General features: G+C 41.0%; 1 pseudogene; it reads left to right on the top strand.

Annotated features, from left to right (window-relative positions):
* Positions 1-64,482: 64,482 nt before the first annotated feature.
* Positions 64,483-65,928, top strand: LOC149173088 (putative polyamine transporter At1g31830 pseudogene; annotated as a pseudogene).
* Positions 65,929-72,089: the final 6,161 nt, after the last annotated feature.

The following is a 72,089-nucleotide window of genomic DNA, read 5'->3' as shown; positions in this document are numbered from 1 at the left end:
GCTCCCAAAGATTTTGAAGTGCTTTACCGAAGGAGTTTTACCACTCCAGAGCTCATGAGGAGTTTGAGTGCTGTTCACCCGGACATTTGTTTTGTTGAGAATAATAACCGCAGCATGTGCAGCTTCACCCCAGAAAGTTGCGGGAGTTCCTGATTCATCAAGCATAGCACGAGCCATTTGTTGGATTGTTCTGTTCATTCTTTCAACAACTCCATTTTGCTGAGGAGTTCTAGCTGTAGAGAATTCTCTCCTTATCCCATGTTCATCACAGAAATCGAAAAATTCATTTGAAGTAAATTCCCCACCTCTGTCGGATCTGAGGCACTTAATTTTGTGACCTGATTCATTTTCAACCAAGGCTTTGAAGGATTTGAATTTTTCGAATGCTTCATCTTTGTGCTTCATAAGTCCTAACCAAACAAACCTGGAGAAATCGTCAATAAATAATATCAAGTATTCCTCTCCTCTAGGAGTTCTTTTCCTGAATGGTCCACATACATCTGTATGTACTAGCTCAAGAGGCATGCTAGCTGATCCTTCTTTCTCTGGAAAGTTAGTCCTGGTTTGTTTTCCAAACTGACATGATCTGCATATGGTGTTGTCAGGAATTTTGATATCTGGAAGATCGCGAACTACCTGATATTTGCATGCTTTCCTTATTTGTGAGAAGCTCAGATGTCCCAACCTTCGATGCCATAACCAGTGCTCTTCATCCTTGCTTAGATAGCATTGTTGTTGTCCTTCTTCAAATATGTATAGATTATTTGGAGTTCTTTTCCCTTTGAGAACTGTTTTACCTGTATCAAGATCACGAACAAGACATCCATTTGATCTGAATATAACCTCGGTTCTTTGATCACACATCTGGCTGACACTTAGAAGATTATGCTTCAATCCATCAACATACAAAACATTTCCAGCCTTAACTTCTTCTTTTAAAGGAGCAATACCTTTTCCTTTTATAGTTGCAGGAGTATCATTTCCAAAAGAGACTTTCTTTCCCTTTTCTAAAGTAGAATAAGACTCAAGTTTTTCTTTATCACCTGTCATATGCTTCGAACATCCACTGTCAATGTACCATAGATTTTCTTGTCCTTCTGCATAAAATGCTATCCCACATCTTTCTGTTTGAGGTTCCTTTATTCTCCATGTTTTGGTGCCTGAGGCTTGTTCCTTTTTCCGCTCTTGTTCCTTTCTTTCCTGAAACCTGCTTCTGCATTCAAAGTCTTCATGACCAAAATTATTGCAAATAGAACATTCAACTTCATTTTCAAGAGCCGAAAAGCTGTTATAGGCCCTTTTTGTAATCCCTGTCATACTTCTTTGTTTTTGAGCTTCCCTAGTCATGATTGTTTTATATGCAACACATTGAGCTGCTTTGTGACCAAAGTTATGGCAAGAAAAGCATTGTCCATTGAAGAAACTTCTGCGGTTATTGAATCTACCAGCCAACTGATTGTAATTTCTATTTTCATCTATCCTTGAACCAAACTGGGAAGATTTTACCTGTGGCTGGTTGTGGCTTTTGTTCACTCTTAAGCTGGATTGCCCCTGGTAGTTTCTGTTTGAAGTTTGTCCCTGCTTTACCTGATGATCTTCATTGTGCTTTTGCTCATTTCTTCTTGCTGCATCAAGATAACTTTTTGAAGTGGATGCTTGAGAAGTTTCTCCATTATAGCCCAGACCTGTCTTATTTAGTGGAGACCGCTGCACACTGATAATCTCATCCAAATTTTCAGATCCTTTGACAAACTTGAGATTAATAGCTTTTGTTTTCTCAATTTCTTTTCTAAGACCAACAATTTCACCTTCTAATTTTTCAAGATGTTTTTCCTTTTCATCAATTTGAAATTGTAGAGTATCAATGATCATGTTCTTTTCTTCTATACATCTCTTGAGTCTAGTAATTTCATCATAAAGGTTATCCACATCTACAGCATCCTCATAATCATCATCTTCAAATGCCATTAACAACCTATATTTATTACCTTGTTCATCTTCATCACTGTTTGATAAGCCATCACTATCTTCATGGGTGTAGTAGCTTTTCTTATTTGCATTTTGTTTCTTGTTCCATCTAGCTGGTTCCTTTCCTTTATCCTTATAGGGACATTTTGCAGCATAATGACCTACTCTTCCACAAGCAAAGCATTTGAAAGGTAGCTTACCTCTGAACCTTCCAGAACCCCTTTGAAGATTTCTGACAAAATTTGATTCTTCTTCCTCTTCTTCTGGAACATGGCTTGCTTCATAGTGATCTTCTTTGCCTGATGCCTTAAAAGCAGCCTCCCTTCTGTCTGATGGACCTCCCTTTCTCATTTCATAAGTAGTTAGAATTCCATGTAGCTGAGACATAGTGAGAACACGGAGATTTTCTTTTTCTTCTATTGCAGATACTTTAGATTCAAACTTGGGGGATAATGATCTTAGAATCTTTTGAACTACTATAGACTCTTTTATTTCTTCACCCAAATTTTTCATACAATTAACAATCTCATCTACCCGAAGAAAATAATTAGCCACACTTTCATCATTATACATCTTGAGAGTCTCATATTGAATCCTGAGAGTTTGAAGTTTAGCTTGTTTTACCTGTTCATCTCCTTCATAGCTCGTGATCATTTTGTCCCATATTTCTTTTGCTGATTTGAAGTGCATTACCTTCATGAATTCTGTTTGGGATATACTTCCTAATAGCGTACTGACTGCTTTTGCATTTGTTTCATACTTCTTTTTCTCAGCTGGATCTGTAGGAGTAGCTGAAGGAAAAGCATAGCCTGTTTCTACAATGTCCCAAACTTCTGTACCAAGAGATTGAAGATATGCAGTAACTCTTACCTTCCAATAATTGAAGTTTGTCCCATCAAAAACCGGTGGCCTGATTGATGCTTCTCTCTCGTAGTTGCTCATGATGAACGATCTACCTTCAAGCGATCAAGCTTTTCTGAAGGACCTGCTCTGATACCAATTGTTGGAAATAATACTGAGAGGGGGGGTGAATCAGTATTATCTAGCAATTTAACAAATCTTCCTTATTTGACCTTTTGAATTATTCTTGCATATCAGTACCATAAAATAATGAGCATGAACAAAGAAAATGGACAGTCACACCAAAGAACACAAGATGTAAGGTGGAAACCCAATGTGGGAGAAAACCACCTGCTGCAATATGTCTCTATCTTCTTTCAATTTAGAAATTCTTTTACAATGATTTTGTACTGGTGCAGTCCTTTACCAGTACGCAGGCTGCAACCTGCAGAGAGCTACAACTCTCTCTCGTTTTCCAGTCTACTCCTGGAAGGGAGCTACAACCCCCTACTTCTTTTCATAAAGCATCAGATGATCAACAAGTACATAACAGTTACAGATTACTACAGATATCAGATCAGCAATAACAGAATTAACCCAGAACACTTTATCAACAGAGAAATATAATCAACAGAACAGAGACGCAGTTTTCCCTTCTGTGGCCTGCGACCAGACGCAGCTAACCTTCTGCTGTCCTGCGTGCCCACGCACTGTTCCTTCAACTGTACTGCGTCTTTTTCTACAGGGACGCACCCAAAAATACTATCGCGCCGCGTCCTGATAACCCAAAGACGCACTCAGAGATACTATCGCGCCGCGCCTTTTATCTCAGGGACGCACCTGAACCTTGTCTGTCCTGCGTCCCCACGCAGATCTCCCGTTACTGCTCTGCGTCCCGGACGCACCTGAGCCACGTCTGCCCTGCGTCCCCACGCAGGTCTCTCTCTGCTGCACTGCGTCCCGGCGCACTTTCCCTTCACTGAACCTGCGTCCTTTCAGATATAAAAAAGATATGAAGACCAGAACTAACCCAAACAGTCAGATCTACAGATCTGATCATGCGCCAAAGAGATCACAGTCCATTAGAAGATTCGCCTTCATAGATCTGGACTAGATCTCACCAAAAGATATTCAACCAAAGATGATGCCTAATCCAAATGAACTCCTTTGCTTTATATAGGCAAGCTCCTCCCCAAAACATGGAACAATACCACGAGCCGACACCATAGGAACACAAAACCGTCGGCTAGATACCACACAAGAAACCCCCACGTGCTTTTCTTTGCCTTGAAATGTGTGCAATGGGTGGACGCACCTCCTGAACTGCTGACCTGCGTCCCTGGACGCGGGTTCTGCATGGAATACCTGCGGGGACGCACTTTATTAACCGATTGCCTGCGTCCTTCTTAATTTTATCAAACTGAGAGCCTTACCACTGGAGTTGCCATCAAGTACAACATCTGTAACATACAGTCATACCAGAAAACATAATGCCAACAAAAACTGCTAAAAATAGTAAGTTGTGCTACAATTAAGGAAACTGAAAATGCTGAGAAAGACAATGGTGGGGGTCCAGGTGGACTTGGCAGGTGGCCACCAATATCCACCTGGATCATTCCTCCCCCCTTAGGAAGCAATGGTCCCCATTGCGTTGAGCTCCTCCATGAGATGAGGAAACTTCTGCTGAACTTGTTCCCTGGTGAGCCACTTGCCCTGCTGAAGGAGTTGGCCTGCTTTGACAACTCGGTACAGTTGGATATTCTGTTTGCGAGTGTTCTTGATCTGTGTGTCCATGATCCGATCAGTTGCAGCTTGTTCCATGCAATCTGGATTTAATTCTGTGGGTTTGAGCTGTTCTGCAATGTCGGATGTGTCTAGCAATGGTGGAAAGTATGGCCGAAGGCGGTCCACATTGAATACTGGGTGCAGGCCAAGGAATGGGGGAATGCTGAGCTCAAATGCATTGTCTCCCACAGCCTTAGTAATGGTGTAAGGACCATATCGGAGTGGTCTCAACTTCCGATAGGCTCCAGTAAGGCGTTCCTTTTGCAAATGCAACCAGACTTTGTCGCCCACCTGAAACTTGTGTGGCACCCGATGTTGATCATGTCGCTTCTTGTACTTGGCATTTGATTTCTCAAGAATGTCATGGACCTGCTGGCGAATATGTTGGATGCGCTCAATGAAGCTAGTGGCCTTATCTGTTTCGGACTGGACCTGAGCTGAATTCATGTGAGTAGCTGCAAGTGGCATGGCCACATCAATGGGGCATAGTGGCTGGAATCCCAAACCCACCTGAAAAGGGCTATGGCCAGTGGAGCTGTGAAGAGCTCGGTTGTAGCTGTGCTGAACGTAGGGGAGGATCTCCTCCCATGTGCGTGGATGCCTTGAGTTATACATGCGCAGAATGTGCACAATCATCCTATTGACAACCTATGTTTGACCATCAGTTTGAGGATGGAAGGCTGTGGACTTCGTGAGTTTGGTGTCCAGCATTGACCAAAGACTGGACCAAAAGGTGCTGAGAAACCGACTGTCCCGATCTGAGATGATAGACTGTGGGATCCCAAAGTGCACCCACACTCGTTCAAAGAAGAGTTTAGCAGTGGCTTCTGCTGTGATATTCTTCTTGCAGGCCATCATAATGGCCATCTTTGAGAACCTGTCGACGACCACAAAAACACAGTCATTTCCATGCTTAGTGGAAGGAAGGCCTGACATGTAATCCATGGAGATGGATTCCCAAGGTCGACTAGGGGTAGGCAACGGGGTATAGAGGCCTTGCTTCTTAATGGCCGGTTTGGCAATGGCACAGACAGTACATGATCGGATGTACTTCCCAACATCCTGTCGAAGATTCGGCCAATTGAAATAGTTTTGCAGTACTGCCACTGTTTTCTCGACCCCGAAATGCCCAGCAGCCCGACTGTAGTGTGCTTCCCAAATCATCTTGGCACGCTCGCTTGAAGGAACACAAAGGTGACCGAGGTGGCATAATAGGGCATCCTGGAGGTGAAAATCTGCAACCTGCCGACCCTCCAAGAGTGTCTGGTATGTGTGGCCGAATTCTGGGTCGCTTTTGTAGAGAAGTGGCCAATCAGAAGTCTCGTGCCCGCAAGAGTTGAGCACGGTGGTTAGCGCCATGATCGGTGGTCGACTGAGGCAATCTGCAACATTATTGGTGCTGCCCTTTTTATACTTGATATTCAAGTGAATCTGTTGCAGGTATGTAGACCACTTCTGATGGCGATCATTCTGCAATTTCCCTTGGGTCTGTATGAACTGCAGAGGTCGGTGGTCTGTGTGGATGACCGTTTCCTTCCCCAAAATGTAATGCTTCCATTGTCGGCAGGCCTGTACAATGGAATACATCTCTTTATCATAAGTGGGGTACTTCCGGACTGTGTCTGAAAGTGTTTCACTGTGATATGCCACTGGATGTCCATGTTGAGTAAGGACTGCCCCAATAGCATAGTCAAAGGCATCTGTCTCGACCTCAAATGGTTGTTGTAAATCTGGTAACGCGAGCACTGGTGCTGTGCAGAGGCGATCCTTCAACTCCCTGAATGCCTTCTGTTGAGATTCAGACCAAAAGAATTTTGCTTTCGCCCCGCCCTTGGTGACTTGACTCAAGGGCCAGGAAATATGAGAAAATCCCAACACAAACCTGCGGTAGAAGTTGGCAAGACCTACAAAGTTGCGGAGCTCTGTTAGAGTGGTTGGAGAGGGCCAATCCCGAATGACTTGGACCTTGGCTGGATCGACATGCACCCCCTGTTCATCAATGATGTATCCCAGATATTGAACCTCGGTCATGCCAAAAGTGCATTTCTCCAAATTGGCACATAGCTTGTGTTGCTGCAGTGTTTGGAGAACCTGTCGGATGTGGTGGAGGTGCTCTTCCCAACTCTGGCTGAAGATCAGAATGTCATCCAGGTATACTACTACAAAGGAGTTGGTGAATGGCCACAAGATGTCATCCATCAGCCTCATAAAGGTTGCAGGAGCATTCGTCAATCCGAAAGACATGACCAACCATTCGAAGAGGCCCTCCTTGGATTTGAAGGCAGTCTTCCACACATCTGAGGGTTCAATTGGTACCTGGTGATATCCTGACTTCAGATCAATCTTGCTGAAATATTTCGCCCCCTTTAGTTGGTCTAGGAGGTCATCAATCCGTGGGATCGGGTACCTATTACGGACAGTGATCTTGTTCAGCGCCCGATAGTCAATACAGAGTCTCCACGTCCCATCCTTCTTCTGTACCAACACTATCGGGCTCCCACAGGGCGAAGAACTCGGACGGATGTGACCTTTCTGCAGGAGCTCCTGAATCTGCCTCTTGATTTCATTGTTCTCCAGAACGGAGCGCCGATAAATTGGTCCATTGGGTAGCGGCGCACCTGGGGTCAGATCGATGGAGTGCTTGACTTGACAGTGCAGAGGAACCCCTGCCGGGGAGGTGAAGATGTCTTCGTACTCCTCCACAATCTTGTCCATCTGTAGCTGCCGTGCAGAGGGACCCCGTTTGGAGGCCGCGGCCACTATCTTTTTCTTCCCTTGAGGGCGTATCATCAGGAAAACAAATTTCCTGGTTTTGGAAATGATCTTACTGCATTGTTTTGCAGTAATCAAAGAGATGGTGGCAGGTGGTGCTACCTCTGGTATCCTGAACAACTTATTTCCCAATGTAATAATAACAGCACGGGGCCTTGATTCATACACAGCATGTCGCTTCCACAAGTACGGTTGTCCTAGTAATACATCACAAACTTCAAGGGGAGCAATGTCACACAATACCTCATCCGTGAAGGGCTTGATGTTGTATGGAAGGCGACACTGTTGGCTCACGCGAAGATCTCGCCCTTGGTGAAGCCACCCAATGGTGTATGGTTGTGGATGTGCTGTGGTCGATAAGCCCAACCGCTTCACGACCTCTGCCGAAATGAGGTTCTTTTGGCTCCCGCTATCAACAATGAACTGTATCGGGGAGCCCTTTACCCACATCTGGGAGTGGAAGAGACGCTCCTCCTCCTCTGGATCTTCGGGTTCATTTTTCTGGATCTTTGCGGTAGCAACAGTGGCGCTGGGATCTGCATCAATGATCTGCTTCCCTTTTTCATACCCCTTATCGGGTTCTGACTCAGAGTCAGAACATGCATCTGATTCTGAAACCTTTAGCTCAGCCACCAGTGACTGCTTGGCCCGACACTCACTTGTGTTGTGAGTGGAGCTCTTATGGAACTCGCACCATTTTCCAGTGTCCTTTCTCGGCTTCGCGGCGTTGCTCTTTGCTTGCAGCTTCGGCTGGTTGTCTTGGGCTGTCCCGCCTTGGCTTTGTCCTTTGTTCTGTGGTTTAGGGGCACCTTTCCCCTGCTTTGGATTCGCAGATCCAAAGTCTCGCTTCTTTTGTTTAAACTTCTGCTCGACCTTGACGGCATACCGATATGCTGCGCCGAGCGAGGGGATGTTTAGGAACTGTATTTCTTCCTGGATGTACTTGTGCAGGCAGCCACGGTATTTGAGTATCAAATGTTGCTCCGAATCCTTGATACCCAACTTTGTGCGAAGGGTATGGAAAAGATTGGTGAACTCCGGCACGTCTTGGTCCCTTCCCTGCCGCAGCGTGGTCCACTTTATGTATTCATCCTCATAGCTTCCGACAGGGTAGTACTGCTCCTTGATGGCATCCCGGAACGAATCCCAGGTGGGTGCGGCTGAAAATAGTGAGCCAGTACTTTCATCCTTTTGCTCGCAGTAGGTTTCCCACCAGTCCTTGACGTGGGGGGCTGCTTTGAGAAGAGCAAAAACAATCTTTTCCCGACTCGAAAATTCATGAACAGAAAAATAACCCTCTAGCAGATTTAACCATTTATCTACGGCATCGGCGTCTATCTGACCCTCGAATATGGGGATTTCAAAATTAACTTGTACCTTAAAGGGTGTGGCGTTTCCAGAGGAGCTGCTGGAAGCCGATGCGCCGCTTCTGGGTAGCCGCTGAAGGATCTGCGCAAAGCTGTCCATCATCGCGTTCCGTTGTCGCTCGAGCGCTTCTTCGAGCAAGATTTTGATGGGATCTCCTGCCCCCTCGTCTTTCTTCTCGTCCGCCATGGGAGGCCGTCGGGATTTGCGAGGCTGGTCTTGCAAAGGTTCAACCAGTTCAAGCCCTAACTCCTTATATCCCGACCTTGTTGGGGACATGCAAAGAAAAACAGAGAAAAAGCAGACCGCTCTGATACCACTGATCCGGATTTAAACAGGAACGCAACAAATTACAGAGATAACCATATACACAAAGATGCAGCGGAAATAATACTTCATTTCATTAATGGAAAATACTGAAATATGCTTACAAACAGAAATGGAAATAAACTAGCTAGGGCGATGGTAGCTTATCTCTGAGAAGAGATGTGATGGCTACATGCCTCTGAACTGTGTTACAATGAGGCTCGAAGGCCTATTTATTGTTGAGAAACAATGGAAAAACCCTTAACATTCCAAAACCTAACCCTAGGAGATGAAACGCCAAACTGTGGGCCCCGTTTGGGGTAAGTTGGTACATCAACTTCCCGGAGTCGTAACTTTGGCATATGATCTCCGTTTGACGCGTACAATAGCTCATTAGAAAGATCTATCCGAGCACTATCATTGTTGGAACGGGCAACACCAGTCCATTCCATGGACTCGTGTTGCCCCCGGATTCCCCAAAAAACGTCGTTTAGGGCCTCAAAACGGCTCCGGAAGTTCAGGACCCGAAAAACTGCTAAAAATAGTAAGTTGTGCTACAATTAAGGAAACTGAAAATGCTGAGAAAGACAATGGTGGGGGTCCAGGTGGACTTGGCAGGTGGCCACCAATATCCACCTGGATCATTCCTCCCCCCTTAGGAAGCAATGGTCCCCATTGCGTTGAGCTCCTCCATGAGATGAGGAAACTTCTGCTGAACTTGTTCCCTGGTGAGCCACTTGCCCTGCTGAAGGAGTTGGCCTGCTTTGACAACTCGATACAGTTGGATATTCTGTTGGCGAGTGTTCTTGATCTGTGTGTCCATGATCCGATCAGTTGCAGCTTGTTCCATGCAATCTGGATTTAATTCTGTGGGTTTGAGCTGTTCTGCAATGTCGGATGTGTCTAGCAATGGTGGAAAGTATGGCCGAAGGCGGTCCACATTGAATACTGGGTGCAGGCCAAGGAATGGGGGAATGCTGAGCTCAAATGCATTGTCTCCCATAGCCTTAGTAATGGTGTAAGGACCATATCGGAGTGGTCTCAATTTCCGATAGGCTCCAGTAAGGCGTTCCTTTTGCAAATGCAACCAGACTTTGTCGCCCACCTGAAACTTGTGTGGCACCCGATGTTGATCATGTCGCTGCTTGTACTTGGCATTTGATTTCTCAAGAATGTCATGGACCTGCTGGCGAATATGTTGGATGCGCTCAATGAAGCTGGTGGCCTTATCTGTTTCGGACTGGACATGAGCTGAATTCATGTGAGTAGCTGCAAGTGGCATGGCCACATCAATGGGGCATAGTGGCTGGAATCCCAAACCCACCTGAAAAGGGCTATGGCCAGTGGAGCTGTGAAGAGCTCGGTTGTAGCTGTGCTGAACGTAGGGGAGGCTCTCGTCCCATGTGCGTGGATGCTTTGAGTTATACATGCGCAGAATGTGCACAATCATCCTATTGACAACCTCTGTCTGGCCATCAGTTTGAGGATGGAAGGCTGTGGACTTCGTGAGTTTGGTGTCCAGCATTGACCAGAGACTGGACCAAAAGGTGCTGAGAAACCGACTGTCCCGATCTGAGATGATAGACTGTGGGATCCCAAAGTGCACCCACACTCGTTCAAAGAAGAGTTTAGCAGTGGCTTCTGCTGTGATATTCTTCTTGCAGGCCATCATAATGGCCATCTTTGAGAACCTGTCGACGACCACAAAAACACAGTCATTTCCATGCTTAGTGGAAGGAAGGCCTGACATGTAATCCATGGAGATGGATTCCCAAGGTCGACTAGGGGTAGGCAACGGGGTATAGAGGCCTTGCTTCTTAATGGTCGGTTTGGCAATGGCACAGGCAGTACATGATCGGATGTACTTCCCAACATCCTGTCGAAGATTCGGCCAATAGAAATAGTTTTGCAGTACTGCCACTGTTTTCTCGACCCCGAAATGCCCAGCAGCCCGACTGTAGTGTGCTTCCCAAATCATCTTGGCACGCTCGCTTGAAGGAACACAAAGGTGACCGAGGTGGCATAATAGGGCATCCTGGAGGTGAAAATCTGCAACCTGCCGACCCTCCAAGAGTGTCTGGTATGTGTGGCCGAATTCTGGGTCGCTTTTGTAGAGAAGTGGCCAATCAGAAGTCTCGTGCCCGCAAGAGTTGAGCACGGTGGTTAGCGCCATGATCGGTGGTCGACTGAGGCAATCTGCAACATTATTGGTGCTGCCCTTTTTATACTTGATATTCAAGTGAAACTGTTGCAGGTATGTAGACCACTTCTGATGGCGATCATTCTGCAATTTCCCTTGGGTCTGTATGAACTGCAGAGGTCGGTGGTCTGTGTGGATGACCGTTTCCTTCCCCAAAATGTAATGCTTCCATTGTCGGCAGGCCTGTACAATGGAATACATCTCTTTATCATAAGTGGGGTACTTCCGGACTGTGTCTGAAAGTGTTTCACTGTGATATGCCACTGGATGTCCATGTTGAGTAAGGACTGCCCCAATAGCATAGTCAGAGGCATCTGTCTCGACCTCAAATGGTTGTTGTAAATCTGGTAACGCGAGCACTGGTGCCGTGCAGAGGCGATCCTTCAACTCCCTGAATGCCTTCTGTTGAGATTCAGACCAAAAGAATTTTTCTTTCGCCCCGCCCTTGGTGACTTGACTCAAGGGCCAAGAAATATGAGAAAATCCCAACACAAACCTGCGGTAGAAGTTGGCAAGACCTAGAAAGCTGCGGAGCTCTGTTAGAGTGGTTGGAGAGGGCCAATCCCGAATGACTTGGACCTTGGCTGGATCGACATGCACCCCCTGTTCATCAATGATGTATCCCAGATACTGAACCTCGGTCATGCCAAAAGTGCATTTCTCCAAATTGGCACATAGCTTGTGTTGCCGCAGTGTTTGGAGAACCTGTCGGATGTGGTGGAGGTGCTCTTCCCAACTCTGGCTGAAGATCAGAATGTCATCCAAGTATACTACTACAAAGGAGTTGGTGAATGGCCGCAAGATGTCATCCATTAGCCTCATAAAGGTTGCAGGAGCATTCGTCAATCCGAAAGGCATGACCAACCATTCGAAGAGGCCCTCCTTGGATTTGAAGGCAGTCTTCCACACATCTGAGGGTTCAATTGGTACCTGGTGATATCCTGACTTCAGATCGATCTTGCTGAAATATTTCGCCCCCTTTAGTTGGTCTAGGAGGTCATCAATCCGCGGGATCGGGTACCTATTACGGACAGTGATCTTGTTCAGCGCCCGATAGTCAATACAGAGTCTCCACGTCCCATCCTTCTTCTGTACCAACACTATCGGGCTCCCACAGGGCGAAGAACTCGGACGGATGTGACCTTTCTGCAGGAGCTCCTGAATCTGCCTCTTGATTTCATTGTTCTCCAGAACGGAGCGCCGATAAATTGGTCCATTGGGTAGCGGCGCACCTGGGGTCAGATCGATGGAGTGCTTGACTTGACAGTGCAGAGGAACCCCTGCCGGGGAGGTGAAGATGTCTTCGTACTCCTCCACAATCTTGTCCATCTGTAGCTGCCGTGCAGAGGGACCCTGTTTGGAGGCCGCGGCCACTGTCTTCTTCTTCCCTTGAGGGCGTATCATCAGGAAAACAAATTTCCTGGTTTTGGAAATGATCTTACTGCATTGTTTTGCAGTAATCAAAGAGATGGTGGCAAGTCGTGCTACCTCTGGTATCCTGAACAACTTATTTCCCAATGTAATAATAACAGCACGGGGCCTTGATTCATACACAGCATGTTGCTTCCACAAGTACGGTTGTCCTAGTAATACATCACAAACTTCAAGGGGAGCAATGTCACACAATACCTCATCCGTGAAGGGCTTGATGTTGTATGGAAGGCGACACTGTTGGCTCACGCGAAGATCTCGCCCTTGGTGAAGCCACCCAATGGTGTATGGTTGTGGATGTGTTGTGGTCGGTAAGCCCAACCGCTTCACGACCTCTGCCGAAATGAGGTTCTTTTGACTCCCGCTATCAAAAATGAACTGTATCGGGGAGCCCTTTACCCACATCTGGGAGTGGAAGAGACGCTCCTCCTCCTCTGGATCTTCGGGTTCATTTTTCTGGATCTTTGCAGTAGCAACAGTGGCACTGGGATCCGCATCAATGATCTGCTTCCCTTTTTCATACCCCTTATCGGGTTCTGACTCAGAATCGGAACATGCATCTGATTCTGAAACCTTTAGCTCAGCCACCAGTGACTGCTTGGCCCGACACTCACTTGTGTTGTGAGTGGAGCTCTTATGGAACTCGCACCATTTTCCAGTGTCCTTTCTCAGCTTCGCGGCGTTGCTCTTTGCTTGCAGCTTCGGCTGGTTGTCTTGGGCTATACCGCCTTGGCTTTGTCCTTTGTTCTGTGGTTTAGGGGCACCTTTCCCCTGCTTTGGATTCGCAGATCCAAAGTCTCGCTTCTTTTGTTTAAGCTTCTGCTCGACCTTGACGGCATACCGGTATGCTGCGCCGAGCGAGGGGATGTTTAGGAACTGTATTTCTTCCTGGATGTACTTGTGCAGGCAGCCACGGTATTTGAGTATCAAATGTTGCTTCGAATCCTTGATACCCAACTTTGTGCGAAGGGTATGGAAAAGATTGGTGAACTCCGGCACGTCTTGGTCCCTTTCCTGCCGCAACGTGGTCCACCTTATGTATTCATCCTCATAGCTTCCGATAGGGTAGTACTGCTCCTTGATGGCATCCCGGAATGAATCCCAGGTGGGTGCGGCTGAAAATAGTGAGCCAGTACCTTCATCCTTCTGCTCGCAGTAGGTTTCCCACCAGTCCTTGACGTGGGGGGCTGCTTTGAGAAGAGCAAAAACAATCTTTTCCCGACTCGAAAATTCATGAACAGAAAAATAACCCTCTAGCAGATTTAACCATTTATCTACGGCATCGGCGTCTATCTGACCCTCGAATATGGGGATTTCAAAATTAACTTGTACCTTAAAGGGTGTGGCGTTTCCAGAGGAGCTGCTGGAAGCCGATGCGCCGCTTCTGGGTAGCCGATGAAGGATCTGCGCAAAGCTATACATCATCGCGTTCCGTTTTCGCTCGAGCGCTTCTTCGAGCAAGATTTTGATGGGATCTCCTGCCCCCTCGTCTTTCTTCTCGTCCGCCATGGGAGGTCGTCGGGATTTGCGAGGCTGGTCTTGCAAAGGTTCAACCAGTTCAAGCCCTAACTCCTTATATCCCGACCTTGTTGGGGACATGCAAAGAAAAACAGAGAAAAAAGCAAACCGCTCTGATACCACTGATCCGGATTTAAACAGGAACGCAACAAATTACAGAGATAACCATATACACAAAGATGCAGCGGAAATAATACTTCATTTCATTAATGGAAAATACTGAAATATGCTTACAAACAGAAATGGAAATAAACTAGCTAGGGCGATGGTAGCTTATCTCTGAGAAGAGATGTGATGGCTACATGCCTCTGAACTGTGTTACAATGAGGCTCGAAGGCCTATTTATTGTTGAGAAACAATGGAAAAACCCTTAACATTCCAAAACCTAACCCTAGGAGATGAAACGCCAAACTGTGGGCCCGTTTGGGGTAAGTTGGTACATCAACTTCCCGGGGTTGTAACTTTGGCATATGATCTCCGTTTGACGCGTACAATAGCTCATTAGAAAGATCTATCCGAGCACTATCATTGTTGGAACGGGCAACACCAGTCCATTCCATGGACTCGTGTTGCCCCCGGATTCCCAAAAAAACGTCGTTTAGGGCTTCAAAACGGCTCCGGAAGTTCAGGACCCGAAAAACTGCTAAAAATAGTAAGTTGTGCTACAATTAAGGAAACTGAAAATGCTGAGAAAGACAATGGTGGGGGTCAAGTTGGACTTGGCAGGTGGGCACCAATATCCACCTGGATCATTCCTCCCCCCGTAGGAAGCAATGGTCCCCATTGCGTTGAGCTCCTCCATGAGATGAGGAAACTTCTGCTGAACTTGTTCCCTGGTGAGCCACTTGCCCTGCTGAAGGAGTTGGCCTGCTTTGACAACTCGGTACAGTTGGATATTCTGTTGGCGAGTGTTCTTGATCTGTGTGTCCATGATCCGATCAGTTGCAGTTTGTTCCATGCAATCTGGATTTAATTCTGTGGGTTTGAGCTGTTCTGCAATGTCGGATGTGTCTAGCAATGGTGGAAAGTATGGCCGAAGGCGGTCCACATTGAATACTGGGTGCAGGCCAAGGAATGGGGGAATGCTGAGCTCAAATGCATTGTCTCCCACAGCCTTAGTAATGGTGTAAGGACCATATCGGAGTGGTCTCAACTTCCGATAGGCTCCAGTAAGGCGTTCCTTTTGCAAATGCAACCAGACTTTGTCGCCCACCTGAAACTTGTGTGGCACCCGATGTTGATCATGTCGCTGCTTGTACTTGGCATTTGATTTCTCAAGAATGTCATGGACCTGCTGGCGAATATGTTGGATGCGCTCAATGAAGCTGGTGGCCTTATCTGTTTCGGACTGGACCTGAGCTGAATTCATGTGAGTAGCTGCAAGTGGCATGGCCACATCAATGGGGCATAGTGGCTGGAATCCCAAACCCACCTGAAAAGGGCTATGGCCAGTGGAGCTGTGAAGAGCTCGGTTGTAGCTGTGCTGAACGTAGGGGAGGCTCTCGTCCCATGTGCGTGGATGCCTTGAGTTATACATGCGCAGAATGTGCACAATCATCCTATTGACAACCTTTGTCTGGCCATCAGTTTGAGGATGGAAGGCTGTGGACTTCGTGAGTTTGGTGTCCAGCATTGACCAGAGACTGGACCAAAAGGTGCTGAGAAACCGACTGTCCCGATCTGAGATGATAGACTGTGGGATCCCAAAGTGCACCACACTCGTTCAAAGAAGAGTTTAGCAGTGGCTTCTGCTGTGATATTCTTCTTGCAGGCCATCATAATGGCCATCTTTGAGAACCTGTCGATGACCACAAAAACACAGTCATTTCCATGCTTAGTGGAAGGAAGGCCTGACATGTAATCCATGGATATGGATTCCCAAGGTCGACTAGGGGTAGGCAACGGGGTATAGAGGCCTTGCTTCTTAATGGTCGGTTTGGCAATGGCACAGGCAGTACATGATCGGATGTACTTCCCAACATCCTGTCGAAGATTCGGCCAATAGAAATAGTTTTGCAGTACTGCCACTGTTTTCTCGACCCCGAAATGCCCAGCAGCCCGACTGTAGTGTGCTTCCCAAATCATCTTGGCACGCTCGCTTGAAGGAACACAAAGGTGACCGAGGTGGCATAATAGGGCATCCTGGAGGTGAAAATCTTCAACCTGCCGACCCTCCAAGAGTGTCTGGTATGTGTGGCCGAATTCTGGGTCGCTTTTGTAGAGAAGTGGCCAATCAGAAGTCTCGTGCCCGCAAGAGTTGAGCACGGTGGTTAGCGCCATGATCGGTGGTCGACTGAGGCAATCTGCAACATTATTGGTGCTGCCCTTTTTATACTTGATATTCAAGTGAAACTGTTGCAGGTATGTAGACCACTTCTGATGGCGATCATTCTGCAATTTCCCTTGGGTCTGTATGAACTGCAGAGGTCGGTGGTCTGTGTGGATGACCGTTTCCTTCCCCAAAATGTAATGCTTCCATTGTCGGCAGGCCTGTACAATGGATTACATCTCTTTATCATAAGTGGGGTACTTCCGGACTGTGTCTGAAAGTGTTTCACTGTGATATGCCACTGGATGTCCATGTTGAGTAAGGACTGCCCCAATAGCATAGTCAGAGGCATCTGTCTCGACCTCAAATGGTTGTTGTAAATCTAGTAACGCGAGCACTGGTGCCGTGCAGAGGCGATCCTTCAACTCCCTGAATGCCTTCTGTTGAGATTCAGACCAAAAGAATTTTGTTTCGCCCCGCCCTTGGTGACTTGACTCAAGGGCCAAGAAATATGAGAAAATCCCAACACAAACCTGCGGTAGAAGTTGGCAAGACCTAGAAAGCTGCGGAGCTCTGTTAGAGTGGTTGGAGAGGGCCAATCCCGAATGACTTGGACCTTGAATGGATCGACATGCACCCCCTGTTCATCAATGATGTATCCCAGATACTGAACCTCGGTCATGCCAAAAGTGCATTTCTCCAAATTAGCACATAGCTTGTGTTGCCGCAGTGTTTGGAGAACCTGTCGGATGTGGTGGAGGTGCTCTTCCCAACTCTGGCTGAAGATCAGAATGTCATCCAGGTATACTACTACAAAGGAGTTGGTGAATGGCCGCAAGATGTCATCCATCAGCCTCATAAAGGTTGCAGGAGCACTCGTCAATCTGAAAGGCATGACCAACCATTCGAAGAGGCCCTCCTTGGATTTGAAGGCAGTCTTCCACACATCTGAGGGTTCAATTGGTACCTGGTGATATCCTGACTTCAGATCGATCTTGCTGAAATATTTCGCCCCCTTTAGTTGGTCTAGGAGGTCATCAATCCGCGGGATCGGGTACCTATTACGGAGAGTGATCTTGTTCAGCGCCCGATAGTCAATACAGAGTCTCCACGTCCCATCCTTCTTCTGTACCAACACTATCGAGCTCCCACAGGGCGAAGAACTCAGACGGATGTGACCTTTCTGCAGGAGCTCCTGAATCTGCCTCTTGATTTCATTGTTCTCCAGAACGGAGCGCCGATAAATTGGTCCATTGGGTAGCGGCGCACCTGGGGTCAGATCGATGGAGTGCTTGACTTGACAGTGCAGAGGAACCCCTGCCGGGGAGGTGAAGATGTCTTCGTACTCCTCCACAATCTTGTCCATCTGTAGCTGCCGTGCAGAGGGACCCCGTTTGGAGGCCGCGGCCACTGTCTTCTTCTTCCCTTGAGGGCGTATCATCAGGAAAACAAATTTCCTGGTTTTGGAAATGATCTTACTGCATTGTTTTGCAGTAATCAAAGAGATGGTGGCAGGTGGTGCTACCTCTGGTATCCTGAACAACTTATTTCCCAATGTAATAATAACAGCACGGGGCTTTGATTCATACACAGCATGTCGCTTCCACAAGTACGGTTGTCCTAGTAATACATCACAAACTTCAAGGGGAGCAATGTCACACAATACCTCATCCGTGAAGGGCTTGATGTTGTATGGAAGGCGACACGGTTGGCTCACGCGAAGATCTCACCCTTGGTGAAGCCACCCATTGGTGTATGGTTGTGGATGTGCTGTGGTCAGTAAGCCCAACCGCTTCACGACCTCTGCCAAAATGAGGTTCTTTTGACTCCCGCTATCAACAATGAACTGTATCGGGGAGCCCTTTACCCACATCTGGGAGTGGAAGAGACGCTCCTCCTCCTCTGGATCTTCGGGTTCATTTTTCTGGATCTTTGCGGTAGCAACAGTGGCACTAGGATCCGCATCAATGATCTGCTTCCCTTTTTCATACCCCTTATCGGGTTCTGACTCAGAGTCGGAACATGCATCTGATTCTGAAACCTTTAGCTCAGCCACCAGTGACTGCTTGGCCCGACACTCACTTGTGTTGTGAGTGGAGCTCTTATGGAACTCGCACCATTTTCCAGTGTCCTTTCTCGGCGTTGCTCTTTGCTTGCAGCTTCGGCTGGTTGTCTTGGGATGTCCCGCCTTGGCTTTGTCCTTTGTTCTGTGGTTTAGGGGCACCTTTCCCCTGCTTTGGATTCGCAGATCCAAAGTATCGCTTCTTTTGTTTAAGCTTCTGCTTGACCTTGACGGCATACCGGTATGCTGCGTCGAGCGAGGGGATGTTTAGGAACTGTATTTCTTCCTGGATGTACTTGTGCAGGCAGCCACGGTATTTGAGTATCAAATGTTGCTCCGAATCCTTGATACCCAACTTTGTGCGAAGGGTATGGAAAAGATTGGTGAACTCCGGCACGTCTTGGTCCCTTCCCTGCCGCAGCGTGGTCCACTTTATGTATTCATCCTCATAGCTTCCGACAGGGTAGTACTGCTCCTTGATGGCATCCCGGAACGAATCCCAGGTGGGTGCGGCTGAAAATAGTGAGCCAGTACCTTCATCCTTCTTCTCGCAGTAGGTTTCCCACCAGTCCTTGACGTGGGGGGCTGCTTTGAGAAGAGCAAAAACAATCTTTTCCCGACTCGAAAATTCATGAACAGAAAAATAACCCTCTAGCAGATTTAACCATTTATCTACGGCATCGGCGTCTATCTGACCCTCGAATATGGGGATTTCAAAATTAACTTGTACCTTAAATGGTGTGGCGTTTCCAGAGGAGCTGCTAGAAGCCGATGCGCCGCTTCTGGGTAGCCGCTGAAGGATCTGCGCAAAGCTGTCCATCATCGCGTTCCGTTGTCGCTCGAGCGCTTCTTCGAGCAAGATTTTGATGGGATCTCCTGCCCCCTCGTCTTTCTTCTCGTCCGCCATGGGAGGCCGTCGGGATTTGCGAGGCTGGTCTTGCAAAGGTTCAACCAGTTCAAGCCCTAACTCCTTATATCTCGACCTTGTTGGGGACATGCAAAAGAAAAAGAGAAAAAAGCAGACCGCTCTGATACCACTGATCCGGATTTAAACAGGAACGCAACAAATTACAGAGATAACCATATACACAAAGATGCAACGAAAAGAATACTTCATTTCATTAATGGAAAATACTGAAATATGCTTACAAACAGAAATGGAAATAAACTAGCTAGGGCGATGGTAGCTTATCTCTTAGAAGAGATGTGATGGCTACATGCCTCTGAACTGTGTTACAATGAGGCTCGAAGGCCTATTTATTGTTGAGAAACAATGGAAAAACCCTTAACATTCCAAAACCTAACCCTAGGAGATGAAACGCCAAACTGTGGGCCCCGTTTGGGGGTAAGTTGGTACATCAACTTCTCGGGGTTGTAACTTTGGCATATGATCTCCGTTTGACGCGTACAATAGCTCATTCGAAAGATCTATCCGAGCACTATCATTGTTGGAACGGGCAACACCAGTCCATTCCATGGACTCGTGTTGCCCTCGGATTCCCCAAAAAACGTCATTTAGGGCCTCAAAACGGCTCCGGAAGTTCAGGACCCGAAAAACTGCTAAAAATAGTAAGTTGTGCTACAATTAAGGAAACTGAAAATGCTGAGAAAGACAATGGTGGGGGTCCAGGTGGACTTGGCAGGTGGCCACCAATATCCACCTGGATCATATACAGGACAACATAAAGGAAATGGTTTATAGAAGGAATAAAATGCAGTTGATTGAGTCAGAAATAAAAATATACAGTTAGGTACAAGACAATGGAAAATACATAAAGTTGGAGCCCAATTCTATTGAGTTGATGACAAGACAACAACAGATAAAGGAGCAAAAATTTATGTTGTTTGAGGAGTTTTTTATGCAAGATATCAACATCAAAACACTATGCAGTGGAGATGCTCATGACAACAGAGCACAAGGACATCCACAATATAGAGTTTGGCATCCAGGAGAAGGAGAGGATGCAACAACAGCACCTGAAATTGGAAAAGGTTAGACATCCAATTGGAAGATGAAATCTGATGAAGTTTACAACAGAGGAAGTGGGAAGACTCGTGAACAGGAGTCCATGAATTATTTCAACCCAGGGAGTCTAATGCAAGAGCATTCTTCAACGTTTATAAGACCTAAGAGTCTTATCACACATTTACTAAAGGGAGTGGGTTCCTTTAACTATTTATTTATTTTCCTAAGTTTATTTTGAGTTTTAAAGGGATTCGAATGTAATTTGATTAATAGGGAATATCTCGTGAGTTGTAGAGATCTTAGGAAGGAATGAGAAATCCTAGGAAGAGTGAGGATTTTAGGGATTTGAAATATATAATTTAGGATTTTGTTGAGGGAAAAATGGAGCTGAAAAGATACTTTAGGAGAAAGTGAGAGAATTGTGGGATCAGAATTGAAATGGTTCATGAATCCTTTTCTTTTATATATTGTAAGCTTTAGAAACATTCAAGAGGTTTTTTTCAATAAAGAATTCTTCCTTTCGGGAAATGTTATAGACATTTTTGTGCCTTACAGCTATAAGCATGAAATGTCCATAATCTAAGGGATCCAAAGTCCCTAAACATGTTCTTCCTACCCCTAGAGGAACAAGGCTAACAAACCACAACAATTTACAGAAGTTCTCCACCAGAAACTGCTCAAAAACAAGTCAATTCAGGATCAATTCAGTGGCTCCACTAGCTGTCTGTGCTGAAATGCAAAGTCAACACTGGCTACCTACACTGCAACGCAGGTAGAAGCACTACCAGGGTGCGCTGAGCGAGAGTTGACAAATGGCAAGTTCATTCCAAGAGGTGTCAAGACTCATGAAGCTTCCAGAATCTTCCTCAATGACACTTGCCTCAGTGAATTCGACTAGTGATGAGTAAGAGGTTCCCAATCTCCAAGTGGGAGCAAGAACCTCCAAGTGGAATCAAGAACTGACAGAGGGAGAGGACACTAGTCAGATCTCAAGCTGACTCATCCTCTCTCCAAACATCTATATATGGATCTCTCCTCCATGAGATCGAGAAGGCTGGAATTTTGTTATTACAAAGAATTGCTGTTGGTTTGAGATTGGAATCATTGGGTGCTTAATGCTTTGAAGGAAGGGGAAGATAGGAATTTCATTTGCTGGGAAGGAGATGCTGGATTGGAGCCCTCTGGGGTGTATCTCTTCCTGAACCTTGTTATTCATCAATAAAGCTATCTTGGTTTCTCCTATATACTGGTGTATATTTGATGTATGATTGCATTAGTATGTTTAGTTTATTTCTAATCCTGAACTAGTTATGAATATGAATCTATGTCTTTGTGTAGTGTTCTCTTCTTGTGATCTTGCAGAAACCTCTTGAAGCTGGGTGAGCGAGAAGGCAAGTAGCTGGGAACTCCCAAAGAGAAGAGAAACCGGATCGAGGGACAAACGGAAGACACCGGTTAGTCCATCCATCTCTCTTCATTCTTAATTCATAAAGGAAGAATACTAGAATAGCTGTTTCTGTTTGTTGCTAAGGCACTTTCACACCTTAGGTGGATAGGATCGTCCTCCATAGGCATTTTTCCCCACAACAAATTGGCGACTCCGCTGGGGAGATCTGTTTAGTCATTTTATTTGTGTCTCTATCATTGTTTGTTTCATAGACTCAACAGAAACAATCGAACTGCATCTGTTATTCTCATATGCAAAGTAGACAGCTGCTGCTTTGATCCAATCACTGGATTTGTGTATGATTTGAACAGTGGACTCACAAATGATTTGATGATCCTTTGTGATAGATCTTAGCCCTTCCTCAAAGCATCCCTTTGATTGTACCTTGCTTGTTGCTTTGATTTGGCCTGAAACCGTAGATTAATCAGCAAACTGTGGCCCAGAACCCAGTGAGAAACTCTTGTTTCTCCTTCAGCGCAGACCTTGTGAAGAGGTTCTGCATTTCAACGCAGGTCCCGTGAAGGCTACCTGCGCTGAATGTCAAAACCCCTGTGTTGAGGGTGCGCTGATCCAGTTAGGCCTTGTGCAGCTGGGGTTCTCTGCTCTGTTTTGCCTTGTTTTGATCTCTGATTTTTGCAGCCTGTAACCAGCATAGGTACCAGTCTGATAACTCCTTTTCTCTACTTAAATTCCGCCTCCTTTTGTACAAAAAGACTGTGAGTGTTTTTATGTGTTTGTGGCGTCATTTACAGTTTTCCTTTGCAAGAGTGAAATAGTCATCCTGTAGCCCTTGATTCAGATCTGTTGATTGTGATCTTAGGAGAGAGTTCATTGGCTGTTTACAGTTGATTATACATTCATTTTTGCTTTTGGTTTGAGTTTGTCTCTTTTAAGTGTCAAAACAAGTATTCATTTCGGAAATCGTTAAGCGTTGTAATCTCTTCTACCCTCTCTGATTTCGGAAAAAGTAAACTTGTTTGTATTGGTCATTTAAAAGCAAATTCAAAGTTGTACAAAAAGCTTTCTTTGTAGGCATCAATACTAAGAAAGCGGAAAACAAACACCTGCATTGTGCACTTGCATCTTGATAGTTTGCATGTTTGATTTAGGAAAAGTGCATTAGAGTGTGTTGATTGCTCTTTGAGAAAAGATGGTGTCTTTCTTTTCCCTTTGTAGCTAGGATTTTCATAAGTTGAAAAGATATAAAGCTTGCTTATCATCTTTAGACTGCATTTAGGAATTGTATCATACATCTCGTGGTGAACCTCAAAAGGCAAACTTCTAAAAAGATCAACCTAAAATAAATTGAATGAACTTAACAACGCTTTGCAACATAACGCACAACATAGAGGTCTAGGCTAGAGACGTGTTCCGGCGTCGTAAAGCCTGGTGACTGTCGATCTCGTTGATGGTGGGTGATTCCTCCTGAGGGACGATAGCGCCAATATGGATTGTGCTCCCACGTACCGTCGCTTATATATTGGGAGACCCCTATAGGCATAAAACCTTTATCCTTAGGAAGCCGTGTCGGCCGCCCTACTGATCGCAATGCACTGAACACAGCATTCAGGAAGATCGACCGCCCGTACCCTAAAAAGTATTCTGCGGTTTTGCGAAAAGTTTGGCACACCCTCTACCTAGAACTCCAGAGCAGTTCCTTTTGGCCTTTTTCAGACTCTATAACGGAAAAAGTCCATCCGAGCATTTGTCACTTCGGTCTCGTTAAAACATCGAAGGAGACTAGAGTCATCTTTAGATTTTTCTCGACTCTTTAAAAGTGAAAAAGCAAGTTGTGTCTAAAGCGTCGTTAAAATTTATTTTAAACGGAACAATCACCCCTATTCCTGTGTTGATCTTTAGATTGAGAAAATGGAGCACACCAACCAAGGAATTCCCCTTGGTGGAAATCCTAGTCCCTTCTCCTCTTGGGGAGATGTTGGTGCGCCCCATATGGCCACATTGTTGCTTCCAGGACTGACAATTGGCCTGCCGGTCTGGTTCTTCTCAACCAATGTCATTCAGAACACCACTATTCCTGAATAGTCGAATCAACAGTTAAACCAGACCAGAGTTATCCACCAGCCTTCTACTTCATCTAATTCTCCCTCTCCTCCTTCCTCTTCGCTTGACGGAACTGGTAAAACAAAAAACCAAGTTCCTAAGGAGAAGAAGGAAAAGAAGAAGAAAGAGAAGAAGAAGAAGGAGCCAAAAGCGACTGGGGGCAAACAAGTGGCGTCTGACAAAAATCCACACACAGCACTGACTAGGCCTAAATCGCCATGTGTCATATGCAAGGGAGACCACTTCCACAGATATTATCCCTGCATCCATCCCTCGGATACTAAGGGACTGGTCTCCCTGTTTGCACAATTCGGTGGCGCCAACCTCTGATAGCCATGTTGACAACTCACCGTCAACTAGTGAAAGTGAAGTCACAGGACAGAGAGAGAAAACTAGATTTCCCTGCAAACTGTGTGAAGGCAACCATGCCATCCACCGTTGTCCCTTCTTAGACGAGGCTAAAAGAGTTTTGGAAGATCGCTTAGTTTTACCAGTGCAACTTCCTCCTGGATATCAAAAACTCCTGCCAAGTCCTTCACCAGTTGAGAACCCGGCTGGCCCGCTCAGGTGGTCAGCCGAAGCACCTATCATTGAGGATGAACCGTCTGAATCCATACCTGACGAAAGTCAAAAGGTTGAGGCGGCAGTTGACCCGGTTTTGCCTTCAGAGGCTCTATCCTCGAATGATACCGTCACAGAGGAGAATAAATACGACACCGTCCAAATTCTCTTCATCAATACAGACTCCGACGAACAAGGGGGCAATTTTCCCATTCCTTTATCGCAGGAAGGAACTTCGTCAGAGTCATACCTGGCCGTCTATTCGGTCCCACCACCAAGCAACCTAGTTGTCTCGTTCGACTGGAACCAACTAGGCAGACCCCGTTTGATGGCAAGCATACCATTCAGGATTATCGTTCAAATATACAGAATGGTAATAGCTGGCACTATCATTGATGAGGGGGCATCTGTGAGTATCCTTTCCTCTATTTCTTGGAAAGCGCTTGGTTCGCCAACGCTTTTGCCTGAAATGAGAAATCTGACAGGCTTTGACAAAAGGAACCAGTCGAGCTTTAGGGATCCTCCCCAATGTGCCCATAACATTGAAAGGGAAGACTGTTCAAATGAACGTGATGGTCGTTCAAGGACCCTTGGATTATAACCTACTCCTTGGACGAGACTATATATATTGCATGGGAGCCATCGTCTCCTCACTCTTTAGACTAATGTGTTTTCCGCACGAAGGAAGAGTGGTCAAGCTCGTGGACCAGCTTTCATTTCCCAGATCATGCATCGCAAATAGTCATATACCATCCCTAAATGGTCTCTTCACGCAAGAAATGTCTCAACCCACGGTCCATCCTCCTGATGAGCGCGAGTAATCCGGGAGGATATGACTGAAACCTAGGGGGCATGCATCCTAGTCTGCTTTGGCAGGAAAACTTTAGGTGTAGGGTAGGTTTCTGCGGGAGAATATGACTAGTCCGTACCCCGTCCGTGATTGGAAGAGGGGTTGTTCTAGAATAAGATTCTTTTGTCAAAGTTATGTGAGTTGGCGGGCTTCGTCGCTCACCTTTGTTTATCTCGGTAGACATCGCCGAAGAAGTGTTTTATTCGTGGCCGCGAATGGAGCAATCTTTGGTAACCTGAAAGAGGTAGGCCTCTCTCGGTAAAACAATTGTTTTGCAGGACTAAAGTAGGGGTAACCTTGAAACTCTGTTTTATACCTGGGGGCATGCTAACCTTTTGGAGTGCAAGCAAGGGGCGACTATTTATTTTTAAAATTTTTAGGTCCTCCCTTTAAACCTGTAGGTCTAACCCTTTAAACTCGTAGGATTAGCCGTTTCCGAACTTGCATAACGAAAGGATGCGGGGCGTAGCTTTGTAAGATGAAGCTCCATAAAAAATAGAATCTTAATGAGACATTTTGATCATATGACTGGGTAATCGAGCAGTTTTAGCACACAGTTCATGCTCGTTAAAAAATAAACGCAAGATCCGAGAAGTTTTTAGCACATAGTTCATGCTCGTTAAAAAAATAAACATAAGATCGAGCAAGTGTTTTCCCGCGTTTAAGCTCGTTAAAAAATGAACTATTCTGGTAAATAACCACTGTGAATGTAACATTATCAGCCATTAAAGCCTTGGTCGTGTTTGCACCGTCACCTCCACTTTTCCATTGGCCGACCATTCACCTCCATATGTTTGTTTACCCATTTTGAGGAACAGCTGCGAAGAGTGATTTCACTAGCCATCCTCGTGACACTGTCGTGATTGGAAAATTCCAACCTGTACCTGGAATCAGCTGCTAACCTGTTTCATCACTCGTTCCTCAAAAGACGAGTCTTCTTTAAGCTCTTTTCATCTGACTCGTAAAATATGAAAAGATTGCCGAGTCCTTGGCCTTCCAGCTCGTTAAAGGGACAAGAAGTGCTATCCCTCCTCTAGATTTTAATCTTTTTGGACCTGAGGGATTATTGCACAAAAAGATCGAGCGCTTGTTTTATTCAGCTCGTTAAAACTATCGAAAACTCATCCCTTCTGTATTGTTTTATACTTTTTCGGACCTAAGGGATTAGATGACGAAAAAGGACTTTTGGAGTTAACTTTATGTACCTTTTCAGACTCTCTAAAAATGAAAAGGACCGAGTTATCTTTGTCATTAGACTCGTTAAAATCATTAATTAGCGACAAACTTGTCTTTAGACGAGAACGAGTTTCACTATCGCTAGGCTCGTTAAAACATAGCGATGGGCTTGCCCGAAGGGCAAGTTATAGAACAAGCATATGTTATCCTCCTCAAGCTTGACAAAAATAAAGAGGTACTGGTCAGCAATGACTGGGGAAAATTGGGAGAAACTCAAGAAAACTTTGATGGTAGCAAGTTGCTCTTGAACATGACAATTTTCCTCCATACCACAATCGGGTTGGGTTGTTTCATTCACCGGTCACATCACCATGGTCTCGCCATACCATCCATATTTGGGGTAATGCTACCGATCCATCACATCAGTGTCGCCATATGTTCAAGAGAAGTCGTTCAGAGAAGTCAACCGTGTCCCATCCACTACCGTACATTATCCTTCATCCTTTCATGACCGCCACCCTGAATCATATGTCACAGATCGTTTTCACCTCCATCAAAATCATTAGCTCCGTTCCGTGTCATTGATGTGGGATTCATTAAGGCCCTCCTTTGACGGATCGCTTCTTGTCGACATCAACTCATTATCCAAGAAATTGATCTAGGAACAACCCCTTCAGTACTTTGAAGCTTGCATGCCTCAATGGCAAGTTTCTCACTTCCGGCGACAGGTATACATCAATGACCTTCGACCGAAATATTTTGCGTGGTGTTCGATGCCAAGTCCTTTATTCACACCACGTGAATTGTACTGCAGTACCTTGAGGGTCATTATCATTATCGGTGATTCCTCTCGCGCTTGTTAACGGTTTACCTCATTGACCGGTAATCAAGCGATGTCTTTCCATGTTCGACTTCAGAACATTTCTCACATGGATCGACTTGTACTTAGAGTGAAGATCGAACGAGTTTGAAGACCCCGGATCTAGTTTCATCCATCCGGGCTGCGATATATATTCAGGAAAGATAAAGACATTGACATGTACATCATTGTAGCAGATAATCATCCTACCCAAAGGATGATAGTTTCATCGAAATTATCAGTCTACCATCAGACGATTGTCTGTTCTATGTACAGAAAAATGAATTTATAAAGTTGAGCATGGGAATGCCCGCCTCAGCTAGATCATGAAAACAGTATGAAAAATAATGTATTGTATTGTATTGTATTACAGGTCTCCTCCCAGCAATGAATGAACTTCGGATCCTCCTGATAAAGCATTTCACCCGATAAACGGCCTCATACTTTAGGGGGCAACTGTTATAGACATTTTTATGCCTTACAACTATAAGCATGAAATGTCCATAATCTAAGGGATCCAAAGTCCCTAAACATGTTGTTCCTACCCCTAGAGGAACAAGACTAACAAACCACAGCAATTCACAGAAGTTCTCCACCAGAAACTGCTCAAAAACAAGTCAATTCAGGATCAATTCAGTGGCTCCACTAGCTGTCTGCGCTGAAATGCAAAGTCAACACTGGCTACCTGCACTACAACGTAGGTAGAAGCACTACCAGGGTGCGCTGAGCGAGAGTTGACAAATGGAAAGTTCATTCCAAGAGGTGTCAAGACCCAGGAAGCTTCCAGAATCTTCCTCAATGACACTTGCCTCAGTGAATTCGACTAGTGATGAGTAAGAGGTTCCCAATCTCCAAGTGGAAGCAAGAACCTCCAAGTGGAATCAAGAACTGATAGAGGGAGAGGACACTAGTCAGATCTCAAGCTGACTCATCCTCTCTCCAAACATCTATATATGGATCTCTCCTCCATGAGATCGAGAAGGCTGGAATTTTGTTATTGCAAAGAATTGTTGTTTGTTTGAGATTGGAATCATTGGGTGCTTAATGCTTTGAAGGAAGGGGAAGATAGGAATTTCATTTGCTAGGAAGGAGATGCTGGATTGGAGCCCTCTGGGTTGTATCTCTTCCTGAACCTTGTTATTCATCAATAAAGCTATCTTGGTTTCTCCTATATATTGGTGTATCTTTGATGTATGATTGCATTAGTATGTTTATTTTATTTCTAATCCTGAACTAGTTATGAATATGAATCTATGTCTTTGTGTAGTGTTCTCTTCTTGTGATCTTGCAGAAACCTCTTGAAGCTGGGCAAGCGAGAAGGCAAGTAGCTGGGAACTCCCAAAGAGAAGAGAAACCGGATTGAGGGACAAATGGAAGACACCGGTTAGTCCATCCATCTCTCTTCATTCTTAATTCATAAAGGAAGAATACTAGAATAGTTGTTTCTGTTTGTTGCTAAGGCACTGTCACACCTTAGGTGGATAGGATCGTCCTGCATAGGCATTTTTCCCCACAACAGGAAGAGAATTGGAGGTAAGCTATAGGTTAGAAAGAGTAATAGAGGGATTTTATGGAAAAGAACTGAAACAGTCGAATGTGACAGTTTCCTTTGTAAATATTTTATAAATACCAAAACAGTGTGGATTGTATATATCAGTGTGACAATTGGGGTTCCTTCGCTTGAATAGTTGCATTTGTGCACTGGTAGTGAGAGTTTGTGATTATTTATTTCCTAATTGATATCTTACTACATCTCTGTAATTTTTATGCATGAATGGTCAAATTTCAGAGGTTTTAGATTCCCTATGAAATGATTGAACCTATGTTCCTTATGTTTCAAAATCACACGATTCTGTGTTCGTTATATTTTGATTATGTAATAATCCTTTTGGTGATAGAGGTTTATGCAGGTAACTACCCTTGGCTTGGTGGTTGGATGTTCTGTAAACTCATGTTTGGTTATTGATTAGCTGCAAATGAATAATCGTGATAGTCTAAAATCTTGCAGATTGAAGGCAATTGACAGAAATTGTGCGAATTCGGAGGAGTATTGTGGCAGCATAGTGCAGACTAGAGTCAAGGTAAAAGTGGCAGATGAGAAAGAAATTTGGCAAACTACTAAGATTGATGGAAATCGAGGGGGAGCGGTGATCATCTGATCAGAGGAGATCGACGCATATTGCGTTAGAACATGTAAGTATGCTAACATTTTAAACAAACACGATGTGGTTATTAAAAAGAGTTTAAGGGTCAGAGTGATCAGACTGTCTGTTTAATGGGTAATTGGATGCATGTCGCTTCCGAAAGTGCATGCAGGTTAATGTTAGAAACAGACGCGATAAGGTTTTATACAATGAGATTAAAACCTCATTGAGTTTTGGTCATCAAGAACGTTCATTGGTTGATTGATTGGATGATAATCGCGCATGAACATGTGCGTGGGTTAACGGACCTGTTGTGACCCGATATGTTATCAAAGAGGATTAAATTTTATTTGAATTCCGGTCATACAAGTCAGACAACCATTTCATTCCAGCTGTGTTTAGGCATATTACACAGAGAGGAGTCACACGATTGTGTGAGCTACGATATTGTGAAGGATTTTTGTGAAGGAAACCATGGGCCACCGCAACGAAAGCATCTCATGATAAAAATTAACCATAAAGTGGGCCCATAACCCACCGGCCGAGGATCAGGTTGTGAAAGATGCAGCGTTGCTGCGTCATTGTACATGGTCAACCATGATCAACGATGGTCAATTGTGGTCAACCATGATTAACCATGGTCTAACATAACCAACCAATATCAACCATGGTCAACCAAGGTCAACCAAGATGTTGATGGTTAGAATGGTGGAACATGGTTAACCAATGTCAACCATGATCAACTATGATTAACCATGGTCAACCATGATTGACCAAGACCAACTATTGCCAGCCATGGTCAAACATAATCAACCATGATAAACCTTAACGGTTAATCAACATCTCTATGGCTAGAATAGTTAAACATGGTCAACTAAAGTCTCTCTAGTTGAACATGGTCAATCAAGGTCTCTATGGTCAACCATGGTCAACCATGTTCCACCATGGTCCAACATGATCTACCATGATCAACCATGATCAACCATTGTTAGCCATGCTTAACCATGTTCAAATATGGTTGAATATGGTCAACCATGGTTAACCATTATCAACCATGGTCAACAATTTTTAATGAGAATACACCAACATCAATCATTGTCAACCATGGTCAACCATTGTCAACTATGGTTGCATATAGTCAACTATGGTTGAATGTGATCAATTCTGATCAACCATGGTTGAATATCATTAACCATGATCAACCATGGTCAACCATCAAGGTCTCTACAGTTGAATATGGTCAACTATGATCAACCATGGTCATGTTTGGTGAACCATAGTCAAACTAGAACATCCATGCTATGCTAACTCTTGATGGCCAACAATGGTCGACCATGGTTAAAATGTTTGAACATGGTCAACCAAGGTCTCTAGGTTGATTATGGTCAACCATAATGATCAATCAAGCTCTCTATGGTTGAATATGGTCAATAATGGGCACCCTCTTGTTTCAGGGAAAACTAGTGTCGATTCGAACTGCTAGTCCCACTAAGATGGGTAGCTACCTTAGAAACAAACAATCAAAGCAATTCGAGATTTCCTTTAAGTGTAATAGATAAGAGGGAAGAAAAGAGGACCAACCTGGATCTTCCGCTTGGATCCTTGCTTGATTTCTCTTTCCCTTGATAGAATTTGCCACTTCTCTCCTACTTGTCCTACTTCAAAGAGTACCTATAGAGTCAAAGTAACAGAAAACCATCAAAGCATCTCTATTTAAAACATCATAAACAATGCAGAATCAAAAACACATTGACCATGCAATTGCATTCATAAACAATAAGATTAAAAAATACACGATTATATGGAGGAAAACTCAAAGAACTTTATTAATAGTAGAAGAGAGAATTACAACCCAATTGTCTAATCCAACATCATCCTCCCAGCATAGAAGCCCTCTTCACCTCATGAAAAGAAAGATCACCCAACAATACAATGCCTTTTCTCACGGATAAACCAACAACACTTCCTTACAAATTACAAAATTCCAGCTTCTAGATCTCTCAGATGAGGGATCCGTTTATAGATGTCTTGCAAGGATGTGAGTCAGCTCTAGATTTTTTATTAGTGTCATTCCGCTGATAGTTCTTGGTTCCACTTGGAGATTTCATTGATCTCTTACTCATCCCTGGGAGAATTCAAAGAGGCAAGTGTCACAGGAGAAGTTTCTGGAAGATTCCATAATCATCCACTTAGCAAATTGTCTCTGCCATTTGTCTATTCTCACTCATTGCACCCTACAGAAGGCCATTTCAGTGTGCATCACACCTTAACCATGGAGCAGTCAGTGTGGTCCAGTTTTGGCCAATTCTGAGTAGTTTTTTAGGTGGAATTTCTGGGAAATTATGTAATCAGTTGACCATGATCCTTTAGGGTATGAAACAACACTTTTAGGGACTAAAGAGCCCTTGGTTTATGGACATATGAGTTTGGGGTTGCAGTTCCCAAATATGTCTATAACAGTTTCCCCCTAAAGCATGAGGTCGTAAATCTTTTGATGTCGGGTGAAATGCTTTATCATGAGGATCCGAGGTATTCGAACTGGAAGGTGACCTGTATAAGATACAATACAATACATCATCATCATATTACTTTCATGATCTAGCTCAGGCAGGCATTCCCATGCTCAACTTCATAAATTCATTTTCATGTACATAGGACAGAGTGATTCTTCATATGAAGAGTCATCTTCTTTTGCTTAGATGACTATCTGTGTAGATTCTATGCACATTTGATGTCTTTATGTTCCTGAATACATCGAAGCCCGGATGGATGAAACTGTATCCGGGGTCTTCAAACTTGTTCAATCTTCGCCTGGTATACAAGTCAATCCATGTGAAAAGATGCTCTGAAGTGGAACATGGAAAGACATCACCTAATTACTAGCCAATAATGTAAGCTATTAACAGGCGCGAGAGGAGTCACCGATAATGATAATGACCCTCAAGGTACTACAGTACAATTCACGTGGTGTGAATATATGAGCCAATGTCGAACACCACGCAAAATCTTTCGGTCGAAGGCCATTGATGTAAACCTGTTGCCGGAAGTGAGAAACTTGCCATTGATGCATGCAAGCTTCAAAGTACTGAAAGGGTTGTTTCTAAGTCGACTTCCTGGATAATGAGATGATGTCGACAAGAAGTGACCTGTCGTAGGAGGGCCTTGATGTATCCCACATCTACGACATGAAATAGAGCAAATGATTTTTTGGAGGTGAAAACGATCTGATGATATAAGGTTTAGGAATGGCGGTCATGAAAAATGAAGGGTGAAGGTATTGCAATGGATGAGGCATTTGCTGGATGGTAAATTCTCTAAATAACTTCTCTTGAACATGTCGGAGACACTGATGTGGATTGGTAGCATTAACCCCATAGATGGTATGGAAGACCAATGGTGATATGATGAACGGAATAATCCAACCTGACTCAATCATGGTAATGGAGTGAAAGTGTCATGTTCAAGAGCGACCTACTACCAATAAAATTCTTCAAGTTTTCTTCCCTTTTTCCTCAGTCATTGCTGACCAGTACCTCTTTATTTTTGTCGAGCTTGAGGAGGATAACATATTCTTGGTCTATAATTTTCCCTTCAGGCAAACCTGTCACTATATTTTTAGCGAGCCTAGCGTCAGTGAGACTCGTTCTTGTCTGGGTGGACAAGTTTGTTGCTATTGTTTTAACAAGTTTAACAACAAAGATAACTCAGTCCTTTTCTTGTTTAGAGATTCTGAAAAGGGACAAAAAGTAAACTCCAATAGTCCTTTTTCGTAGCATGATCCCTTAAGTCTGAAAAAGTATAAAATAATATGAAAGGGATGACTTTTCGATTTCTTTAACGAGCCGAAAAAAGACAAGCGCTCGATCTTTTTGTTTGATAATCCCTTAGGTCCAAAAAGATTAAAATGTACAGGAGGGATGGCATTTCCTTTTACTTTAACGAGCTAGAAAGGCCAATGGCTCGGTAATATTTTTATTTTTAACGAGTCTAAAAATATTTTAAAAGCAACTTGTTTTTTAGGAACGAGTGGTGTTTTCAGGTAGCAACTGGTTCCAAGCAAGTTTGGAACTTCTCAAAACATGGTAGTGTGAAGAGGGTGGAAATTTGAATCACTCATCGCAGCTGTTACTCAAAAGGGTAAAAAATCAAGTGGAAGTGTATGATCGGCCAAATGAATGGAGGTGATGGTAGGAAAATAACCAAGATTTGAAAAGGTTGATAGTAGGGCAATCATGAACGTTATTTACCAAAGGTGGATTCATTTTTTAATGAGCTTGAATTGGAAGAAACTATGCTTAGTGGTAGGTTTATTTTTTAATGAGCTTGAACCTTGCGGGAACATTGCTCTTACCAGTCGTTTGAAGATGTCTCTTATTGGTAGGTTTATTTTTTAATGAGCTTGAACTCTACTATAACATGTTCTCATTGCCTTTTTATGTAGGCTAGAAACAACCAAGCTACAAAGCTAGAAAAACTAAAAGGCTAAAGGGTTGAGAATGCTAAAAAGCTAAAAAAACCAAATTGGTCATTTTTACTTACATAGAAAGGTTTGCATGCCCCTAGGTCTTTTAGAAAAGGAGAGTTTCCAGGTTACCATATGGAAGTTCCTGCAGTTAGGTAGGATTGTTTATGTCAGTAGACAAAAATCTCTTCCTTGGATTTGTCCATCGAAATAGACGAAGGTGAATGGTGAGATTCCAATCACATAACATACAAGGAAATACCTGTTTCAGATTGATCACATATCCAACAAGGAAATGATTTTTCAATCCAATCATATAACATTTCAAGGAAATATCTGTTTCAGACTGATCACATAACCTACAAGGGAATGTTTTTTAAGTCCAATCATATAACCTTCAAGAAAATCTCTCTTTTCCTCTAGGTTCACCTGCCAAAGCAAACCAGGGTGCATGCCCCTTAAACTTCGTTACATTCACCAAACTACTCGCGATAATTAGGTGGATGAAATGAAGGTTGAAGAAACATTGTTGATGCGAAGAGACCATTTAGGGATGATGGTTGATTCATATTTGTGTTTGAACCAAGAAATGAAAGCTGGTCAACAAGTTGCACCAGTTGGCCTTCATGTGGAAAACACATCACTTGAAAGAGTGTGGAAACAATAATTTCCATGCTATATATATAGTCACGTCCAAGGAGTAGATTGTAATCTAGTGGCCCTTGGACTACCATAACGTTCAAGTGAACGGTTTTCCTTTTGAAAGTTATCGGCAACTTTGGAAGGATCCCTAACGGTCGACTAGTTCCTTTGTTGAAGCCTGACAAATTTTGTGTTTCAGGAAGAAGCGATGGTTGTTATAGACATTTTTGGGCACTGCAACCCTGATCATAAATGTCCATAAACCAAGGGCTCTTAAGTCCCTAAAACTGTTGTTCCGACCTGTAAAAGAACAAGGTCAACTGATTACATCTTCTCCCAGAAGTTCTCCATGAAAAACTACTCAGAACTGGTCAAAACTGGACCATCTCACCTGCTCCATGGTCAAAGTGCTGCATCCCACCTAAATACACAGCAGAGGTGTGATGCATCTTGAAAAGCCCTGCTATGGGGTGCGATGGGTGAGAGTGGACAAATGGCAGGGTTAATCTGCAAGGTGGAGGATCATGGAATCTTCCAGAAACTTCTCCTGTGACACTTGCCTCTCTACATTCCCCCAGGGATGAGTAAGAGATCATCAATCCCCAAGTGGAATCAAGAAATATCAGACAGAGGAAACTAATCAAATCTCAAAAGCTGACTCACCCCCCTTACAAACATCTATATATGGATCCCTCATCCCAGAGATCCGGAGGCTGGAATTTTGTATCTTGTAAGGAAGTGTTGCTGGTTTCTTGGTGCAACATCATAGTGTTGGGTGATCTAAGCTTTTCATGAGGTGAAGAAGGGCTTTCTTGCTGAGAGGATGATGCTGGGTCAGAACAATTGGTTGTAATCCTCTTTGCTATTCTTGATTATTAATAAAGCTATTCAAGTTTTCCTCCACATTCTTGTATGATTGATTATATATGCATTTGTGTGGTCAATATATATCTGGTCCTATATTGCTTATGATAATAGATCTATGTCCTTGGATAGTGTTATGCTGCTTTGATTCTACAGGTGCTCTTTGAAGCCGGGTAGACGAGGAAGCGAGTGGCAAAGATCTATCAGAAGGGAGAGGAATCAAGTAAGGAACCAAGCACAAGACAGAGGTTGGTCTCCTTTATTCCCCTGTTATCTATTTCTCATAAAGGAAAATGAAAGTAGTTTTAGTTTGTTTGTTTCTAAGGTAGCTACCAGCCTTAGTGGGACTAGCAGCTCTACATAGACACTAGATTTCCCGATAACAAAATGGCGACTCCATTGGGGAGCAAATAGATTGTATGTTGGTCTATATTTGTTTACTTAATAAACTTACAGACGGAGCCTGAAGTCAAGCCAGCTAGCCTTCGAACCGCATTTGCTATGCAAGTGCAAAGTAGATCAATGCTGCTTTAGTCTATCTACGGGTTTTTTTTATGAACTGAACAATCAATTTACAAGCTCTCTAATTGCCCTTGTGGTCGCTCTAGTAACCTCCTTAGATCTACCCCCGTGATTGATTTACTGATTACCACTTGCTCGACCTAAATCCTTGAACTGAGCTGCAAACTGTGACCCGGAACCGAGTTGAATTCTCATCCCTGGACCATCGCACTGTCTCTTCTTTGGATTCTGGATGCATTGCACTTCCCGAGTGTAGTAGGTGCACTGCATCTCACTTTACCTATGTTACAGGTGCGCTAATCAGATTAGACCTCTCCCGCTCCTATATTTTGGTTTCTGTGTTCACTCTTTTCAGCTCTATCCAGGAGTTTTGCTGTCTGTAGTCAGTATACCTCTGTTGAAACTCCTTTCCTTGCCATTATTTCGCCTCCATTGTGCAAAGAACTGTAAATGTTTTATGTATTTTGAGCCATTTTCAGTTCTCTTTACAAAGAAGTAGCGTAATTGAACTGTCGTTTCTTGATTTGAAAGTGTCACAAGTGTCGTTTTCAGTCATAGAAGAGAATCTGATTGTTCTTGATAGTCGATTACACTGTTACTCTTGTATTTTATTTGAATTAGTAGTTTTTCAAGTGTCGAAAGCAAGTTTTCAATTCCAAATCGCAAAGTGTCGTCATTGTCTTCATTTTGCCTTGAAAAGAAACTTGTTAGTAGTGTCACTTTGAAAAATAATTCAGATTTGCGCTTGGCTTTCTTTTTATCATTCACACATTAAGAAGGCTGAAAACAAATACATGCATGTGCATTTGCATTTAGACTATTTGTTGGTTTTATTTAGGACAGTGCATATAGTGTGTGCTCTCTGCTCTATGTTGAAAGAATATCATCTCTCTTTCCTTAGTAGCTAGGATTTTCATTGCAAAAAGAAGATTAAACGATTGTTTATCATCTTAGATTGCATTTTAGGATTTGTACATCTACATCACGCGGTGAACCTGAAAGGCAAATTTCTTAAGCAAGATCAACTGTAAAATAAATTTAATGAATCTAAAAACGCTTTGGAACCTAACGCACAACATTTAAAAGTCTAGGCTAGAGACATATTCTGGCGTCGTAAAGCCTGGTAACTGTTGTTTTCATTGATGGTTGGGTGATTCCTCCACTTTGAGACGATAAGTTCTAGTACGGACTTGTGCTCCCATGTACCGTCGAGTATATATTAGGAGGCCACAATAGGCTTTATCCTTTATCCATAGGAAGCCATGTCTGCCGCCCTATCAATCACAATGCACTGAACACAACATTCGGGAAGATTGACTGCCGTACTGTAAAAAGTATTCTGCAGTTTTGTGATTGGTTTGGTAATCCCTCTGTCTAGATTTCCAGAGCAGTCTCTTTCGTTCCTTTTTAGACTCCTTAAAGGAAAAGGTCCATCTGAGTACTTGTCACTTCAGGCTCATTAAAAATCGAAGGCGACTAGAGTCATCTTTTGTTTTTTCTCGACTCTTAAAAATTGAAAAATCAAGTTGTGTCAAAGCGTCTAAAATTTATTTTAATCGGAATAAATATCACCTTTCCTACGTTGGTCTTAGGTTGAGAAAAATGGAGTTCCCCTTGGGGGAAATCCTAGTCCTTTCTCCTCTTGGGGAGATGTTGGCGCACCCCATATGGCCACATTGTCGCTTCTAGGATTGAAAATCGGCTTGCTCGTATGGCTCTTCTCAACTTCTGTCATTCAGAACACCGTGATTCCTGAACAATCAAGTCAGCAACTAAACAATACTAGAGTTACCCCCCAACCCTCTACTTTGTCTAATTCTTTCTCTCCTCCTTCCTCTTCGCTTGATGAAGCTGGTAAAGCCAAAAATCAAGTAACTGAGAAGAAGAAGGAGAAGAAGAAGAAGGAGCCAAAGGCAAAAAGGGGAGACCAGGCATTGTCTAGCGAAAATCCACACATTGCACCATCCAGGCCTAAATCTCCATGTGTCATTTGCAAAAGAGACCACTATCATCAAGATTGTCCTTGCATCCCTCGGATCTTAAGGGACTGGTCTCCTCGTTTGCACAATCTGGTGTCATCAACCTCTGATGATCATGTTGAAAGTACACTGTCAACTAGTGAAAGTGAAGCCCCTGGACAAAAAGGAAAATGTCAATTTCCTTGTAAACTGTGTGAAGGCGATCACGCCGTCCACCGTTGTCCCTTCTTAGACGAGGCTAAAAGAGTTTTGGACGATCGTCCGATTTCACCGTTACGGCTTCCTCCTAGATATAAGAAGCTCTTGCCGAGTCCGTCACTAGTTGAAAATCCAACTGACACGCCCTTGTGGTCGGCCGAAGCATCTATCATTGAAGATAAACCATCTAAATCCACACCGGGCGAAATTCAAAAGGTCGAGGCGACAGTTGATCCAGTCTTGCCTTCAGAGGATCCATCTTCAGATGATACAGTCACCGAAGAGAACAAGAACGACACCGTTCAAATTATCTTCGTAAGCACAGACTCCGATGAACATGGGGGCAGTCTACCCGTTCCTTTACCGCAGGAAGGAAGTTCGTCAAAGTCATATCCGACCGTCTATTCGGTCCCACCTCCAAGCAACCTGGTTGTTTCCTTCGATTGGAATCTACTAGGCAGACCCCGTTTACCAACTAGTGTACCATTTCGAATCATTGCTCAAATATATAGAATGGTCATGGCCGGTACCATCATAGATGAAGGGGCTTCTGTGAGTATCCTTTCCTCAACTGCTTGGAAAGTGCTTGGTTCGCCATCGCTTTTGCCTGAGATGAGAAATCTAACAGGCTTTGACAAAGGAACCAGTCGACCGTTAGGGATCCTTCCCAATGTGCTGATAACATTAAGAAGGAAAACCGTTCACATGAACGTAATGGTAGTCCAAGGACCCCTGGATTATAATCTACTCCTTGGATGTGACTATATTTATTGCATGGGAGCCATTGTCTCCTCACTCTTTAGAGTAATGTGTTTTCCGCATGAAGGAAGAGTGGTCAAGCTCATAGACCAGCTTTCATTCCCCGGTTCACACATAGCAAATAGTCATATACCATCCCTGAATGGTCCTTTCACGCAAGGAATGTCTCATCAATCCCCAGTCTGTCCTCCTGATGAGCGCGAGTGATTCGGAGGATATGAATAAAACCCAGGGGGCATGCACCCTGGCCTGTTTCGACAGGAAAACCTTGGGTATAGGGTAGGTTTCCGCGAAGGATATATGACTGGTTGACACACCTGTCCATTTAGGAAAATGGGGTTAGACCGGAATAAGATAACTCTGTTAAAGGTAGGCCTTTCCCGATAAAACAAATGTTTTGTCTGCAAATTGAGGGGTAACCTGGAAATTATACTTCACTATACCTGGGGGCATGCAAACCTTTCGGCATGCAAGCGAAGAGCGACCATTTATTTTTTTAAATTCGTAGGTCCTCTAACCCTTTAAACTCGTAGGATTGGTCGTTTCCTAACTTGCATAAAGAAAGGATGTGGGGAAAAGCTTTGAAAAGATGTCGTTTTTAAAAGAGATATCCTTATTATATGAATGGATCGAGCAGTTTTAACGTGGAATTCAAGCTCGTTAAAAAATAAACATAAGCAATGAGCAAATGTTCCCCCAAAGTTTAAGCTCATTAAAAAATGAACCATTTTTCGGTAAATAACCTTCGTGAATGTATTATCATCAGCCTTTGAAGCCTTGGTCGTGTTCTCATCATCACCTCCACTTTGTATTGGCCGATCATTCACCTCCATTTGATTGTTTACCCTTTTGAGGAACAACTGCGAAGAGTGATCCTGTTAGCCATCCTTGTGACACTGCCGTGATTGGAAAATTCCAAACCTTACCTAGAATCAGCTGCTACCCAATTTTATCAATCGTTACTCAAAAAACGAGTCTTCTTTAAGCTCTTTTCAACTGACTCGTAAAATATGAAAAGATTGCTGAGCAATTGGCCTCTCCATCTCGTTAAAGGGACCGGAAGTGTTATCCCTCCTTTAGATTTTAATCTTTTTGGACTTGAGGGACCATTACAAAAAAAGATCGAGTGCTTGTTTTGTTTGGCTCGTTAAAAGTACCGAAAATTCATCCCTTTTGTATTGTTTTATACTTTTTCGGACTCAAGGGATTATATGACGAAAAAGGATTATTGGAGTTTTCTTTACATCCCTTTTTGAGACTCTCTAAAATTGAAAAGGACCGAGTTATCCTTGTCATTAAACTCGTTAAAACCAAATAGTGACAAACTTGTCCATACAGACAAGAACAATTTTCACTATCGCTAGGCTCGTTAAAACATAGCGATGGGTTTGCCCGAAGGGAAAATTATAGAACAAGCATATGTTATCCTCCTCAAGCTTGACAAAAATAAAGAGGTACTGGTCAGCAATGACTGGGGAAAAATTGGGAAGAAAACTTGAAGAAACTTTATTGGTAGCAAGTCGCTCTTGAACATGACACTTTCACTCCACATCCGAGTCGGGTTGGGTTGTTCGATTCACTGGTCATATCACCATGGGTCCATCACATCATCCACATTTGGGGTTAATGCTACCAATCCATCATGTCAGTGTCACCGATATGTTCAAGAGAAGTCGCTCAGAGAATTCACCTGTGTCTCATCCACTGCAATACATTTACGCTCCATTCTTTCATGACCACCACCCTGAACCTTATATCACCAGATCGTTTTCACCTCCATTAAAATCATTTGCTCCATTCCGTGTCATTGATGTGGGATTCACTAAGGCCCTCCTATAATGGATCGCTTCTTGTAAACATCAACTCATTATCCAAGAGGTCAATCTAGGAACAACCCTTTCAGTACTTTGAAGCTTGTATGCCTCAATGGCAAGTTTCTCACTTCCGGCGACAGGTTTACATCAATGGCCTTCGATCGAAAGATTTTGTGTGGTTTTCGACGCAAAGTCCCTTATTCACACCACGTGAATTGTACTGTAGTACCTTGAGGGTCATCATCATTATCGGTGATTCCTCTCGCGCCTGTTAACAACTTACATCATTGGCTGGTAATCAAGCAATGTCTTTCCATGTTTGACTCCAGAACATCTCTCACATGGATCGACTTGTACTTTGAGTGAAGATCGAACGAGATTGAAGACCCCGGATCTAGTTTCATCCATCCGGGCTGTGATATACATTCAGGAAAATAAAGACATCAAATGTACATCATTACTGCACAGATAATCATCCAACCTAAGAGATGATGGCTCTACCAGAATCATCAGTCTACACTCAGACGATTGTCTGTCTTATGTACATGAAAATGAATTTATAAAGCTGAGCATGGGAATGCCCACCTCAGCTAGATCATGAAAATATTATGAAGATAATGTATTGTATTGTATCTTATTACAGGTCGCCTTCCATCTTGAAAAAACTTCAGATCCTCATGATAAAGCATTTCACCAGACATCAACAGATTAACGACCTCATGCTTTAGGGGGCAACAGTTATAGACGTTTTTAGGCACTGCAACCCCGATTATAAATGTCCATAAACCAAGGGCTCTTAAGTCCCTAAAAGTGTTGTTCCAACCTCTAAAAGGACAAGGTCAACTGATTACATCTTCTCCCAGAAGTTCTCCATGAAAAACTACTCAGAACTGGTCAAAACTGGACCATCTCACCTGCTCCATGGTCAAAGTGCGCTGCATCCCACCTAAATACACACGGGAGGTGCGATGAATCTTGAAAAGCCCTTCTGTGGGGTGCGATGGGTGAGAGTGGACAAATGGCAGGGTCAATCTGCAAGGTGGAGGATCATGGAATCTTCCAGAAACTTCTCCTGTGACACTTGCCTCTCTGCATTCGCCCAGGGATGAGTAAGAGATCATCAATCTCCAAGTGGAATCAAGAACTATCAGAGAGAGGACACTAATCAAATCTCAAAATCTGACTCACCCCCCTTGCAAACATCTATATATGGATCCCTCATCCGAGAGATCCGGAGGATGGACTTTTGTATCTTGTAAGGAAGTGCTGCTGGTTTCTTGGTGCAACATCATAGTGTTGGGTGATCTAAGCTTTTCATGAGGTGAAGAAGGGCTTTCTTGCTGAGAGGATGATGCTAGGTCAGAACAATTGGATGTAATCCTCTTTTCTATTCTTGATTATTAATAAAGCTATTCAAGTTTTCCTCCACATTCTTGTATGATTGATGATATATGCATTTGTGTGGTCAATATATATCTGGTCCTATATTGCTTATGATAATAGATCTATGTTCTTGGGTAGTGTTATGCTGCTTTGATTCTACAGGTTCTCTTTGAAGCTGGGTAGACGAGGAAGCGAGTGGCAAAGATCTATCAGAAGGGAGAGGAATCAAGCAAGGAACCAAGCACAAGATAGAGGTTCGTCTCCTTTATTCCCCTCTTATCTATTTCTCATAAAGGAGAACGAAAGTAGTTTTAGTTTGTTTGTTTCTAAGGTAGTTGTTAGCGCTTGAAATTTCACCTCAGGCTGAGAAAGGTAAACTCCAAGGCAACATCAAACCACTTAGCCTCGTAGCTAGCCCTACGGGGCAGGAGAGGGCTCTCTCCGGTATATATCAGTAAATATCTTCAATGGGAAAGATGACCAATAGGGAAACACTGATTTTAGGCTATTAAACTGATCAAGAGGTTTAATTTGGGATTTTTAAAGTTTTGGTGGAAAATTTGGGAATGGCAATTTCGGGTGCGGGGATTGGACACAATTTTCGCAGGGAGTTCTTTGGGGCAAGGTAGGAAATAGTATTGATGCCTTTGATAGAGATGGATGGATGAGAATGACTGGTGAGGAGTTAAGGAGAGCAAGCAATAACCTTGAATTCCCCTTAAATAGTTGAAAACATTGATATTAAGCAAACTTAAAAGCAGAGCATGACAGTCATGAATTCTACTTTAACACTTCATTTGCCTAATTTGCAGAAGGAAAAGTAAGGAAATGATTCACATAACACACTTACAAGTACAAAAAGAAACACACCATCAATACATGTGACCACAAGAATCCCAAAAAAGACTGCAAAACCCTGGTCTTCCTTTGCCAAAAATTGCAGAGATACAGTGAATAATACAATAAGAGCTTCTCCCTCAAGAGTCCAACCATGAAAATGAGCAAGAGAGTACATAATATAGATCATCTAACATCTTTCCCTGCCTCTAGGGGTCGAGCTCACTATCCTAGGAGCTGTTTCAACCAATTCTAAACTAAGCACTGAAAACTAGGCAGTCAAAACAACTTGCCTCTATAAGCTAGGAAACCAGTTCATTCATTTAATTTTCACCTATCTCATGAATGAATCTTCTAGAAGAGATACGTAAGTGTAAAAGTGTGATAAAATTACATCATTTACAACAAGGAGGATAAAAATCAACTCCAAAAAGTAAAAAATAGTCAAAACTGCGTTTTGCTGAGCTGTAGGCTGAAATCCTGAGCAATTTGCCTGATGGGTCGTGTGCCATTCCTGAACGGGTCGCGCGCCTTTGAGAGCACTTTTGGGGCACTTCCAAGTGTCCAAATGGGGCAAGAGTAGGCTTGTTGGAAAGGTCTGGATGTCTACTTTCCAACCCAAGTGGAATTTCTGAATTTGGTGGTCATTTACCGCTCCACAATTGCAATCTCCCAAGACTGCTTTCTGTGTGTCAAAAATGTGGCAGAAATTCATTTTTTGCTTGTTTTTTGACTTTCTGGAGGCCCAAAACTTCATAAAATCTCTTGGAAATCGGTGAGCATGTGTAAATTTTCATGAAAAATCCAGAAATGCTGATTTTTCCTGGAACGGAGTAGCCAAATGAAAGGGTCGCTCGGGGGGTGAGACCCGTTGAGGGGACAAAACCTGTTTTTTGCCAAAAAAAAACTCAAAAATGATCCAAAATACTCAAAATTTTTTGAAATTTGTGCTGGAGTTGAGTTATCTAGTATCATGCTCCTTCAAAGAAGCCTCAGCCAAGATGTGGAGGGGGTCGGGCCTTTTCCTTCGTTTTTGTGCTTTGGCCAACTTCCTTTGGAGCACTTTCATTTTCGCCTTGCATACGTGCATTCGTGCCCAATAGTGATTTTTCATGTTCCTGAGCAAGTCCTTATCTTGGTTGGCCTTGGCCAGCAACCGCTCCCAATGAGCATTGACCCGGAGAAGCATAGCCTCTCGAGAGATAAAATCCTCCCATGGGATACCCTGCTATTTTGACTGTTTGAGATGCTGTTTCAAGGGGACAAGAAGCACAAGGGAAATGTTAGGGAAGGGATACTTTAAAGGGAAATTGGGAATAATAATGAAACAGGGAGTTTTAGGGGAAAAATCATTGCATATACATCATTATACAATTTTACCTACAAGGATGTTATGGGAGGTAGGGTTAGGGTTTTAAGTTTTTGATTTCTTAGGGAGAGGGGTAGGGTTTAAGGCTCTTAGCAAATTTGGAAGGGAAATTTAAATAAAATGATAAGGAATATGTAATGGGAGGTGGACAATAGGAAAGAAAAGGGATACCTCAAAACAACATAATAAACCCTAGCAATTTTGACAACTTCAAGCCCAAAAGCACAATGGAGACTTTTACTTGCAAATGAAGACCTTTAAAAATACAATCATGATCTTCTTGAACTGTAGCAAGCAATAATTTTTCATGATTGAGGGCCTACCTTGCAAAATTTAGTAACTTGTGGTTCCTTGGTAGCTTGCTGGCGGTTTTGCAGAGAGAGCGTTGATGGGTCGCGCGCCTCACCCAACGAGTCGCGCACCTCTGACGGGTCGCGCGCGTTGTGAATTAACACTGGCGGAGGGTGCCTGATGAGTCGCGCGCCTCTGATGGGTCGCGCGCCTGGTTTGACGGGTCGCGCGCCTTCCTAACTCACAAACTTCACTCAAACTCTCTTGCAATCAGTTTCTCTATCACTTGGATGCATAATGAGGCTTGATAGAGGGAGATTAGGGCTTTTATAGCCTTGTTTGAATTAATTTCATATCACAACCCACTTTATAATGTTTTTCCATGACACTTTATAAACTTGACTTTTTGGTTTCCTTTTGTCCTGAAACTGATTGATTTGATGCTTTTCTTTGATAATTTTTGCAGGGATAGGCTCTGAGGTATCTTGGCAAGGGAGCCAGGGTTATATGCTGTCCTTTGAATCATTTTGAATTTTTTACAATTTTCACAAAATTTTTGAGAAATGACTTTGGCTTTAAAAACAGGGTTTTTAAATCCAAGGTGAAAATTAACTGTACAAGATAGAATCTTTTGAAAAAACACTTTAAAAATCATCCCTCTGGCTTGCTAGGTACTTATTGACCTTCAGAGACATGAGCTTGAAGACAAACTTGGCCAAAAACCCTAGACCTAAAAATTTGACCTCAAGACAAGACAAGTAACCTTGAAAAAGTTTAATGACTGAAACAACTTGATCCAGCAGTGCCAAGAGGGGAATAAAGACACCAGCTCCTCCATCAGGGTTATGGCATGCCTAATGGAATGCAATAAGATGACACTGATGAGACACCTACTTATGCAAATGCAAAGAGCTTTGATCGCTGATGGAGGGCTACTAGACCGACTCTAACAGTAGCTACTAGCGTTAGTGGGACTAGCAGCTCTGCATAGACACTAGAATTCCTGATAACATTGGTGAACCAAGCGCTTTCCAAGTAGTTGAGGAAAGGATACTCACTAAAGCCCCTTCATCTATGAGAGTGCCAGACACGATCATTTTGTAAACTTGTACTATGATCCGGAATGGTATGCTAGATGGAAGGCGGGGTCTTGCTAGTTGATTCCAGTCAAAGAAAACAACTAGACTGCTCAGAGGAGGTACTAGATAAATGGCCGGATAAACCTCGTGAACTGGGGGGTTTTCCTCCTGTTGTAAAGGAACGGGTAGATTGCCCCCAAGTTCACCAGACTCTGTATTGACAAAAAGAATTTGAACAGTGTTGTTCTCATTCTCTTTGGAAATTGTATCATCCAAAGGTGGTCCTTCTGAAGGCAAGACTGGGTCGACTGCCATCTTGACCTGTTGACTTTGGTCCGGTATGGACTCAGAAGGTTCACTTTCAACGATAGGCATTTTGACCGACAACTGAGTTATGTCAGTCGGATTTTCAACTAGTAATGGACTCGGTAAGAGTTTCTTGTACCCAGGCAGAAATCCCTGCGGTGAAGTAGGACGATTATGCAAGATTCTCTTGGCCTCATCTAGAAAAGGACAACGGGGAAGGTGATGGTCTCCCTCACATAGTAGACATGGAGGTTTGACCTTTCTTTCTTATCCAGGACTTTCATTTTCACTAGTTGATGGTGTGCTATCAATCTGATTGCCAGAGGTTGATGACACCGGATGGTGCGAACGGGGAGACCACTCTCTCAAGATTTGCAGAATGCAAGGACAATCTCGATGAAAATGGTTTGCTTTGCCAATTAGACAAGGATATCTAGGAGATTTAATGTGTGGATTTTCACTAGATGATTCATTGTTGCCCCCTTGCTTAACTGGCTTCTTCTTCTTTTTCTCCTTCCCTTTCTTCTTCTTCTCAGCTACTTGGTTTTTAGTGTCATTAGTTTCACCAAGCGAAGTATAAGGTGAAGGGATAACTTCAGTATCATCTAGTTGATGATTTGATTGCTGAGGAATTACGGTGTTTTGAACGACAAAGGTCGAGAATAGCCATACTAGTAGGCCGATTGTGATTCCCGGAAGGGACAATGTAGCCATATACAGAGCACTAATATCTCCCCAAGAGGAGAAAGGACTAGGATTCCCCCAAAGAGGGGTTCCTTGATTGGACTCCATTATCTCAACCTAAGATCAACGAAGGAACATGGATGTTATTCCGATTTAAATAAATTTTAAGACACTTTGATGCAACTTTGCTTTTTCAATTTTTAAGAGTCGAGAAAAAGCTAAAGGTGACTCTAGTCGCCTTCGATTTTTAATGAGCCTAAAGTGACAAGTGCTCAGATGGACCTTTTATTTTAAGGAGTCGAAAAGGAATGAAAGTGACTACTCTGGAAATCTAGACAGAGGGATTACCAAACCAATCACAAAACTGCAAAATACACCTTGGTGATAAATGATAGAGAAATTACCAAGGACTTATGTACAACAGTCAATCTTCCCGAATGTTGTGTTCAGTGCATTGCGATCGATAGGGCGATAGATAGGGCTTCCTAAGGATAAAGGGTATCAACCTATTGTGGTCTCCCAATATATACTCGATGGTACGGGGAGCACAAGTCCGTACTGGCACTTGTCGTATCAAAGAGGAGGAATCACCCAACCTTCAATGAAAACGATAGTTACTAGGTTTTACGACGCTGGAACATGTCTCTAGCCTAGACTTCTAGATGTGTTGCGTTAGGTTCCAAAGCATTTTTATGTTCATTGAGATTTATTTTAGAGTTGATCTTGCTTAGAAGTTTGTCTTTCAAGGTTCAACGCATGATGTAAATGTAAAATTCCTAAATATGCAATCTAAAATGATAAACAGTCGTTTATTTTGTTTTAGCAATGAAAATCCTAGCTACTAAGGAAAGAAGAGTACGATTCTTTCAACATAGAGCAAAGAGCACACACTAAATGCACTTTTCCTAAATCATCTTTCGCACACAGTCTAAATGCAAATGCAAATGCATGTATTTGTTTTTCGTTTCCTTAATGTGAGAATGTTTAAAAGGAAAACTAAGTATAGATCTGAACTATTTTTTTCAAAGCGACATTTCGACAATTTCTTTTCAAAACGAAAGGAAGACTAAAATGACACTTTCAATTTCGAATGGAAAACTGCTTTCGACACTTCAAATATTAAAAATTCAAATCAAATACAATGACAAAAGTATAATCGACTATCTAGAGGAGGAAGACTTTACAACACTCTTCTTTTGACTCAAAATGACAGTTACGACACTTTTTGCATAAAAAACGACAGTTCGATTAAGCTACTTTTGACAAAGGAGGACAGTAAATGATGGACAAATACATAAAAACATTTACAAATCCTAATCAATGGAGGCTGAATAATGTAAAGGAAGGAGGCTTTAGCAATGAGATACTGATCATGAACAACAAAAATACTGAATAAAGCTGAAAATCAAGAGGAAAAAACCAATTTTCAAAGAGAGAAACCGTATCACTCAATCATCGCACCTCCAACATAGGGAAACAGGGATGCATCTCCCTTGCAACACATGGGAGATGCGATGCATACAGGCTACCCAGTTACAGATAGTGTGATGGACCAGGAAGCGAAACTAAGTTTGGTTTTTGCTCAAAATTTGCAGCTAAGTTCAGTGATTTAGGCTGAGTTATGATGGACAGTAAAAACAAAGTATAGGGGTATGATCTTATGAAGTTATGAGCTACCGCAAGGGAACTTAGAATGCTTGTAAGTCAGACGTTCAATTCATAAACCAACCCGAAGATTGACTGAAGCAGCATTCATCTACTTCACAATTGCATAGCAAAGGCATTTCGAAGGCTAGCTGGTTAACTTCAGTCTCCGTCTGTAGTTTATAAAGCAAACAATAAACAAACAGAACAAACTATTCGTTCCCTAGCGGAGTCGCCATTTTGTTTCAAGGAAAACTAGTGTCGATTCGAACTGTTAGTCCCACTAATATGGGTAGCTATCTTAGAAACAAACAATCAAAGCAATTCGAGATTTCCTTTAAGTATAATAGATAAGAGGGAAGAAAAGAGGACCAACTTGGCTCTTTCGCTTGGATCCTTACTTGATTTCTCTTTCCCTTGATAGAATTTTCCACTTCTCTCCTACTTGTCCCACTTCAAAGAGTACCTGTAGAGTCAAAGTAACAGAAAACCATCAAAGCATCTCTATCTAAAACATCATAAACAATGCAGAATCAGAAACACATTGATAATACAATTGCATTCATAAACAATAAGATTCACAAATACACGATTATATGGAGGAAAACTCAAAGAACTTTATTAATAGTAGAAGAGAGGATTACAACCCAGCTGTCTGATCCAACATCATCCTCCCAGCATAGAAGCCCTCTTCACCTCATGAAAAGCAAGATCACCCAACAATACAATGTCTTTTCTCATAGATAAACCAACAACACTTCCTTAAAAATTACAAAATTCTAGCCTCCAGATCTCTCAGATGAGGGATCCATTTATAGATGTCTTGCAAGGGTGTGAGTCAGCTCTGGGTTTTTTATTAGTGTCATTCCACTGATAGTTCTTGGTTCCACTTGGAGATTTAATTGGTCTCTTACTCATCCCTAGGTGAATTCAGAGAGGCAAGTGTCACAGGAGAAGTTTCTGGAAGATTCCATGATCATCGACTTAGCAAACTATCTCTGCCATTTGTCTATTCTCGCTCTTCGCACCCTACAGAAGGCCATTTCAGTATGCATTGCACCTGGCTAGTGTGGCAGCCAGTATGCATCGCACCTTGACCATGGAGTAGTCAATATGGTCCAGTTTTGACCAGTTCTGAGTAGTTTTTCAGGTGGAATTTATGGGAAATGATGTAATCAGTTGACCATGATCCTTTAGGGTATGAATCAACACTTTTAGGGACTAAAAAGCCCTTGGTTTATGGACATATGAGTGTGGGGTTGCAGTGCCCAAATATGTCTATAACACCTCTTCAACCATGGTCAACCCCATTAACCATCTCAATCATTAAAGTAACATTAACATTAACATTAATGTAAGCTTGACCATGGTCAACCTCATCAACCTTAATCAAGCTCATCAACCCTCTTCAAACATGGTCAATCAATCCACCCCACATACGCAGGTTGTAACTAACACAACCCCATTTACTATTTTTTGATATACACTCATAAACTTATATCAACTACATTAACAAATAAATTTATACTATTATATAAATCATAAACAAAGATATATTATTATTAATATTAATATTTTATATTTTTATTTTGAAAAATTGATAATTCTAAAAAAATAATAAAATATTCAAATTTTACAAATTACACAACTCAAACTTACTATTTAAAAATTTAAAAAACTATTAAAAATGAAAAATGCACTTTACATAATTAAAAAAGATTATCTTGTCTCATCATTCTATCTCTCTCTGTTGTATCAGACTTCCTGCTGTTGTCTTTTATCCCCCTTGTCCTTCATAATAATTATCGAATTCGCTTTGTCCTTCTTAATAATTAACGCCAATAATTAATACAAGCAAACGAGAGAGGCCTGTTTTTTATCTCCTTTTTGTGTTTGATGAGAGCCGTCTATACTTTTGAAGCAATCGATCTCTCTATACAGGGCCACCATTGTGTACTGTGGAATAGAAGAGTCTTTCAGAATTAACTTAGTGGGACCGAGAACGAAAATTAGGAAATTTTCCAGTTATAATATTATTGTCCCCATTTTTATTTCATAAAATTTTCCAGTTATAATATTATTGTCCCCATTTTTATTTCATATTTTTAAATCATTCCATCTGCAACTTTTTTTTCATTTTCATTTCTTACCATTTCCTTTGTATAGTCTACAGTTATAAATTCGCTAGGTAAATAAATTTTCGTTTACTTAATTTCTTAACATTTCCTTTGTATAGCCTAGAGATATAAAGATAAATTTGCTAGGTAAATACATTTTCGTTAACTTTATTTCTTACCATTTCCTTTCTATAGTATAGAGATATAAATATGCTAGATAAATCCATTTTCATTTACTTTATGTAGTATAACCTGACATATTAGTAATTATTATTTCATCCGTTTCCATCTTTTTACTATGCCGCAATTTTTTTTTAATTGATTTTGTATTAAATTTAAAAGAGTTTTGTGTGAGGGGTAAGTTTGAGGTTGAATAGATTATTAAATTTATTTATACATTTAAAAATATCAATCAACTAAAAATTAATTAATCAATTAATTATAAAAACTTTATAATAATATCGTATAAAGCATATTATGATTAATGATGGATGAACATTATGAACTTGATTTGATAGTTGTTGGTAGTTCATCATTATTGGTGAACACTATATCCACTGAGTTAAGTAATTATTCATAATGCATGAATTCTTAAATATAAATGTAAAATTCTTTTAACTTATGTTTAAATATCACTAGTAACAGGATAGTGATTATTCATAATGCATAAACTCTTAAATATAAATGTACAATTGTTTTAGCTTATGTTTATATATCACTAGTCACATGATTCAATAGGCATAGGGGTTTGGCACTGATGCTTCATCTCAGGACAAGCATTGGTGACTAGTGAGGTGTAGTTGGGCAATTAAGCCATGGCCGGTGGAAGACTAGGAGGTTTGGCATTGGCGCTTCATCTCAGGTACACTATTGTTTTGATTGTACTAAGTGTTGACAATTTCATGAGGCCTAGGACTGTATGGATTCTTTGTGTTGTTACTTTATAGCCTGGTATATTTTGGGCTTCACAGTGGCAGGAATGTTCCTTTACCCTATTCCTGAAGTGATACAAATCTCCCTTCTATTTATTTGTGCCATCAATATCCTTTTATGCATCATTATTGAACATTTCTGGTGCCCACATCGGAAGGCCAATGTCAGTACGGAATAGAATTAGTAAGTTTCTCATATCGGAGGTGGATATAGAAGCAGGTGCTCCGATTAAACAAGCCATAATTATTTTTCTATGGCGGAAATGGCTAGCATCCTTTAACATTTCACATACTTTTAAATACATTAGTTGTAGGTGTTGTTGTAGATGGTGGAAATGATTGGGTTACTGGTGGTGCTACTCTTGTCTCACTTCCTGGACTGTTGTGAGTGGTAAGAAGCATCACTTTTGGTTTTACTACCTTCTAGGTGGTATATAAGAGGGAGCTTTGGTTTTACAAGTGTCTGTTTACATTCTATTATGGGTGATATGGGGGGTTGTGGATCATAGTGTTCTATGTTCGCTAGCTATCCGGGTTTCTTTATTGTTCTGGGATTTCCATTGTTGTTGTGTTCAACATGATTTTATGCCCGTACTGGTCTGTTGGCGAGTGTGGGATGGTATTTTTGGCAGTTTTCTGTATTTTCCGGCTTCTGGATAATCAATATTTCCACTTTATAGGGGGTGAGGACATTTAATATTATTTATGGAGTGGAGCTTTGCCTTGTTGACACAATCAAGTGGGTGGGATCTTGATCCTATATGTTTCTCTAGATATTCGATCTGACACATTTCTATATATGATTACCTATCCTCGTAACATTCTTTGGGGAATTTTACCTCTTTTGGCGATGCTTGGGTTTCTGACATATTCTCTTTTTCACGATTTATTTTATTCCATTGTGTTGGTAGGTGGATTTGTTCAATGTTTAGCAGAATTATCTAACATGAGGTGATTTGATTGGACGGTTTGAGGTTCTTTTATTGTTCTATATGAGATAGGGGGTGGAGCATTATTATGGTAGTAGTGAATGCTATTTGCATGGGGCATTAACTAACTTATATGTTTCCTGGAGTGTGGTGTAATGATGGTGTTGGGATTATGAATTCTATTAATTTTTTGTCAAAACGGGTATTGACATGTCTTTCTCACTTTCTGTAGAGAATTAGGGGGATTTGTCCCCGCCACTAGATTGGTGACATAACAATTTAGTCGCATACGACACCCACCGATCTAAGTAGACATGGTTGTTTCTAGGGATCAATTCGATTACCTTAATTTAGATGTATCGGACCACGATGCCTACATTCAGGCGTTGGCTATCAATTTGGCTTTCCACAATTGCCACTCCCTACGGGGGGCTGTTGGGCCCTTTGATCACTCGTCGTATACACAAATCCACAAGTCTACGACATATGGCACACATGCAGGGGATCGGGATGACATTGGGCCTTCTCTATTCTAGGATTCTCATCTGTTGTTGCACTCCAAAGGGAAAATAATCACTCCTGCAGCGGAGAAAAAATTACTCAGTTTCAGTCATGAAATCTTATGGGATAGAGTTTCATGTTTACAAAAGCGTGCGCTGGTTGGTCATTAGGATTTTTAATAACCCCCTCATTAGAATATGTAGGATTAGATTAAAGCTCAATGGGCGCCCATTCTTGGATATTCACCAAAGGCTAGCTGTCTCATGAATTCGTGGTATAGCTTCCACTTCCTACACCAGGAGGACCTTGAACGCATCATGAACATGCCATGGGTTTGGGGTAGGAGTTTTCTTCAACTACATCAATGGTATGTTGGATTTAATCCATTGTAGGATACTCCAAAAAATAATTACATCTGGGTGAAGCTACCTGGTTTTCCATTAGAGTACTGGACCAGACAGGTCTTGAAGGCTATAGGAGATGTGATTGGTCGGTTCATATATATTGATCCTAGCTATCTAGAAGCAATAAATAAAAGGGTGGTGTGGATGTTAGTTGAAATGGGTTTCATGGTTGGGCTCTCAACTCATATTGATCTGGCATGGAACCAAATTAGGCACAGGGAATGACTCAACTTTTGGGGGTTTCCTTTCAGATGTTTGTTGTGCCCTCAGACAAGAAACTTAATGAACAGATGCCTTAAAAGGAACATACTTCATCAACATGGCCACTGTCATGACAGTTAGTGGCGGGATATACTGTCTGGGGATGAAGAATGAGAGATGCAGAGCTCAGGTATTGATTATTCTTTTGAAAAAACTCAATTACATTTCGATATGCCTTCTTTTGAACATTCTACTTCCCTGGGTCCATCTTCTGCCCCTATACCTCCTCTTCGGGTCGAGCGAGATTCCACTATATTTTGGATGGTTTGGGTTCCACATATGGTCAGAAATTCTCCGCCTTTACATGATTCTCATTAGCCATCTGAGCCATCTGAGCCTCCTCCAGATCCACTACAACAATATCCCTCTACTTCTGTTGATCCTCTTGCAAACTCGACCATTAATGTCTCACATATTTACCCTCCTTTAGCATATTCTACTATTTCCTTGCACATGACGTCATCTCCTCTGTCCCCGAATTTCCTGACAATGGTTTATCCCCACACAACTCTGTGGGTAGCGACATTGAAATTCTTATGAACAATCCTGCCATGGATCTTGCGGCCTTGACCATCCAACATGGATGACCATTGAATTCCCCTCCTTCCATTAGTCCCATGTCTGCATGAAACATAACGGTGCATCGACAAGGGGGTAGAGGGTCTAGGCAATACAATAAACATATGTTGGTGAAATCCGTACATTTCTCTAAATCTAAAGCGTTAAGAGACATTCCTATATTTTCCATGAATTCCCCTAAGGCACTTGGAGCAGAGTTTCTCTCTAATGATGTACCTTAATGAACTGCCTTACCTTGAACTATTGTGGTTTGGGGGATGAATCTAAATGGTTAGCCCTAGAGCACCTTTTTGGGTCAATTTGACCATTTATTATTATGTTACAGGAAATGAGGTCAGGTTCACATAGAGTTGTTTCAAATTTTAAACATTTTCTTCTAGAATGGCATATGGTAGTAGTGGATGTGATGAGCACTAGTATTGTAGCAAGAATGATGTAACTCCTAGGGCTACCAACTTTACTTCATCAACCCGGGGCTCCTACAAACTTGGAGGTGACAGTGTTGTATACACAAATAGATGTAATGGTCTACTCTTGTCACTGTTCAACTAGTGCGATAAACCAGTAGGTTTTCTCAAACCACTCTTCTATTAATTAGAAGAAGTTGCCTATTTTCAGGAATGAAAGGAGGAGGAGGAAAAATTATCCTTAATGCAAGAAAAGGAATGTTTCCTATTTTAAGGAATGAAAGAATGAATTGGAAGATGCTTGTAAAGTGACATGAAATCCCTTAGCTACTCATTGACACATTTCGCTTGCAAAAGAAACCTAGCTTAACCCTATTTATCACATGTGATGATCTAAACTAACTGAGCATGGAATCTATTCTATGGAGTATTATAATTGTTGCATGCATGTGCTAATTAAGAAATGTAAAAAAACTCTAAATTTTCTTTATGTTTTCATTTTATGAATGCAAATGGTAATCTCCACTTGTTCTTTGATATGGGAAACATGTATGGAGGAAGAGGGTTAGAATGGTCTCAATGGTATGGAGGTCAAGTAGATGCCTAATCCCAACTTCAGTGATGATTTTGCTAAATTTGGGCTCAAAACAGACTGCTACAGGATTTCCTCTAGGAAAACTACAAGATGTCCTAGTTCTCCTATAGGATCCCCTGTTTTACTACAAGAAATGGGCCGAAATCTTAGGAAGTATTTTAGAAGGTGTAATAAAGCATGGGAAAGGTAGATAATGGAATAATAAGGTATGGAGAGGGTGAACACTATCCAGAGCTCAATCAAGTGGTATAAGATGGTTGGATTTGCTCAATGGAAATGACAATTTTTACTTATAAAATAAGAATTCATTTTGAGATTTTAGTGGACTTTGGAAACATGGGTGGATAAGGCTTGGATGAGGAAAATGAGATGAGGTCTCCTTGCAATGTATAAGCTCCTACAACAACACACATTATTTCCTACATCTATGCACAAATTCTTCTATACATGGGAAAGATCTATTAAATGAAAGAAAACATAGTTATTACCATCTAATGGCTAAGTTCATGAATGGAAGTGCTTTGAAACCAATGAAAAACTTAAGAGATTAAAAATGACAATTGCAACTGATCCTAAGAAACTTAAAGACAATGACCCACTCATCAAGAAACCCTAGATTATGCAGCAAAGCAAGAACTCAATTTTTGGGCTGCATGAAAGTATCCCTCAAGTCATGATACCAAAAGGGAGATGAGGTGAAAGCCACTATCATTAGATTTTCTCGAATGTATTTTGTCTTTATGATACCACTGATCTAACTATCCGCAAATGGAAGCAAACTAATCAATCATACCACTACTTGCAAATTAAGAACACAAAAATCAGTTCAACAACTAACTATGAATGTAATCTAAGCATACATATACAAAAAGAGGAACCTATGTTGCTAGGATTGGGCCCTAACCCAAGAGCTTCAGCCCTCTGAGTCAACTCAGTGTTAGATCAAGGGAATGCTTCTCATTTCCATTAAAATATAAAAAATACACAAGAGTGATCAGTCACAATGCCTCAACTGGAAAATGCCTCTTGGCTACAATAAACAAAAGTCGAATCCTAATGAGGTTCTAGGCCTTCTTATTTATACAACTAAAGTTACCAACAACTTCCTTAAATTTAGGGAGGGTTGGCTCCAAAACTCCAGATCAACTGGTCTTCAACTATCACTGGCTTGGATGCCAATGATCTTAATGGCTCGATTGCTTGCAATTCCAAGATGATGAGATTTGATGGAGGAATATCTGAGTGAGTGATGAGTTAAGGAGGGAGATCCCTTCTCCTAAACTCCCTCTTGCTTGTATCCTTCGAGTTCCTGCACTTTAATTAGCCAAAATTTGCTCCAAAACTTGCAATCAATGCACATTAGACCACAAGAAATGACATCTCATCTTTACCGTTCTCATTAAGCAAAATATAACAAAACATGTAAAGAATTATGAGAAAAGTTGATTTTATTAAGTTGGAGAGTTGCATTAAGGTCCATATAGTTTACCCATTGATGAGCTTGATCAGGATGCTTGTGGATTATCTAGGGATTTGGATATCTTATGGGATCTTAGATGGGCCACGCTGTAAGTATACAAATTTTTTGAAGGTATATTGGTTTCTGGATATATCAGAGGATTAGCACGCATAATTCATTTCCTTGATTTATATGCACCATATCAGGACAAAATAACTTTTTGGGAATGTATGAAGGCATGTGATATAATTAAAATTGTATCTCTCATTATTATTAGGGATTTTGAATGCTACTATATCCAGAGAGGAAGTATGGGGGGTTCAAAGGAAATGAGATTCTCTGGCTGACAGATTTATTGAAATCTTTGACATAAACCACCTAGTTGATATTAGGCTAGTACCACTTTCTCCTACTTGGAGAAATGGTAGATCAGGGACACAATATGTTGAAAAATAGTTGGATCGACTTTCGGTGCATGAGAACCTCTTTGAACGACTAGGGAATATGTAGAAAATTGCACAAAAAGCATACTAGTTTGGGCATCCTTTTTAAGTTTAACAGAGTTTGGTTAGAGGATACAACATTCAATGAATTCATTAAAACTAAATGGCTCTTATTCAAGAGGGATGTGAATTGATTGGAAATGAAGCATATCTCAGAGAAATTAAAGACGCTCAAAAGCAAAATTGGAAATTTGGAAAGATTGAAGAAGAAAGAACTTACAAAATACCTTAGTGATATAGTGGTGGAGATGGTGCGTATTCGAAAGGATATGTAAAAGGTATTAGCATAGGCGGATATGTGGGATCACTTGAAAACATTAGAATAAAAGAGGGGGAATATACTATAGATTCAAGAGACTGCATGGTGCTTCAAAGGCAGGGCTTTGTGGATCAAGGAGGGGGATAATAATAGACACTTCTTCTATAAATATGAAAATCAAAGAAGAAATATCAATACTATTTTTCGTATTTAGAATAGTCGTGGGGAAAAGGTTTATACAACAGAGGAGATATAAGAGAAGCAATACAATATTTTGAAACCTTCTATTAATCAAGGATGGTTGTCGACATTGATGATTAGATCTGGGCTATGGAAGAATTCCACTATATTTTCAATGAAGAACATAATAATGTACTATATAACCTAGTCTCCCTTGACTAAATTTTGAGGGTACTAAAATCCTTTAAAAAAGACAAGTGTCCGGGGCTGAATGGTTGGATGGTTGATATATTTCTACACCTCTTTGATTTGATGGGTAATGAGCTATTGGATATGGTTGAAGAAGCTCAGACTACTCGTAGGGTATCAGGCACCATAAATTATAATTTTATTGCCTTGATTCTAAAGGTCATCGATACTGCTACCTTCTCTGACTTCCAGCCTATTTCGCTCTGTAACACCTGTTACAAACTCATTTATAAGATTATTGCATAACAATTAAAGTGGACTCTCTCGAATTATATTTCTCAAGAGCAATTTGGTTTTCTACATAACAAATTGATACATGATGTTGTGGCTATAATGCAGGAGGTGATTAACTCTATCCATACAAAGAAATTGGAGACCTTGGTCATGAAAATTGATTTAAAGAAGGCATATGAATGTGTATATTGGTCACTTCTTCGTCTTATTATGTTGAATATTGGTCTATCTATCAATATGATTGAATGAATCATGGTTTGTGTGACCACTTTACAATTCTTTATGCTTGTAAATAGATACTCATCGAACTTCTCCAAGGCTTATAGAGGTTTGCGTCAGGGGTGTTCTCTCTCGCCATTACTATTTATACTGGTGATGGACAAACTCAACAATAAGAAAAATAATGCTCATGCCAGGGGACTGTTCATGGGTATTAATATGGGTGTTCGCATAAACATCACACGGTGCCTCTTTGTGGATGTTTTTCTCTCTTTCAGGATGGTGTCCAGAGCACAATGGATGGTTATGCATCAAATTATACAAATATTTGGGTTTGCTTCAGGTATGCTTATCAATGAAGAGAAATCAATGATGATATACTCTTATGGCACATAGGAGGAGATCAATTTCATTGCTAACATCTTCCATTTACTAGCACAGCTTCTGGAGGAAGGATTCACATATTTGGGATATCGACTAAATCTAAACAATTACAGGATTGCGGACTGACAATGGTTACTGGACAAATTCCACAAAAAATGAATAATTTGGCGCACAAATGGTTAACACTAGCTGGTAGATATATTATGGCACAAATGCTTCTTTAACAATTAACGATATGTTGGGCACACCTTTTTATCCTTCCTTCTTATGTGGTTAATAAAACAAAAAGTATTGTGGCTCATTTCATTTGCGCGAGGACGATGAATAGACATAGGTTCCATTTGATTAAATGGGAGAGGATCTCTGTTCCGAAAGAATATGGCAGATGGGGGCTCCTAGATATTAAATATTTCGAATGGGCACTAATCATAAAATATCTCTGTCATGCACTTTATCGAGAAGTAATATGGTAAGATATTATAGAATCCAAGTATTTATACAATAGGGAAACATAAGACTGGATTATTTCTGGGCACATTGGACTCAAATTTGGTTCTTGTATATGGAACAACTTTCACAAAATCAAAGAATGGATCCTCCGGAGGATTACCTGGGCATTTGGTACAGGAAACTAGATTATTATTGGTAAAGGAATCTTTGACATGGAGGGGACACACAGTTTACCTAAAGACACCATAAACATAATGCACTATAGAGGTTATTTCATCTTGGCATAGGTCATTGTGGGATGGCAAGGGCTATTTCCTATCTAGCGTAGGGTGGAGGAAATGGGTTTATCTGGAAATTTTGCAGATGAATGGAGAAGATATATATAATCCCTTTGTAGGTCAGGAATTTTTTGGAATGAGGGCAGAGATTGCATCATATGTGATGGTATATTACGTGACAACTCGGTGGTCGTTGCCGATACGTATAGGTACATAGTCACTTCCATGCACTCATTTACACAGTCGTGTTGGTTTTATAAAATCTGGAAATTAAAGGTTCCTTATAAAATTATACTATATTCTTGGTTGGTTTGGCATGACAAGACTTTGACATGGGAGAATCTAAGGAAAAAAGGTATAAAGGGGCTTGGTAGATGCTCACTTTGCAAAAATGCACTGGAGACAAACATACATATGCTCTTGGATTGCCCGATTACTATGCAGGTTTGGCGCTTCATCATGATACAAAACAACATCCCTTTCATACAATTCACGTCCATAGAACTATGTTTGAATTGGTGGTTGGTGCGTGGCGATCGTCTACAAGCTATACGTCTATTAGTTTTTTGGGAAGTATGGAAAACTCATAATGGTTTTATATTTGAAAATTATGAAATGAGCACTTTCAGGATTTTATACAAAATTGGAACTTGGATGGATACTATAGGAGCAATTTCACTGAGAGTTAAGGATCTTTAGATCCAAAATTCTCTTCCTCAAATTATGTTTCCTACAAGTTTCATTGATGTGGCAGCACAATGGGGACAATGTGGATGTGGAGTATGGCTCAAATTGGATTATAGGACACAATACAAAATCTCATGGAATGCAGGTACAAGTACTAACAAGAGGGAAGATGTAATGGCACTATGGGGACTACTGTGGTTTACTAGAAGACCGGATATTTATAACATTAATATAAACAGAGACTCAAGAATGCTCATTGATGTGATTAGTGCAAATACTTCTTTTTCCCCACCGAATCTAAATGGTTGGATTTCTCACATTCATGGACTCAGACAAACTTTCCATCACATCACTTTTCAACATATATACAGGGAGGCCAACACTGTGACGGACCTTCTATCAAAAAAGGGCTTATCTAATGACACTAGGTACATGTTATATTCATATCTGGAAGATAATCATATTAGAGAGAAGGGATCAATAATTCTGCCCTAGACTCTTAGAAATTATATTTTGACTGTCACTCTGTTTTTGATATACTTTGGTTATGATTATATAGGATGTGTACCTTTGAGACATAGCTGAAACATAACTGACTATAATAGTAATATATGGTTAATAGAGTCTTGGATAAATTTGTATAGAAGTTTATAATCTTGCAGAAATATGTATTGATACATTATATAAACTAGTTTTTTTTCATGTGAAAAGAAAACTTAACCAAATAATAATAGAAAGAAGAGATCATAACTTACCCTAGACTTTTACAAATTATATTTTGACCGGTTTTTGATATACTTTGGCTATGACGATATAGATTTGCATAACTAAAATATTATATATATGGTTAATAGAGTCTTGAATAATTTTTTTATAGAAATTTGTAATCTTGCAAAAATATATATTGGTACATTATATAAATCAATATTTCTTTCATCGAAAAAAACCTAACCAAATAATAAATAATTCAAGTATCTGTAAACAATTCGCTGCCACCTAAGAGTCTTTCGGGAAACCTCGAATGTCGAGCTATCACAAATTCGCTTGTATTTATGGGATGTTTGTTAGCGTTTGAGGTTCTTGGTTTTCTATCCCGTAAATAACAAAAGCGGTTTCGAGTCTCCACAACGGGTCTCTTCAAAAGGAATTATTGAACAATTATTGCCGGCATGAGCGAGTGATTGACACGTTCATTCTTCAATTTCTGACGTATATTGCGTCGGAGCTCATCACACTTGGCACGAATCGACAGCAGTTGCTCGTTTCGTAAAAACCATGAGCTATTGAAAATAATTTTATTAAGTACTCACCCCAACGTGACAAACATATTTTAAGAAAAATATCAAAACTCGTTGAAAAATATCCAACAAATGGTGTTGTGTAACTATGCTATTATTGTTGCCTTGAGAGTTATTACTCAATTATTGGATTTGTCTGTTATAAATGTTTCCTTAAGTAGCAGTTACCAATCTTCAATGTCAATAAACCATATAAATAGAATTCTATTATTCTACTATTAATGGTAATTTGATAATTTTATTACTGTTAAATGATATTTGTTTCTAGCTATATTGTATTTTTATACATAAATTGATCAATCCATTAAATTACACATTGATATTGATTTTAATTAATAAATGGATCAACCCATTAAACTACATTCAAATTTATAAATCTTATAAATAAATTATTACTTAATTTTTATAAAATTGATAAACTCCAAAATGAAATACACTTTTTGTGAATTGCCAAATTTTTACCACATCCCTTTCCCTTTTCAAAACATTTATAACATTATCAATCTTCATACATCTCAATTAGTCACTTAACCTCTTAAATATCATATAAACCATATTGGTAAAAACATTTGTAACACCAACAATCTTCTTTTTTTTCAGAAAGAAAATCATTATATTATATTGAGGGTATATATACAAAATATTCAGATAGATCTGCATATAGAAATACTCCTGGAGATGGCCGATAGAGTATAAAGCATATCATGAAACAGATAGCCAAAGGATTTATAAGAGATCGCCATCGGACCGTCAAGTATCAAAATGAACAAAATGGAAACATAGAAAGACAAGCATACAACACCATTCATCATATTGGTAGATAGAGTGCAGAAAAAGAAGAGAGAACATATTTGGAGGAGATAGTAGAATCCTCGAAAATTTTGAGGTTCCTCCACTTCCAAAGGCACCATATAGTGATAGGAAGGATCGGACGTAGAACAACCTCTTGTCGTCCCCACCAGGCAAAAGCTACATCAACAGAGATGAAGTTAAGATGCGGAAAGGAAAGAAACAGAGCAAGTTCATACCAGATTTGTTGAGAGACCGAGCATTTGAAGAATAAGTGGAAGTTTGATTCCTCCTCCATTTTGCAGAGGACACATCTGCTTGGCCCATGCCAAGATCGCTTCCTTAAAGAATCCCAAGACAAATTTTTGTTGAAGAATACTAGCCAAGAGAATAAGGTCACTTTGAGGGGGCAACCAAGCTTCCACCAGTAGACTGAAAACGCTAACCATTCATTTTGTTTGATTTTGATATGAGATCCAAAGATATATCCTTAGCAATTGCATGAGAGGAAGAGAGGGATAAAGACAAGACCAGATGATCTTCATTTGAAGAGCGCATTAACCCACCCAGATGGAGAGAGGATATGAGATTGTTCCATAGAAGGAGCAAGTCCTGTGGGAGGCCGATATCGCGATAGACCATATTGATAGATATAGACCATATTGGTATTCTTTATAAACCTCAATTAATCACTTAACCTCTTAGATATAGATAGACCATATTGATATTCTTTATAAACCTCAATTAATCACTTAACCTCTTAGATATAGATAGACCATATTGGTATTCTTTATGGAAGTTAATCGCCACCATCAATGTTACTGCTATGATAACTTTCTATTTTATTGCATTGAATGGCCAGGGTGGAATAATCGTCCACCGGACTACAATAATGTATATTTGGCTATTTCTTTGTTCGTAAAAATTCCTAACATATTCAATTTTGACCGGAACCCTAGATGGTCTCGGTTAAAAATTATTCAAATTTTGATATTATTGAGGGATAAAATATGGTTTTTTTTTTAATAGTTTCACGAAGCTCAAATTTCGTTTTAAGCCATACCGCACCTATTAAAATAACAAAAACATCTTTCCCATGAACGCCAAACAAAACATTCCTCTCTCATGATAATATCCACGTGACCTTTAAAATAAATAATGAGCTCAAGGACCAAAATTATTATAGTCAATCATACAGATGGGACTGACATGAAAATTATTCAATATCGATTCTACCAATTTTGTGGTGATGGATTTTGATATGATTTAGGTAAAATATGTGATTTTTCCCATAGTGCCATTATGAGCAGTAGCGTTATGAAACTTATTGCATACATCGATAGGAAAACATGCATCATATAATACAGTTCACATAAACCTATGCATCAAAGTTTATATGCAAAATTTATAAGTTAGTATGGTCTATGTTTATATACATGTGAAACATGCATGGCACCATCGTCCAAAATAGCAGCACCGCCAAATTCTGCACCATTCTGCTTCATTGAACATGGTTCGACTTATTCACAACCTAAAATATCATGACTATGATTTTTTCCATATTTTTCATCATTAAAAGGTTTAAATTATCTCTAACGTTAACATAAATATGCATGGCTGAGATCTCCTGTCATTGCACGGTGCACCCACAAACACTTACAGATTCTCTCATTGTGCTGCATTGTTAGATGATTGTCCCTGAGAAATGCTGGTTCATTAAATCAACAGGTAAGGTATTTTTGTCTATGGAGTTGTGCTATAATTTGATAATTTTATGTATTGTTTTTGGAGTCGGATCAGTGCATTGATTTTGGGTACGTGAGAATGTTTTTAGTTTCTGAGAGTACCAGATGGTTGAAATAGTTTGTGTGAGATGGAGGAATAGTTAAAGGGTTAGCATGGTATTTGGTGTCATGTATATGAAGCATTAAAACTTCTTGCATAATTTGTTCTACAGGTTTTGAAGATTCGTATTGAGGATCTTGTGAGATGGAGGAATAGTTAAGGGGTTAGCATGGTATTTGGTGTCATGTATATCAAGCATTAAAACTTATTGCATAATTTGTTCTACAGGTTTTGAAGATTAGTATTGAGGATCTTGTTTTATTTTAAATTATAGCAAGACCTTAACTACAGCGAGATCGTCCTAGAATTACTGGCCGTTGGGGGCTCTATTGATTCACAGAGTTGACTTCCATAAACTAGTAGAGTTGGAAATATTCAAATTTTTACATTGCCTTACTAAAGAGCAGAAGATAGTTTAGGACTCCTCATGGTGGCAAGATTAGAGACCTTAGGAAGATCAGATAACTAGAGAATTAAAGAAACACGAGGGTTTCTCTTTGAAGGATTAAGATGGGTAAGGTTTCAGCTTCAGAAAATAATGGCATATATGGGGAAGCACCCAAGGTTCCAAAGGTTGAGGTTCATAAACAGAAGCTTTCAGTTGTGCCACTAGTGTTTCTCATATTCTATGAAGTTTCAGGTGGACCTTTTGGTGTTGAAGGTTCTGTGAGAGCCGGGGGTCCTCTTCTAGCTATTTTGGGCTATCTCATTTTCCCATTGATATGGAGTGTTCCGGAGGCTCTTGTGACTGCTGAAATGGCTACAATGTTTCCTGAGAATAGTGGTTATGTTGGGTGGATTTCTGCAGCTTTTGGGCCATCCTGGGGATTCCAACTAGGGTGGTGGAAATGGCTTAGTGGAGTCCTTGGCAATTGTCTCTATCCTGTATTATTCTTGGACTATCTCAAATCACTAGTTCCGATTGTGGGTAGTGGGCTTCCGAGAATCATGGCCATTTTGGCACTCACCATTGCCCTGACCTATCTGAATTACAGGGGTCTGACAGTTGTTGGTTGGGCTGCAGCTTGTCTGGGAGTTTTTACTCTTCTTCCCTTCTGTGTCATGACGATACTTGCAATACCAAGGCTTAAGCCTTCCAGATGGCTAGAGATGGATTTGCAGAAGGTTGACTGGAATGTTTATCTCAATATTTTATTCTGGAATCTGAATTACTGGGATAACATAAGCACACTTGCAGGGGAGGTAGAGAATCCAAAGAAAATTATTCCAAAATCCTTATTCTTCGCAGTAATTCTTGTTGTAGGTACCTACTTGATTCCCCTCCTCTCAGTTGCTGGTGCAATAGAAGTTGTTAGAGACAATTGGAACGATGGCTACTTTGCAGAAGCTGCCTACATTTTAGGTGGGGCATTGTTCCAGTGCTGGATAGCAACAGCTGCTGGTTTGTCAAACATGGGTTTATTTGAGGCAGAAATGAGCAGTAATTCTTTTCTTCTTCTTGGAATGGGAGAAACAGGTCTGCTTCCTGCCGTTTTTGCGGTGAGATCAAGATATGGAACTCCTCTTCTGGGCATTATGTTCTCTTCTGCAGGTGTACTTTTACTATCATCACTGAGTTTTCAAGATCTTGTAGCAGCTCAGAATTATCTGTATTGCTTTGGGATGTTTGCAGAGCTTGCGGCCTTTGTATGGCTAAGAATCAAGGAGCCAGGAATTGATCGCCCTTATAAAGTTCCTGTTGCAATTATTGGAGTTATTATTCTCTGCCTAGTACCTTCATTGCTACTGATTTTGGTTGTATCAATTGCTTCCTTTAAAGTGATGGCTGTCAGCATCTTTGCTGTCTTAGTTGGGTATGTACTGTGGGTATCTCTTTTGTTCGTGAAGAACAAGAAATGGGTGAACTTTGTGACAGTTTCAGAGCTTCCATGTGCTCCCTGTGATGTAGCAGTGCCCGATGCAGAAGTTGGGCTGCTTTCAAGTGAAAGTACCTAATGTCATGTCTGATAAAATACATGACTGTTTTAGATTCTTGCTCACGGCAGGAGAGGATGAAAGAATTGGTGTATTGAACTTTGAGGAGTTTGCCTGTGGCCAAAAAAAACACGGCGAACGTTTCTTATGCTAGAATCCTTGGATCTCCCAGGAACCTTGGGGATTTGAATAATACTATAGAGAGAAGAACAAGCCCTGTAGTGAGGGGTAATCTTATGCGAATTTCTGTCTTAGATAGATGCATGGGAGTCGGATTCTAAATCAGTCATGTATTGGCAAGAAATTATTTCTCTATTTTGGCGATATTAAGTACATTTGAAGTAGTTAGCATTGTTGTTTGTCTCGTTTCTGCAAAAATCTGAGGCCATATTTAGTGTTGTTCATTGATTGGTAAATGCCATCAAGATATGACAGTGAGTAATTAGTAATTTATTCTTATTTTCACCATTGCCTCGAGTCGGATAATTTTTTCCTAATTCTTTCTGTGTAAATGGCAACAAGTAATTCACTCCTAAAAAGTTGATTGATCTAACTTGTCCAACCCAGAAACATTTTTGTGGTAATATTGAAAGTATTCATGTGTGTACTGGCATATTATTGAAAATTGAACCATGGGAAGCAGAAGCAAACCTTGATGCAGTTATTTTCTTTTCCTGGATTTATATTGAAACAAACATTTTCTGTTTTCTATTTATATGTGTGTACTTGCATATTATTGAAAATTGAACCATGGGAAGCAGAAGCAAACCTTGATGCAGTTATTTTCTTTTCCTGGATTTATATTGAAACAAACATTTTCTGTTTTCTATTTATATTGGAGATGTTCTCTTTTCATTGATGTTTGATGTTTCCTTTTTATTGGAGATGTTTCTTTAAGCATCCATGTTTCCTCAATTGTGTGGATGTTTTTATAAACATGGATATCTATACACCTCTATATGGATTCACTACTATGGCTCATTAATTCAGCCATGTAGAGTATATTATGTAAATTTTTACTCATTCTAATTAATTTGCATTCTCTCTCAAGTTTGTTTCTGTTTTATTTTTTCTTTTGCAATTTTAGTGTGATTGTTCTGTTAGGTAGGTTCATTGCAAATAGTAGTAGAGTGAGGTTCTTGCTAGGAGAAAATACATAATCATTTTATTTGTAGGTTCAAGAGGAAGATGCAAACAGAAAGAACAAAGTTCTCATTAGCAATTCTTGTCACCACGCATAACTATGTCAAGTTGAAGATAAATATTTTGTACAAGCTCAGATGCAAAGGCTTGCACTGAATAACAATGACTATAGAGGTTGAGCCAACATCATCCATCCAGAAAAATAGGTATCTCAACCTTATGGATGAGGTCTATGGCCTTATTAGCTTCTCAATGTCCCCTTTCACATTGATTCTTGTACCACTCTAGATGACATTTGGACAAAGTTTGAATCTCCCTTTGGAAGGCAAGATGAAATGAGGCCACATGCTCGAGGTAGAATTGAATTATTGGGATCTGAGAAGATTTTGTTGGCAATATGGTGTGCATGGTCCTAGCTAGCTTATGTTGGCATTGGTTCATGATGCCAACTAGTTCATGCTGGCATTGATGTCAACCCTATGTAGACTAGGAGATGGTTGGATGTGTTCCTTGTATTGTGGTTGCAACTAGTTGAGTTGAAATTGGTACAGTTGTGTTGGCATTGATGTCAACAATATGATGTCACACTCATTATAGTCAGATGATGGCGTTGGTGTGGTTGATGGTTTGTTAACAACGTTACAGGTGGATGATGCAAATCTACTTGTGATGGAGATAATGAGTTGGCACTCATCTAGGTCTTCATGCTTTTGTTCATGGAGATGAATTTTTGCAATGATGGTTTGGTCTTATGATGATGATGGAGATGTGCTATAGAGTGTTGAAGGTCTGTCAGAGGTGTTGCAACTTCTGCATATGTTTGTTAGAGAGTGGAGGACTTGTTTGTACTCTTGCCAACCTTGTTTGTTGGTCCTTTAGGTCAATGAGGTAGTGGAACTTAGGAGACAAGTTTGACCCAAGTGCATAGGTATCAAAGGACTTCGAAGATGTTTGGAAGTGATTTCAGATGCTAGAGAAGATGCCCAAATAGTTGGCATAGGTTCTGAACTGAAGGTCCATTGATTTTCCTTATGGTCTGCCCTAGTCGTTGTGATGCACACTTATGCATGTGGTTGAAAGTCTCCAGTAGTTGGGAAATAAGCTTATACATGTGGTTGTAGTTGAGATCAGCTAGTGTTGTGCTTACTACTGTGGCATAAAGCAAGTTTTTCTCTGCATTCCTCGTGCAAATTGGATGAAAATTGACATGGAAATTCCGAGATATTTCTAGATTAAGTTGTAATGATCACGAATGGTTTGAAAAGGTCCTCTAATGCTATGAACACCTTTAGTGCATAAGTAGTGGTGTTACTAGGTTGATTTTTTCAAATTTGTGTATTCTTGATCCCATACCTAAGGTGATTTTCTTCCAACATGTTTTGTATACTTCACTTTGGAGCTGAGTGATAGTTGATGGTGAGTGTTTGTGAGTAAGAGAAGGATGCATAGAGTGAGTATGCTTCATACCTATTGGTGAGAAATATTGCTTCAATGTATGTGCTAATGGAGACAGAATGAGTAGATTTGAACCAGTGTATTGATTTAGATCTTCATATTTTACATTAGAGATGTAGAGAGATGTAGCAAAGTTGTTGGTATTGATGGAGAGCTTGGAATAGCTCGAAGTTTATGAATCTCACATTTGTTTTGCAGGAGCTCTTGATGCATTTGGCACATAGCCATTGTGTTTTATTCTGTTGATTGTATTATGCATCATTCATATTTCGATGTGAGGGCTTGATATTATGGTTGAGTGTGAGATTTGCTTTAGCTGCTGGTGATAATATTATTCATATTTGATGCATGTATTGTGGTGACTATTTAGCTAGAGTCGAGAGCATATGATTGTGGTATTTTTGATTGATTTGATGAGACTGTATTACTTTTAAAGATGATATTGCATAGCTAAATCGAGTTGACCAGATAGCCTTGGGATCTAGCTTGAAGAAAGATGAAATGAGGTCTGCATAGAGTAGAGGAGAAGTAATTGCAACGTTTCAACCAAAGGAATAGTTTCTCAATCCAATGGTAGTTGGATAGTCCGATTAGAGTTGGGTGAGGATTGTTGATAGTGGTGGCTTTCAACCGATGATAGCCAGTAGATCTGTGTGAGAACATAGTCTTCCAAGCTGATCAATAGAATCAAGTCTCCTGGCCGATGGGAGACAATTGATTGTATATGAGGTCGAGGCACTATGTTGATGGAGGTCAACAATCTATGTAAAAGACGTTTTGTTTAATAGAATATTTAGAGCAACACGACAACAACAAGTGTGGGTTTGTTTCCTGTTGAAGGGTTTTCCACCAGATATGTTGTGTGTCTTGTGTGATGGTCATTGTGGTTGTGTTTGATGTTTTTGTTGTGTATTTTTCTCTCATGGTTGGCTTATTTAACTTCTTACATTGTTTATATCCATGTGGTGATATAATGTGTTACTAGTTAATATATGTGATTCAGGAGAGAAGTTTAAATTGGTGAAAATTGATAACAAGTCACACTATTGATTCAACACCCCCTAAACAGTGCTCAAATGTTTCCAATATTTGGTATAAGAGAGGGGCCCTTGGTTTCAACTTGATCGTTAGAGAGAAGACTTGGGGTTTGTTGGCGAAAAACTTGATTTTATTTTTTTTAGAAGTACTTCTCAAGGAATGATTATCCTCGCTACTACAAATTTCAAGGTATGGAGAAAAAATGTTAAATCTCAATTTTTGTCTTGTGGACCTAAAATTTGGAGATTTGTATGTGAAGGTTGTGGCAAGGATCCAATTTCAAATGAATTTTTGCAGCAAGATGCGCAAGCTAGATGCATAATCTACAAAAATATTCATGATGATGATTTGAAGAGGCTAGTAGGTTTGAAACATGCGAAACAAATGCGGGACAATCTAGAATCCATATTTGGAGATGGTACTAGCAACAACATGGTAAATGAGAAAACGAGAAACAAAAAGAAGAGCAAGAATAAGAACGTGAAGAAGGGCCTTAAAAAACAATAAGTACAACCACAAGAGTTTCATCCTAATAGTACAAATGATTGAGCTCATGATGAGAAGAGATAAAAAAATCATGAACCCAAAGGTATAAATATTAATTATTTTCTTTTGAGTTACAATTTTGATGATTTATATTTTGATCATGCTGAAGTGCCTAGTGAAGATGAGAATGATATTAAGGGTCTTACAGCTAAGATTTATAGATTAAGAGATGGCTTCAAGGAACAAGAAAAAACATTGGCGATTTGTGATGATAGGGAGGCTAAGCTCAAGGAAGAAATTGTCATCTTAAGGATTAAGTTGGCAGAATCAGAAAGAGTCTAGGAAGGCATGAGGAAGTGGTACAAAGAGAAGTAAAATCAATTGAGAGATTAGAAGTTGAAGTGGTATCTTTGAGAATGCAAAAAAGTATGGAGAAAATTAATGTAGCCTTGGATAGTTTACTTGAGATTCAAAGATCACCATTAGATAAATATGGTCTTGGATTACAAAAGGGTGAGTCTAGTTTGCATGTAGGTAAAAACAACAAAGAAGAACCCAAGAAACCTGTAGCAAAAAATACTAGCAACAAGAGTGAGAACCAAGGAAAAAAAAAGAAAAACCAGAAGAAAATCAACCAATAGAACCAACAAAAATAGAAAAGAAAACCTCACGGAGTACCTACTTTTAAAATATCTTTTGCTCCAAGAGAAGTCTTTGAGAAAGAAACAAAGATGGAGAAAGGTACTATAGTCTTGGATAGTCTAATTGAGATCCAAACATCATCATTAGATAATTCTAGTCTTTGATTACAAAAGGGTGAGTCTAGTTTGCATGTAGGTAAAAACAAAAAGAACAACCCAAGAAACTTGTAGCAAACAATACCAACAACAAGAGTGAGAACCAAGGAAAAATAAATAAAAACCAAAAGAAAAGCAACTAGCAGAACCAACTGCGGTAGAAAAGAAAAACTCATGGAGCACCTACTTTTAGAAGATCTCTTGATCCAAGAGAAGGTCGTGGAAAATCTATTAGCTTTCAAAGGGAAAAAGTCCTTTTGTTGCTTTGATGCATGAGGTACAATGTTGTAGTTGTCACAAGTATGGACATGTTGCAACTAACAACATGAGAAGAAAGTATAGATCCAATCAACAAATGTGGCAACCATATCATCAGCCAAGGAGATTGATGAACAAGTATAATCATGCTTTTTATGGATATTTCTATTCATGTAACCTGTTTGGCCATAAGGCATCTGATTCTAGATCTAACTGAAGGAGGAGAAACACATTGCAAGCAAGGTATAGATCTAGTATGAGTAGTAGGATATTTGATCCTATTGCTTCATGTCTTGGCCACATGGAGTGCTACACATGTAATAAGTTTGGCCATATGGCAAGAGATTGTTTGTTGCAACATTATTTAAGGAAAAAATGACAAGAGAAGCAAAAACAAAGAGAACATAGTAGAAAACTAGTGAAGGAAGAAAAGAAGTAGCCAAAGACCATGTGGAGAAAGAAGGAGCATCAACTCTTCAAGTAGTGAAGAACATCCCCTCCTAAAGGATTGTGGAGTTTATGAGAGGTGCATAATCGTAGGGGGAGCGTATGATAGAAGTATGGTAGCTTGATGAGTATGTGTTATTGCAGCAATATATGATGAGTTCATTTGAGCCTCGTGCACATTCAAATCCATAGGATCAACCTATCTATGGGAGGTATATTGAGCTTAGGGGAGCTATGCATGGTATGATATTTACATGAGTTATTTGATATTTTCCTCATTGTTTTCACTCAGATATTTGTAGTTTTTTGGGTGAAAGTGGTACATTTTTCAGCCATATATATAGGCTTTTAGTTTCACTAACAAGATGGTTGAAACTATGGTATGTCCATGCATAGAAGGAGTTCATTGGAACAAGATGCATATAGATAACATTATACATGGACCAGCCATGTAGAGGTTGTTATATGTAGTTTATTACAACCATGCATTTACCATTGTTTCATTATTTCACATTGGTATTGGGTGTAGTCATTAGTAAGTTGAGTCATTATGATGAT

The sequence above is a fragment of the Pinus tabuliformis genome, chromosome 4_2 (genome assembly GCF_031772625.1).
Source record: "Pinus tabuliformis cultivar Carrire ecotype Pingquan chromosome 4_2, CPIR1, whole genome shotgun sequence".
Taxonomy (NCBI): domain Eukaryota; kingdom Viridiplantae; phylum Streptophyta; class Pinopsida; order Pinales; family Pinaceae; genus Pinus; species Pinus tabuliformis.
The sequence above is the reverse complement of the archived record's forward strand: the minus strand, read 5'-3'. Positions and strand labels throughout refer to the sequence as shown.